The sequence below is a fragment of the Sciurus vulgaris genome, assembly GCF_902686455.1.
Source record: "Sciurus vulgaris genome assembly, chromosome: X".
In the NCBI taxonomy this organism is placed as follows: domain Eukaryota; kingdom Metazoa; phylum Chordata; class Mammalia; order Rodentia; family Sciuridae; genus Sciurus; species Sciurus vulgaris.
In genome coordinates this window covers 14,245,772-14,309,951 of record NC_136471.1, presented here as the reverse complement: position 1 = coordinate 14,309,951, position 64,180 = coordinate 14,245,772, and the positions used below count along the sequence as shown (strand labels likewise).

The 64,180-nt window shown below is 37.9% G+C and overlaps 1 protein-coding gene across 1 annotated transcript; it reads left to right on the top strand.

Annotated features, from left to right (window-relative positions):
* The first annotated feature begins 19,011 nt into the window (after window positions 1-19,011).
* Window positions 19,012-49,496, top strand: F9 (coagulation factor IX). Its single transcript, XM_079124820.1, has 8 exons — window positions 19,012-19,170; window positions 24,019-24,182; window positions 24,383-24,407; window positions 28,311-28,424; window positions 35,608-35,736; window positions 37,797-38,002; window positions 47,018-47,132; window positions 47,485-49,496. Exons 1-8 carry the CDS (start codon window positions 19,083-19,085, stop codon window positions 48,030-48,032), a joined length of 1,389 nt encoding a protein of 462 aa, XP_078980946.1. The 5' UTR covers window positions 19,012-19,082; the 3' UTR covers window positions 48,033-49,496.
* Window positions 49,497-64,180: the final 14,684 nt, after the last annotated feature.

Sequence of the window (64,180 nt, the reverse complement as noted above, 5' to 3'; positions counted from 1 at the left end):
TGAGCAAGCAATCATGAAATTCATCTGGAAGAATAAGAAACCCAGCATAGCTAAAGCAATCCTTTGCAGGAAAAATGAAGCAGGGGGTATCGCAATACCCGAACTTCAACTTTATTACAAAGCAATAGTAACAAAGACGGCATGGTATTGGTACCAAAATAGACAGGTAGATCAATGGTACAGAATAGATGACATGGACACACACCCAAATAAATACAATTTTCTCATACTAGACAAAGGTGCCAAAAATATGCAATGGAGAAAAGATAGCCTCTTCAACAAATGGTGCTGAGAAAACTGGAAATCCATATGCAACAGAATGAAACTAAATCCCTATCTCTCACCCTGCACAAAACTCAACTGAAAATGGATCAAGGACCTCGGAATCAGATCAGAGACCCTGCATCTTATAGAAGAAAAAGTAGGTCCAGATCTTCAACTTATTGGCTTAGGATCAGACTTCCTTAACAGGACTCCCATAGCACAAGAAATAAAAGCAAAAATCAGCAACTGGGATAGATTCAAACTAAAAAGCTTTCTCTCAGCAAAGGAAACTATCAGCAAAGTGAAGAGAGAGCCTACAGAGTGGGAGAATATCTTTGCCACTCATACTTCAGATAGAGCCCTAATTTCCAGAATCTATAAAGAACTCAAAAAACTCTACACCAAGAATACAAATAATCCAATCAACACATGGGCTAAGGAAATGAACAGACACTTCACAGAAGAAGATGTACAATCAACAGATATATGAAAAAATGTTCAACATCTCTAGTAATAATAGAAATGCAAATCAAAACTACCCTAAGATTTCATCTCACCCCAATTAGAATGGCAATTATCAAGAACACAAGCAACAATAGGTGTTGGCGAGGATGTGGGGAAAAAGGTACACTCATACATTGCTGGTGGGGTTGCAAATTAGTGCAGCCACTCTGGAAAGCAGTATGGAGATTCCTCAGAAAGCTTGGAATGGAACCACCATTTGACCCATTTATCCCACTCCTTGGCCTATACCCAGAAGACTTAAAAGCAGCATACTACAGAGATACAGCCACATCAATGTTCATTGCTGCTCAATTCACCATAGCCAGATTGTGGAACCAACCTAGATGCCCTTCAGTTGATGAATGGATAAAGAAACTGTGGCAAATACATACAGTGGAATATTACTCTACCATGAAGAATGATAAAATTATGGCATTTGCAGGCAAATGAATGAAATTGGAGGATATCATGCTAAGTGAGATAAGCCAATCTCAAAAAACTAAAGGACGAACGATCTCGCTGATAAGTGGATGAGGACATATAATGTCGTGTGGGAGGGGTTAGCGTTAGGGTTAGTGTTAGGTTTAGGGTTAGGGATAAGGAGGGTGGTAAGAATGGAGGAAGGAAGGACTGTATAGAGGGAAAAGAGGGGTGTGAGGGTTGGGGGGAAGGGAAAAGAAAAAAAATAACAGAATGAATCAAACAACATTACCCTATATAAATTTATGAATACACAAATGGTTTGCCTTGACTCCATGTAGAAATAGAGAAACAACATGTATCCCATTTGCTTACAATAAAAATAAATAAATAAATAAATAAATAAATAAATAGTATCAATTTCCACATATGTAACAAAAATTTCTTACTTCAGGGCGTTCCTGAGAGGAATCAAGGGGATAGCATAAGTAAAGTTCCTGGCACATAACAGGTGTTCAGTGTCAAGACAACTTCCTTCTCCCTTTACAATTTAATAAGAAAAGTACAAATGAGTGATTTTCATATTACCTTATCACTCCTTAAATTTAAAGATTAAGCCAAGATTTGTAGGAAGACATTCAAGAAAAAATGAAAAAGTCAAGTCTTCTTGGAAGAAGTGGGGAGAATGAAAGGAGCCTTTTATCTCAGCTTTTCCAATAATACTCTTGAAAATAATGCTATTTTTATTTGAATATGGTGTTATTACTCAGTTTTATTCACTTGACAACTGTTTCAGCAGTTCTTCATTGGGGCCGTGTTTATGAGAAAAAAAAAAAAAACATTGTGGCATTTGAATAAAACATTTTGGCTAAAAGTAGACAATGTAGATGTCCAGCAAGCAGAGTCAGAAATCAACCCAGTGGCTAACTTCATCTTAATGGTGTCAAACTTCAGCTATCAATTCCCAGAGACATTCCCAGAAACTGGTCTATTCCCAGCAAGACAGGAATCAGCCCAGGACCAAACATTTACAAGCTCTCCCTGCCACAATGTGCCACATGCCCAGTGTTCACAAGCTCATCTCAACTACCCACGTCATTCAGTCCATACCTTTTCCTCACTGACTCCTTTCATCCTCTTGCTCTTAATCATTTCAACATTAAATATCCCCCTCATTGGTGAGTTCGGAATAGATGGGAAAAGAGACATTAATCGAAGGGTACAGAGTTCAGTTAGGAGGAATAAATACTAGAGATATATTTCACAGCATGGTTATGAGAATAGGTAATAGTGTATATTTATTCCAAATTCCTACAGAGTTCATTTTCAACATTTTAACCACAAAGAAATAACTCCACAAGGTGATGCGTACATTCATTAGTCTGATGTGATCATTCCACCATATATCTATCAAAATATTGCACTGTATCCCATAAATATATAAAACTTTGTGTCAATTAGAAAGGTGAATTTTTAAAAGTAAATCACCCCTTCATCTGGACACATAATCTAATCCATCCAAACTTCCCTCCTTGGCTTCTTCGTAGCTGAAGTTTACATTATCTCCTTACTTCATGCATTCTGATAATCTGCAGAGTAAACATCCTTTTTGGATCAGTCTGGCTCCTTAGAAAATTTCTGCCTATACACTGCCCCAGCAGGCAGCTTCCTAAACCTGTTCTACCATAGCCTTGCATACAGCCCTGGAGTGACACATGTGAGCAAGTTGGGGCACAGGGGTCAGCAACCCAACAGGCATATCCACAAAAAACCTGAACTTGAGGGTAAATGAGATTCTTACAGAATAAAACTTTCTCCATAGGTCCCTTCACCCCCACTTTTCACCCTTCTCCCTCACATTATCTCAGTTTCAATTTCTTTTAAGAGCAATCTTCACCATCACCCAAACATAATGTCTTGTCCCTAATTCTTTTCAGCATCTAGTTATTTGGATTGGTATTCTCATTAATCAATACAAGTGACTGCTACTAAAGAAATATCTTTCAGTGTGGATGCTGATCACACTAGCATCTTCAGCAGGTTTGGCTGAATGGTTTAGCACAATAGCATTCACATTTTGTTATGGTTTGGATATGAGGTATCCCCCAAAAGATCATTTTTGAGAAAATGCAAGAAGGTTTAGAGGAGAAATGATTGCGTTGTGAGAGTCTTAACACAGTGATCAATCCCCTGATGGGATTAACTGGCTGGTGACTGAAGACAGGTAGGCTGTGGCTGGAAGAGATGGGTATTTGCGGTATACATTTTGTATCTGACAAGTGGAATCTCTCTCTCTGCTTGCTGATCACATGTGAGCTGTTTCCCACCACCACACTCTTCTGCCATAATGTTCTTCCTCACCTCAAGTCTCAAGGAATGAAGCCAGCTGCCTATGGACTGAGACCTATGAAATCATGAGCCCCCAAATACACTTTTCCTCCTCTGCAGTTGTTCTGGTTGGGTGTTTTAGTCACAGCAGTGAAAAAGCTCACTAAAACACATTTCCATTTAAGACAAATGCTTTGGCTTCTATGGACAAAACTACAGTGTACACTTTGAGATTTCTGCAGCATTCAAATGAGTTATTTATAATCCCTTTGGTTACCAAAAGAATTTAAGATAGCTTACTATATAATTTTATTCATCTCATTTTAATTCACAATAAAATTAAAACTGTAAGAATATTAAAAAGTCAAGAAATTGGGGTAAGGTGAAAATAATGGTAGAAAGGTTAAAATAGGGCCAGATGTAAAGTTAGTATTCAAAATGTCTACTAGAAGTCTGGAATACTTGCTAATTGGTGAGCCACAAAATTCACCAGAATGAAGGAACAAAAGTGGTTACATGATTTACAGTGCCTGTAGGAAATAAACCAAACAAAAGGAACACGAGTATTCCTGGTACTGAATCCAAGCATCACATTATCTACAGCAACACGTTTCATAGAGCTGTTTCCTCTATAGCCACTCACGCTGACTAATGGCTTTAGGCCAAAGCACAATCCAGCTTCCTCAGAGAGTCAGAATGATGAGATCCAGGTCAGCAGCTCTCCAAAAGCCTGGCTTAATTTAGAGAGGCATTTTAGAATTTCTGTAGGAATGGATGGACAATATAACTTTTAAGTAATCCTCCATAAATATGGTTACCACATCTGAGTTTTCACTTTTAGTGTTGGCAATTTCGTGTACATATTCCCTGATAAGTCACTTCAATGAAGCCCTTTTAGACTACCAGTTAAAATTTGAACCATGTACTTTATCAGTAAGTCTAGCTGTAGTGAATCAAATAGCCATGCTACTTAGAAATATGACATAATCATAAAATGCCTAACCTAGAACAATGTTGTTTCTGGTACACACTTAAAAATAAATGTAAGTGTGTTGAATAAATAAATAAAATGGTGGTTCCCATGATGCCCTATTCCTGGCATCCATGCTCTGAATATAGATGGGACCTGTGACTACTTTCTAACCAAAACATATGGCAAAAGTGATAGGATGCTACTCTTGTGGTTAGGTTACATAGTATAAGGTTTCATTTTATTAGTAGTCTGGCTCTAGAGACTTCTTCTTGGCTTGATGAAATAAAGGGCCATACTAGGGAAGCCCACATATGAAGGAACTTTGGGTGGCTGCTCAGAAATGTAGGCAGCATTCTGTCAACACCCAACATAAACTTAGCATCTTCTGTTTTCGTAACCCCAAGAGAACGAACCCTGGCAACCACTTAAATGAACTTAGGAGCAGATTCTTCCCCAGTTCAGTATCAAATGATTTCATAGCCTGGTTCATACCTTGAATGCAGCCTTGTAAGATCCTAAGCAGATGACCCAGTTAAGCCATGCCTAGACTCCTGACTCACAAAAACTATGCAATAATAAATGAATGTTGGTTTAAACTGTTAAGTTTGAGATGATTTGTTTTACAGGAATAGGTACCCAATACAATCTCACAGACTTATTCTAAAATGTTTGGCAAAATAGCAGTCTATTTGTTAACTACAAGTCAATTAAATGGTAGGGAACACCTATCAACTAGGAAACCTTTGGTTTGAAAATACAAAAAATCTTACTGGTCACAAATGGATAGCAAGGCTACTTGATGATCAAAATTTCTCTTGCTTTACTGTAGTGCAATTGCATTATCTGTGTCCTGGCTATGTGCAGAGCAACATTGCTAGGCTCTGGCAGAGCAAGAACAGGGGAAAAAGATAAGAATCTACCCTAAAACAACTTACAAGTTGCTCAGGGACACCAAAAATATACAAATAAAACATACAATAAAAACTTACAAATATCAAATAACATATCAATTTTACTGGTGCTAATTAACAAAGATGCAGGGAACTCAATCAGAAAAATGATAGGCATTCTTAAATGCAATTCTACTCAGCTTTTGGGTGTTTGGGGAACCTCTATTTGATTGTGCATATGCCTGCTGTACTGAGAGTCCCCCCCAAAAAATAAATAGGAATAGCAATCTGTGCCATTATTCCCCCATTCTTTCACTTGAAATGGGGAAGGGAGCAGGCTCAATTTGTCTTCTCAGTTGATGCTAGGTTTGTTTTCCATCACACTTGCCCTGGAACAGAAGAGATATGTGGGGGAAAAGCTCAAGTTCAATGCACCTCTCCACTGGATCTGAGCATATAAGCTCCAGCAGTTTTATTCTGAATTTTTAAAAAATTTATGCTCAATATAAAATTTTAAGAAATTATGAACAAGGAGAAAAGGATAGCAAATCCTATAACTGAACTTCAGAAAAAAATGCTTTGAAAGTTTTGGGATAATCTTCTATGACTAAATGTACATGTCTTAAAATCCTTTATATACACATGAACAAAAACATGGTAAATATGATTACACTAACATGCTGACATTTTTTCCTTGCTTAGCAATTGTAAGCATCTGTGCTGGGGATTAGACCCAGGGCCTTGTGCATGCAAGGCATGCACTCTACCAACTGAGCTCTAACCCCAGTCCCCTTATCACTGTTTTTAAATTCAAGACTTTGTTAAGATTTTTTAAAATTATTTTTTATTTTTAAATTTTTTACAGACTGCATTTTGATTCACTGTATACAAATGGGTTATACCATTTCGTTTCTGTGGTTGTACACGATGTAGATTCATACCATTCGTGTAATCCTGAAAATAAAATAAATGCTCCAGCTTAGGATTATTGTAAACCATATCAAATTTTTAGATCCAGTCCATTTATTTGTATTCATTGAAATCATAATTCATATTCCATATTATTCACCAATTTAAAGTGTACAATTTAATGATTTTAGTATATTCATAGAACTCTAGAACTGTCATTACAATGAATTTTAAAACATTTTGATCATTCCCAAAAGAAAGTTGTTCTCCTTAAGCAGTAATTCCTTTTTTTGCCCTTATCTTCCCCCTAATCTCCCAGCAACTACTACTTTCTTTCATTGGGATGTTTAATGTAAATTGAATGATACAATATGGCTTTTATGAGTTATCATAATTTTTCAAATTTCACCCATGTTGCAGAATTTATCAATACTTCATCCCTCTTTTTTTTTTTCTTCAGTCCTGGGGATTAAACCCAGGGCCTTCTGCTTGTGAGGCAAACCCTCTATCAACTGAGCCTTATCCCCAGTCCCTACTTCATCCCTCTTTATAACTGAATAACATTACACTACATTAATAGACCACATTTTTTTATCCATCCATACATTGATGGACACTTGAGTCATTACTGCTTTTGTGCTACTATAATAACTATAAAAAATATCCTTTGAGATAAATTTTTGTATTTTATAACTAACGGAACTAATAAAAAATGAGCAAAAAAGCAAGCAATTCAGAAAAAGGGAAATTTAGAGGTGTAAAAAGCATATAGAGACATATTTAAAATGTAATAAAGGCAATATCAATTAAAACAGATAGCACTTTACCTATTTTAAATCAGCAAAACACATAAAGGAGTGTATTGTCAAGCTTTGGAAGGAATATATAGTATAGAAATCTGTATGTATTGCTGCTATGACTGCAAATTGGTGCAGCCAATCTGGAAAGTAACTAGCAGTGCTTAAGAGAAATCAGGACTATGAAGGTGTCCATGGTGGTATTACTTGTAGAAGCAAGGAGTTTTAGGCAATCTGAGTGCCAATCACTGGGAGAGTAGTTAGGAAAATATATATTAGGCACTAATCAGAAGCATTAGATTAGACAGGCATATGGTAATAAAAATAGACCTTAAAATGACCCTGATTTTTTAAAGTAAAGAAACACTGACATATAATATACTTCCACTCACATGAATTAAAACTAAGCAGAATGCAGAGTTCAGGAAAAGAACCTCATATGTATAGAGCCAACTGATGTTTTATAAAGGTTTCAAGGTAATACTTCCAGTGATAACAGTAGTGCTGGAAAAATTTCACATCTGTCTAAAACAAAAAATATAATCTTGACTATTGTCTCACTCCACATATAAAACTTATTCAAGATATATGATAAAAGCATTTATAAACTCTATGTTATAAAGATGGTATGGAACTGTACTGGCATTAATATTAAAAAAAAAACTTCATGCAGAAAGCAACGTTTAGTACAAATTAAGCACTAATAATGGAGGGTTAGTTTTTTATTACCACATAACAACTTGCCATAAACACAGTGACTTAATACAATACCCCTTTATTATATCATAGTTGTACAAGTCAGAAGTACAAGTGAACTCAGATGAGATCTCAGCTTAGGGTCTCCCAAGGTAAAAATCACAACATCAAGTAAATGGGTTCCAATAATCCATTTTCAGGTTCATTAAGGTTGTTCACAAATTAAATTCTATCTGTCTATAGAACTACAGTTCCTAATTTCTTGTTGGCTATTAACCATGGGCTGCTATGAGCTCCTAGAAACCAATCTTTTTTCCTTCCATATCATTCCCTCCATCTTCAAAGATCCAGTGCTTCATCAAATCCTTCCTGTGTATTGATTTTCCATTATTTCTCCCTCTGCTATCAGCTGTAAGAAAGTTCTCTGCTTTTAAAAAAGCACACCTGATTGGGCCAGGATCACCCAGATAATCTCTATCACAACATCAACTGAGTTGGAACCTTAATTGTCAAAATAACACCACAAAGGATCTAGAAATTAAATTGGAATTGGAATTATGACCCAGGAAAAAGTCCAGAACTTGGATATTAACCCTAAACAGGTTGATTGCCTGTTAAACAGGATCCAGAGTCTATTAACATAAACTACAAAATGTCCAGTGTCCAGGATATAATTAAAAATCACCTATCACACCAAGAACCAGAAAAATCCTATACAAGGTCAAGGGGAGCCAACATGGAATTAAATCAGATGTTGGAATTACCTGAGAAGGGTATTAAAATAGCCATCATATAAATGTCTCAACAATCAATTACAAATTATCTCAAAAAATTAAAAAGCACAGAATCTCAATAAAATGTAGAAGTTATAAAAATGGAAATTAGAAATTGAAGCAAAGATCATTATACACTATAAACATGTATTGAATTATCCTAATGCACTCCATAAAGATGTACAAGTATTATATCTCAATAAAAATGAAATAAAGTAAATAATAACAAAACTAACCCGATTTTAAAATTCTCTGGATGGCCTCGATATCATAGTGGAGATGACAAAGGATACAATCTGATACAATCTGTGAACTTCAAGAAGCTCACTCAATACCACTAAATTCAAAGAATTTACTTAAGAACAAAGAAAATTAATAAAAATGACAGAGACTCAGGACCTGTGGGACACTAAAATACATGGAATATTCATATCACCTGAGTCCTGGAAAGAGAGGTGAAAGAAAATAGGGCCAAACAAATAACAGCTGAACTTTAAAAATTTTTGGTAATAGACACCAGCTTACAGATTCAGGAAAGTGAGTTAATTCCAAATAGTACAAAGCCAAGGAAATGCATCATAGAATACATCATAACTAAGCTTTTTAAACTGAAGAAAAAGAAATAAATCTTGGATGTGGTCAGAGAAAAATAACACATGACATATAGAGGAGGACGAATTTTAATAAGTCAATTTCTCATTTGAAACCATGGCAGCCAGAGGGATGTGGCACAACATTTTTCAAGTCCTGAAGAAAAAAAAAATTACAACCAGAAATTCTATATCCAGTGAAACTCTCCTTCAGTAATAAAGAGAAATAAGCGCATTTTCTGAGAAAGGATAATGAAACAAATTTGTTGCCAATATTCTTATCCTTAAAGAAACACTAAAATAAGTTGTTCAAAAGGAAGCAAATAATAAGAGATATGAATGATATTTTTCCTCATGTTTTTTATGTCATAGTTGATGAATAAAACAAAAAAAACCATCTAATTATTGTTTTAGTCAGTTTTTTCACTGCTGTGACTAAAGGTTCTAACCGGCACAACTGTAGAGGAGGAAGAGTTTATGTGAAGGCTCACTATTTCAGAGGTCTCAGTCCATAGAAGGCCGGCTGCATTCCTTGAGGCTCAAGGTGAGGCAGAACATCATGGCAGAAGAGTGTGGCACAGGGAAGCAGCTTGCATCATCAGGAAGCAGAGAGAGACTCCACTCTCCAGATACAAAAATATACCCCATAGCCACACCCCAATTCCTACCTCCTCCAGCCACACCCTACCACGTCAATTAATCCCATCGGGGATTAATTCACTTATTGGGTTAAGATACTTATAACCCAATCATTTCTCCTCTGAAGCTTCCTGCATTGTCTTACATGTTAGCTTTTGGGAGACACCTAACATCCAAACCATAACGATTATCAAGAAAATAATATTTCAATGTGGGAAAAGTTTAAGGGACAAAAATCAAAGCAAGATTTCAAACTTTGCTTGAAATGTGAAATTTTTAAATGTTTTTTTTAATTATAGATGGACACAGTACCGTATTTATATATTTATTCTATGCAGTGCTAAGAATTGAACACAGTGCCTCACATATGCTAGGCAAGCCATCCACCACTGAACTACAACCCCATCCCCTGAAATGTTAAATTTTAATACTTCCCCATGACCTCCCCTCCTCTTTCCCTTTCCTTCCTCATCCTCTACTCTGTTGGTCTCTCTTCTATGTTCATGAGGGCATGGGGAAGTACTTAGAAACAAAATCTACCTAATTATGCTATATACCATAATGAATCCCTCATATATATAGATATAGATATAATGCACCAATTAAATAATAATAAATAATAATAATAATAATAGAAGGGGGATCGGAAAGTAGAGCAAGTGGATCTGAGGGAAGAAGGAGGGGAGTGAAAGGGAAAGGAAAGGAAATGAGGTTGATCAAATTATGAGAATGTACAAATATGGCATAATGAATTCCCCTCTAATATATAATTACAATGCACCAATAAGACAAAAATGATAAACAATACAGTATGTTTAAAAAACCACGAAGTATTAAAATACAATGACTGTGGCAAGTGACATATGTATATTATATTATCCATAGCAACTGCTACAAAAATTATATAATAAGATATGTTTTTAAAAAGTACAAATAAATCAAGATAGAATCTCAAAATTTTTCAAGTAACCCACAGAAATGCATATTAAGAAAACCAAAGAAATAAAACCCAAAGGCACACATTGGGAAAAAAAATAATAATAAAATGGCAGACTAAGCACTAAAATATCAATAATAATCTTCAAGGTAAATGGTCTAAATATACTAGTCAAAAGGCATAAAATGACAGAAAAGTTAAAATAAAATATGACTCAACTATATGATGCTTATAAGACACATTCCAAATTCAGTAAGATAGGTAGGATGAAAGTGAAAGGATAAAATATATATACCATGCAATTACTGATAATAAAACAAGCAGGAGTATTAATATCAGAAAAAGCATCAGAGCAAAGAAAATTACTAAAGACAAAGAGGCAGGCAACAAAGAGAAAATGGATCAATCCACCAGGGAATCACAACGCTCCTGTGTTACACACTAAACAACAGAGGCTCAAAATACATGAAGCCAAAACTGATAGGGTCAAAGAACAGGCAAATCAATATTGTGGTTGGTAACTTCAACACCTCTTTCTCAGTAACAAATTGAAATGCTTGATATAAAATTAACAATATAGAAGATTTGAACAACACAGTCTACCAACAGGATTGAACTGGCATATGTATATATAACACTCCATCCAAAAACAGAATATTTTTTCAAGAGCCAGCAAACATTCACAAATATAGACCATACCCCAAGCCATAAAACAAACCATAACATACTTATAAAAACCGAATCATACAGTATGTTCTCTGACAATAATGGAATCAAACCAGAAATCAATAACAGAAAAACAACATGAAAATACCTAAACAACATGAAAATACCTAAACAACATGAAAATTAAACAACTAACTTGCAAATAAAACATAAAGAGAAAGTTTCAAGGGAAACTGAACAATACATCAAACTAAATAAAAATAAAAATTTAACACAACAATTTTGTGAGATATAACTAAAGCAATCCTGAAAAAGAAATTTAGTGCAATAAATGCTCACATTACAATGCGAAAGGTTTCAAATCAATAACCTAAGTTCTTAACTCAGGAAACTAGAAAGAAAAAACATAAGCCCAAAGTAAGCATGAGAAAGTAAATACTAAATATTGGAGCAGAATTCAATGACAGTAACAGCAAAAAAGTAGATAAAGTTAATGAAACAATGTTCTCTCTCATATGTGAAAGCTAGAAAATGCCAAACTGAATGTAGAATAGTGATTACTAGAGTTTGGGCATGGTAGCAGGTAAGGAGTAGATAAAGGAAGGCTGAATTTGATCAGTGCCTGCTGTGTGCATGTTGAAATAGCACACCAAACCCCATCAATATGTATAATTAATAGATGCTAATAGAAATAAAATATTTTATAAAGTCAGTTCTTTGGAAGAATCAATAAAACTAAGAAACCTCTAGCAATAGTGACAAGAAAAGGGAGAAGATACAAATCAACAATAACAGGAATAAAACAGAAGATATTACTACAGATCCTGTAGCCATTAAAATATAATGAACACAACAAATAACTTTATTTTCATGTATTCAACAACTTAGAATAGGCAAATTCCTTGAAAATGACAAACTAACAAAACTCAAATAAGATGAAGTAGAATATCTGAATAATCCTACAATGAAAGAAAATGAATTTATAATTTAAAACCTCCTGAAAAAGAAATCTCCAGGCCCAGATTCTTTAATTGGAGAATTCTACAAATCAGCTAAGTAATAAACATAAATTTACATAAATTATTCTAGAAAATAAACGAACCACAAAGAGCATTTCCGAAACCATTTTAGGAGGTCATTATTACTATGACACCAATACCAAACTACACAAAGAAAACTAAAAAACAGTATCACACATGAAATTAGATGTAAAAATCCTCAATGAAATAATAGCAAATAATAGCAAACTGAATATAACAATGTTCTTTTAAAAGGTGGAACCTACCTAAAGGTTCAACTACAGATGGATGGATAAAGAAAATGTGCTACACGCACACAACAGAATGTTATTCAACCTTAAAAAATATCTGTAATATGTGATGACATGGATGAACTTTGAGTACCTATGCTGAGTGAAATAAGCCCATCACACAAAAAGAACTGCATGATTCCATTTAGTCCCAATGATGTACCTTACAGAAATAGAGCAAGCAATTATCAAAATCATCTGGAAGAATAAAAAACCCAGAATAGCTAAAGCAATCCTCAGTAGAAAGAGTGAAGCAGGGGGTATCGCAATACCAGAACTTCAACTCTATTACAAGGCAATAGTAACAAAAACGGCATGGTATTGGTACCAAAATAGACAGGTAGATCAATGGTACAGAATAGAGGACATGGACACAAACCCAAAAAAATACAATTTTCTCATACTAGACAAAGGGACCAAAAATATGCAATGGAGAAAAGATAGCCTCGTCAACAAATGGTGCTGGGAAAACTGGAAAACCATATGCAACAGAATGAAACTAAATCCCTATCTCTCACCCTGCACAAAACTCAAATCAAAATGGATCAAGGACCTCAGAATCAGACCAGAGACCCTGCATCTTATAGAAGAAAAAGTAGGTCCAGATCTTCAACTTGTTGGCTTAGGATCAGACTTCCTTAACAGGACTCCCATAGCACAAGAAATAAAAGCAAGAATCAACAACTGGGATAGATTCAAACTAAAAAGCTTTCTCTCAGCAAAGGAAACTATCAGCAATGTGAAGAGAGAGCCTACAGAGTGGGAGAATATCTTTGCCACTCATACTTCAGATAGAGCCCTAATTTCCAGAATCTATAAAGAACTCAAAAAACTCTACACCAAGAATACAAATAATCCAATCAACACATGGGCTAAGGAAATGAACAGACACTTCACAGAAGACGATCTACAAGCAATCAATAGATATATGAAAAAGTGTTCAACATCTCTAGTAATAAGAGAAATGCAAATCAAAACTACCCTAAGATTTCATCTCACTCCAATTAGAATGGTGATTATCAAGAACACAAGCAACAATAGGTGTTGGCGAGGATGTGGGGAAAAAGGTACACTCATACATTGCTGGTGAGGTTGCAAATTAGTGCAGCCACTCTGGAAAGCAGTATGGAGATTCCTCAGAAAGCTTGGAATGGAACCACATTTGACCCAGCTATCCACTCCTTGGCCTATACCCAAAGGACTTAAAATCAGCATACTACAGAGATACAGCCACATCAATGTTCATAGCTGCTCAATTCACCATAGCCAGAATGTGGAACCAACCTAGATGCCCTTCAGTTGATGAATGGATAAAGAAACTGTGGCATATTTATACAGTGGAATATTACTCTGCCATGAAGAATGATAAAATTATGGCATTTGCAGGCAAATGGATGAAATTGGAGAATATCATGCTAAGTGAGATAAGCCAATCTCAAAAAACTAAAGGACGAATTATCTCACTGATAAGCGGATGAGGATATATAATGGGGGGTGGGAGAGGTTAGCGTTGGGGTTAGGGTTAGGTTTAGGGTTAGGGATAAGGAGGGTGGTAAGAATGGAGGAAGGAAGGACTGTATAGAGGGAAAAGAGGGGTGGGAGGGGTTGGGGGAAGGGAAAAATAACAGAATGAATCAAACAACATTGCCCTATGTAAATTTATTATTTTTAATTAAATAAAACCATTTACACTAGTATTCCCCCAAAATGAAACATTTAAGTCTAAAGAAATATGTACAAGACCTATATAAGGAAAACTCCAAAAATGTTATGGTTTCAATATTTGGTGTCCCCCAAAAGCTCATGTTTGAGACAATGCAAGAAGGTTTAGAGGTGAAATGATTGGGTTATGAAAGCCTTAACCTAATCAGTGAATTAATCCCCTGCTGGAATTAACTGGGTGGTGACAGAAGGCTGGAGGAGGTGGGCATTGGGGATGTGGCTTTGGGGTATATATTTGGTGAGCTGAACTTAGTCTCTCTCTGCTTCTTGGTGTGATGTCTTGAGCTGCTTCCCTCCACCACACCCTTCTGCCAGGATGTTAGGCCTCACTTCAAGCCCAGAGGAATGGTGTCACCTATCTATGGACTGAGACATCTGAAACAAATCCTTTGGAACAGTAGTGACAAATCTGACTAAAACAAAAAGTATGATGAAAGAAATCAAAGAAGTAAATAAATAGATATTCCACGTCCATAGCTAGAAGACTCAATATTGTCAAGATGTCAGTCACTTCTTTTAATTTTTTTAAATTTATTTTTATTGTAAACACATGGGATACATGTTGTTTCTGTTTGTACATGGAGTAACAGCATACCATTTGCATATTCACACATTTACATAGAGTAATGATGTTTGATTCATTCTGTTATTTTTTCCTTCCCCCCACCCCTCCCACCTCTCTTTTCCCTCTATACAGTCCGTCCTTCCTCCATTCTTGCCCCCCTCCCACCCCCCATTATGTGTCATAATCCACTTATCAGCGAGATCATTCGTCCTTTGTTTTTTTGAGATTGGCTTATCTCACTTAGCATGATATTCTCCAATTTCATCATTTCCCTGCAAATGCCATGATTTTATTACTCTTATGGCTGAGTAATATTCCATTGTGTATATATATATATATATATATATATATATATATATATATATATATCACAGTTTCTTCATCCATTCATCCATTAAAGGGCATCTAGGTTGAGACAATGCAAAAAGGTTTGGAGGAGAAATGACTGGATTATGAGAACTTTAACCTAATCAACAAATGAGGCAGGTAGGGTGTGACTGGAGGAGGTGGCATTGGGGGCGTGGCTTCGGGAAATATATTTGTATCTGGAGAGTGGAGTCTCTCTCTCTGCTTTCTGATATCATGTGAGCTGCTTCCCTCTGCCACACTGTTCTTCCATGATGTTCTGTTTCACCTAGAACCCTGAGGAAAGGAGTCGGCTGACTATAGACAGACCTCTGAAACTGAGAGCCCTTGGATTTTTCCTTCTCGAATTATTTTTGTCAGGTCTTTCAGCTGCAGCAGAGAAAAAGGTGATTAAAACAGGGGATATATGGACAATTTCTGTACCTTCCTTTCAGTTTGGCTATGAACCTAAAACTTCTCTAAAATATAAAATATTTAAATGAAACATAATAGGATGCATGATTATTCCAAAGAAAATTATATATACAGTTAGACCCTTAAAGCATATATAGGATCTAGGCGCTGAAAAAAAAATCACAAAATGCTGATATAAGAAATCAAAGACACACACACACACACACACACACACACACACGAAAAAAATCATGACACAAATAAATGGAAATATATACATATCACATTCATGAATTGGGAAAACTCAACACATTATTGATGTCAATTCCCCTAAAATGATATATATGTTTTAAAATAATTCCTATAAAAAACTCAGGAAGGTATTTTTAGATACAAATAAGATCATTCTAAAATTTATATGAAAAGGTACAGTCCTTTGGCATAGAACTATCTTTCCAAAGTAGAGGAAAGTGGGCAGAATCACCCAACCTGATAGAAAGGCTTCCTCTTATAGGTACAGTAGCCATGTAAGTGTGATACTGACAGAAGGATAAATACATTCGTGGAACAAAACAGAGCACCTAGAGATAGACCCCAAACAAGATGCTCAAAGGGTTTGTGAAAAAAGCATATAAGCCATTCTTTCAAGGTATGATAGTCTTTTAAACATATGGCACTAGAGGAATTAGACATCCATAGGGAGAAAAAAAAAGCTTGACCTAAACCTCATACCCTACACAAAAATAATCTTGAAGTGGAGCATGGATGTAAACCTAAAACTGCAAACCGTAAAATGTTTAGGAAAAACACAAGAAAATCATCTAGTGTTAGTGGAAGACTCTACATGTAATCCATAAAAGACAAAATGAGAAACTGGATTATATTAAAACCAAAAAGTTCTGCTCTGTGAAAGAACTAGTCAAGAGGATGAAAAGACAACCTGAAGATTTGAAAACATATTTACAAACCACATAACTGACAAATGATTCATATCTAGTATAAAGAACCTTTAAAATCCAACAGTAAAAAAATCAAACAATCTCACTGGGAAAGGGACAAGACGTGAACAAACATTTCACAGTAGAGGATGTGCAGATGTCAAGTAAATGACACAATGTTAAATCATTAGCCATTAGGAAGACACAAGTTTAAAACAATGAAATATCACTATGCATGTATCAGAATGACCAAAATAAAAAATATTGACAGTATCAAATGCTTGCAAGAATGCAGAAGAATGGGGTCACTTACACACTGCTATTAGAAATCTAAATTGTTCAGCCACTTTTGGAAACAGTTTGGAAGTTCATTAAAAAACTAAACACACAATTACTGTATGACCAAGAAATCACATTTCTGGGCATTAATCCCAGAGAAACATAAAAGTTAGATCCACACAAAAGCCTTTATATAAATGTCTATAGCACATTATTGCAATAGCAAAAATACTGGAAACAATCAAAATGCCTCTTAGCAGGTGAAAAAACTATACCACAACCTCACTATGGAATACTACTCAGCAATAAAAAGGAATTAACTATTGAAACATGTAATAATCTAGATGGATCTGAAGGGCACTGTGCTGAGTAACAAAAGCCATCTTGAGAAGCAGTCATATATTGTCTGATTCCATTCACGTAGCATTCTCATAGAGATGATAAGAGATTAGTGTTGCCAGGAGTTAGGGATGATTACAGGGAGAAAGGGGAGTGTAGTAGCACAAGCTAGACTTTTAGTGATAGAACTGTTCTGTATATTAAGTGTAATGATGTTTATATTAATCTACACATGTAATAAAATGACTTGGAAATATATACATACATGATACCAAATGCATATTATCTATTTTTTATATTGTGCTATATTTATATAACTTGTGAACATTAAGAGTAACTGGGTGAAAGGTACATGAATTCTCTTTGTACTGTTTTTTTGCAATTTCCTGTGACTCTACAATTATTTTAAAAATTAAGGGCCAAGTACAGTGACACATGCCTGTAATCCCAGCAACTCAGGAGGCTGAGGCAGGTGGATCATGAGTTCAAAATCAGCCTTAGCAACTTAGCAAGGTCCTAAGTAACTTAGCAAGACCCTGTCTCTAAATAAAATATTTAAAAAGGCTGGGGATGTGGCTCAGTGGTTAAGCACCCCTGGGTTCAACCCCCAGTACCAAAAAAAAAAAAAACAATGATAAGAATATTTACTGATTCCTAGTTAGAAACAAACAATACCAGAAGAGAATGGGATAGCATCTTTAATGTGCCAATAAAAAAATAGTCAACCTAGAATTCTTTATTCAACCAGATTACTTTTAAAAATGAAAGGAAAATGGAGACATTTTCAAATAAACCCAAACTAAGAAAATATATGATGAGATCTACACTATCAAAATTGTTAATGAAGCCAGGTGAGGTGGTGCATGCCTATAATTCCAGCAGCTGAGGCAGGAGGATCACAAGTTCAAGACCAGCCTCAACCACTTAGCAAGACCCTGTCTCAAAATAAAAAGAACTGGGGATGTGGCTTAGTGGTTAAGCATCTCAGGGTTCAATCCTTAGTAGTGTAATAGATAGAAACCTGGATGTACACAAAGAAATGAAGAGTATCAGAATGATAATAAATGTATCTAAATATAATAGATGTTGCCTACTTTTAAAATTTCTTTGAAATATTGTTGATTATTTAAAACAAAAGAAATAACAACATAGGATTTATAATGTGTAAAAGTAAAATATTTCACAATAATATCACAAAGAATAGCAGGTAAATGGTAGCATACTTGTATCTACTGTCAACACTATATGTGTAGTGGTATAACACCATATATTAATATATACTATTATATGATAATATTCACAAATTTACTTGTTTATATTAATATATGCTTATATGTGTATATGTAGGAATACACATATGTATGTAAATGAATACACATCTACATGTACACATGTGAGGACATATATACATTTTCATACGTACATGTATTCTGAAACGAAGTCCATATGTTTCACCATACAGAATCATGACAAAGATAAAATGGGTCCCACTGATGGAACTGGCTCTCACAGAAGCTATAGCCACTGCACCTATCCCCACTCTGAAGATGTGTCACTTCCTGCTTCAGCCTCTACTCAGCTACTGTTGCAAAAGCCCATGAAATCAGAGATGAATTTGAATGATGACCACTGCCCATTCTCTTCACTTGACCCATGAGGCCATTGGAAAAAACCCAAAGACCCACCAACAGAGATGAACATTATTCCCAGAAGTAAATAGAGCTCTGGTTGTACTTTGGAACAATTGATCAACTTTTCCACTTGCACAATCTGCTAGCAAAGGTTATGCAGTGCCTGAACATGATCATGGCAGAATCTCCAGGCCTCATCTTCATCTGCCTTTTTGGATATCTACTCAATGCTGAATGTACAGGTTTGTTTCCTTTTTAAAAATACTTTGAATACAATTGTCTGTTAGATATAGAAATGTCTGGTGTTGTCTTCTTCACTAAATAATGATTATATGATTTGGTAGTTTTAAGATTCTAGAAGCCAGCATGTGCATTGATAAGTGCTGGCTCTGTGGTAGATGGATCTTCTTCATTTTTAAAACTAAATAGACTTACAATGCTTTCGATGCACTTTTTATTGAATGGACACTCTTGAACTTATGATCTTACTGTGTAATTCCCCTCAGAAAACATTTACCTCCTTGGTTTTAAAACGTTGAAAGTAGGACAATAACAAGGGAACAGCAGAATATGCAAAAAAAAAAAATACTTTTTTACTTACCACTTTAAAACCAAAATGGAAAACATCAAAACCACGAACAATTTTATTTACACAAAAAGTTTTATTTGAAGATAACATGATGAGTTTCAAAAATTTTAAAACTATATAATGAGGTATGTCTTTAATTTTTAAAATCATAACCTTCCATTTAAAGCTTTAGTTAATACCAGAAGATTAACCATTCATTAATAAGTTATTTGTCGTGAAAAATTTTCCATGGATTGGGAATAAATCATATTTTTCTGATTTCATAATGTCTCAGAGTTGATATCTGATACTCAGATGAGCTCCCTAGGGAACAAAAACAAGTCCACAAACTGATGGAAAGAGTAGGTACTTAGTTAATGCAATGTATATCACTTTGTTTTTTCACAACTACAGTGACAATAATACTCTCTAGGGGAAGGTACACAGGGAAGAACTTATTCCATTTAGACAAATGGCATGTTCTCACAGGAAGCATTTATCACACTTACTTGTCAACCTACTAGAATCAACACTAGTAGCTGACAGTGCCAGGATCAGGGGTGCCAACCCTAAAGCATCACCAGAAAGCAGACTGGTCCTGTGGTTTCCATTCTAGACATGATGTCAGCTATGGAATCAGACTGAAATACAGAAATAATGATATGAGAATGCAAAGGTTAAATTGAACTAGCAAAGTGGGTAGAATTAAATAAAAAAAAATATGTTGGGAAACTCACACAGCAGGACATAAAGCCAGGTCATCAGACATATCTCATCAGTGTGACATATGGGAGGACAAAGGATTCAAACCCTTCCTTTAAAATAAGTGGTGAGATGATGGAGGTTATAAGAGGGCTGCTGCCCCCCTGAAAACCTCAGATGCTGGGGTGAAAAATGATTGAAAGGGAAACCAGGGTTTCAGAACTGGGGAAACAATGACTAGAGATAATCTTGAATAGGGGTTAAATATATAATCCCCAGAAAACACTGAGAACAAAGGCATTGGGATTATGGAGTCACTGTTGTAAGAATTAAAAGGGCCTTGAGGAGAGGACTAGGGTAATTTGCCTAGGTATGGACAGCATTCAGACAGTACTCTCTTCTGTAAGACTGTCACTGGCTTCTGGAAAGAGGAGATATTACATTTTCATGGCTGCTACTCTCAAGTATTACTGCATCAATCTGGAATTTGGAAATCGAAATTATTCTGAAATCAGTTCAGTTTCATCAAGTTACTGTGGCATGGTACCAGAGGCATGGGCATAAACCAGACTTCCTCTTTGATCTAAAGCATCATGAGATTGGGTGAGAGATTTTGATATAGTAATAAAATGTGTAATACATGCTAAGGGAGCACAAAGGGACACAATAAATGGGGAAATACTCGACAAACACAATATTTGGAGCTGGGTCTTAAGACATGAATAGGAGTCCACTGTCCTTAAATGTCTGATCTAGGGTGTTCTATGAAGAGGTGATCCCTCACATGCAAAAATTCAGATCCACAACAACGTGAGCTATTTCAAGAGCTTCACCTTGACTATGACAAGTGAGGAAAACTAGGCAGGGCCAGGTCATCAGATAATAAAGACCCTAAACTAAGAAGACTGGACAATAGAACAAAATATGACGGTATCATAAGTGTAAATAAACATAAGGAATAACACTGATGGTTGAGTTCAGATGCTTCATCTGGTAACACTCTAATGAACTGGTGGGAGGGCAAGATTTTGAGACCAGTCTTAAGGTTACTGCAATAATCCAGGTGAGACACAAGAGTTGGAACCTGGACAACAGCTGTCTAAAGAGGGAATTTAAAGATATTAAGGAAGTAGAACTGATGTGATGTAATAACCACAAGAGTATGGAAGGTTCTGGGGAAGTGTATGGAGCACATCTTAGGCATTTTGACTTTGATATGATTGCAGAAAGAGCAGAGTGCCTAAGAACAGACTCTGTACTCAGACTACAGAGTCTAAATCCTAGCTCTGATGCTTTAGTGTGGTACCTTGAGCAAATTACTTAACCTCTTGGAACTTTACAAAAATGAGATGACAGTACCTAATCTCATGGGACCGTTGTGAGGATAAAGTGAGACAATGGATGCAAAGTACTGAGCAGTGTCCAGCGCAACAGAAGCACTGTATAAACATCAGCTATCACCAGCCACATTATGGTATACACTTAGGGAGCTGGAAAGATGATCTGGGATTCAGAAGACATATTTGCCTAGAGATGGATATTTGGGAATCAGTGTGGTATAAGCAGCAGTTACAGCCACATGTATGTAAGCATCTAAGGAGTGAATGTGGACATTGTGGCATCTAGTCCAGGGCCTAGAGGTAGTGATTGAAGGCTCAATAAATTTTGTTGAAAGGGTTAGAGCCAAACTAGGCCACAGCAAATGAGGCCCATAGGACACAAATGCACTTGCACATCTGGATTCCTTGGATGTTGAACCCCAGATACCTTGTAAACCTTACTCTAGTCCCAGCCCTGGCAACAATGTATGAAGTTAAAAGTTAAAAGCTAAAGTCCTGGAGCTGGAGCCTGGAGCAACCCTGAACATTTAAGGGTCAGTCAGAGGAAGGAGAGTCCATTGATTCAAGAGATAGATGGATAACAAGAATTAGAGCAAAGACTAGAATAGAGGGCTTTCATGGAAAGAGTTTCCTAAAAAGGCAGAGATCAACAATTAGAAATGTTTTAGTCAGGAAATACATGAGCTAAAAATTATCCTTTACAAGGTCATTGCTGATTGTGACAGTCTTTTCATTATATGGATGGGAGCATGGAAGGAAAAGAGCTGCCAAAGTGCATTAAAGAGCTAGAGAGAACTGAGAAAATTGAGAAGGAAAGGAGGGTCAGATGAGAGAAATAGGTGAAAGACAACCAACATACACTGGTCTACAGATTATCTCACTGATCCTGTCAACAATATGGTAAGGCAGATATTCTTTTTTTAGACCTTTATTTAATTATTTTATTTGTTATGTGGTGCTGAGAATCAAACCTACTGCCTCACATGTGCTAGGCAAGCATTCCACCACAGAGCTACAATCCCAGCCTGGTGGATGCTCTTATTATACAACTGTTAAACCCATTTTACATTTCAGAAAGTTAAGGTACAAAGATTATGTGACTTGTCCAAGTTCACACAGTAAGAGTCAGATATGTGATTCAAAACCAGGTCTGTCTGATCTGATTCTAAACACTGCTTTTTCACTCAACTATACTATAAATGAATGCAGACATGGATTCTATTTAGCAGTGCCCAGGACCAAGTAAATGGATTGCTGAGCAAAGAGATGGACCTGGAGGAGTTGAGAGGCAGCAATATGTGATGGTACCCATGTGAAATTTGGTGATCCATATCTCTAAAGGCTCAGCTGCCTCAGTAAAGAAATAAGGCAAATAGCTACACAGTTCTAGGTCTTGGGATTTCAGGGGTGGTGCAGCAGTTACAAGGGGTAAAGGGAATCTGAGAAAGTTGGAAAGTGTAATGTGGAAGAGAAAAACCTAGGCTAAATTTAGAAAACAAACAGTGAGCCCAAAGGGGACAAGGATACCAAGGCATTACCTTATAAAAATAAGGTAGTTTAGTTCATTTCTTTTTCTTCCCTTCTATCTTCCCCTTTTCCTTCCTTCTTCCCTTCCTTGTTCCTTTTCTTTCCTTCCTTCCTTCATGATCTCCTGAAAAAAGGAACAATCCAGGCAACTTCTTGAGTTACTACTATTAATTACATACAGGTACACCCATACATATAAGAGAGAGAGTGTGTGTGTGCATGTGTGTATGGGGTGAGAAACAGAGAGAAAAAGACACAGAGAGGGGTAATGGGGGGAAGGAGGGAAAGAATTTGGAGGCCTCAATCCTCCAGAGTTCAGGAATGTCCCTATAGACTACACAGTCATAGTAAAAATAAACCATGTCCTGAAATCCAGACAAAAGCTTACATCACTGGAATCCCTATAATATATGCCAACTTAAAGTGTTATGAGTCTGAAGATTAAAAAAATAATGATGCACTAGTTTTATTTTAACATCAAATGGAGGCACTGGGGTCACATTTGCAGCTGAACCCACAATTAGGCTTCTGCTCTTCAAGAGACATTTGTTGCAAAGTCACTGGGCAACTGCATCCTGAAAACACAGCCCAGCCAGGGTGATGGATCACCTTGCAAGATCTGCAATGAGCTATTTTCAAGTGATGACAAAGTGTGAAGTTAACTGCTTATTTGAGAACTAACTTTTTCATCCAGAGCAAATTCAAATATGGCTAAAAATCTGACCTTTTATTATTGGAGCTCTCCTAACTAAAAGAAAAATTGAATTTTAATTCCTAAATCTCCATGTTTATACAGTACCGTGGGATCATCATAGATTTTGGCTCCATGCCCCAAAGAGAAATTGGCTTTGGGATTACTTGGATTAAAAACAAAGCCTTTCTTAAGAGATGTGTTTAATTTTCATGACGTTTTCTTTTTTCTAAAGCTAAATAATGGTTCTTTTAAATTTCAGTTTTTCTTGATCATGAAAATGCCACCAAAATTCTAAGCCGGCCAAAGAGGTATAATTCAGGGAAATTGGAAGAGTTTGTTCGAGGGAACCTTGAGAGAGAATGCATAGAAGAAAAGTGTAGTTTTGAAGAAGCCCGAGAAGTTTTTGAAAATACTGAAAAGACTGTGAGTATTTCCACATAATATCCTTCAGTTGCAGAACAAAGGACAGAATACCTTTTAAAAAGAAAAAGGCAAAAATTTCTCTTTGGAATTTTAAGATATTCATACATATATTTACATTACAAATGTTATATAAGAGAAGGACTCAACATCAAAGCACTTTAAATACTACCATTAACTTGTCCTCTTTTTATTCTTTATAGACAGAATTTTGGAAGCAATATGTTGGTAAGTAATTCATTTTATCCTCAATTATGCATTTTTCCTCTGAATAAAGAAATAATATAGTAAACTCTGTCAAAACAACTCAGAAAAATAAACCCAACTCTTTAACCCAAGACTGAATGTTGATATACTACAGGGTTATGCCAGCGTGGGAGGGATCAGCTGGCAGATAAGTTAACTCCTCCTCAGGGTTTCACAAAGATCATCATTCCACCCAGGAAGCTAGAAGAAAGAAACCCAAATGACTGCATCGTGGAACTGAATAAGATTTTACAAACCTCAGCAGAGATTCGGAGAATGCTGATTGACAAGTCTTAAAAGTATTCCTCATTATAATGGCCTAAAAGTTCCTCCCCCATCACCCTTGCATGCACACCCCTCTAACCTCCTCTCCACCTTACACACTGGGCTCCTTGCTTGCACTAGGATGCTCCCACACTAGAGGCTTTACCTGACTATTTTAGCTGGCTTGTCCCAGCTTCCCCTGGGCTCACTCCCTAGCCTCCTTCAGGTCTTTGCCCCAATGTCACCATCTCCATGAGGCCTACTTTGATCATCTATTAGTAGTTCAACTTACCCCAGGAACCCCACCACTCCACACAACAATATCGTGCTCTGTTTTTAGTACTAAAGGTTGAATAATCCTTATCCAAAATGCTTGTTTCAGATTCACAATTTTTTTCAGATTTTGGAATATTTATTTAAATGTAATGAGATATCTTGGGAGTGGGAGCCAAGTCTAAACACAGGATTCATTTGTGTTTCATATACTGTTATACATATAGCCTGAAGGTAATTTCATACAACATTTTTAATCATTTCATACATGAAACAAAGTTTTATGGTGTAGAATTTTCCATTTGTGGTGTCATGTTGGCACTCATGAAGTTCTGGATTTTGGAGCAATTTGGATTTTGGATTTTCAGATTAGGGATACTCAACCTGGAACACTATTTGCCATGTGATATATCATAGCATTTTCTTACTTATACTATTTATCCTTGATTTTCTCCATTCCCCCCTACCTCACCCAATAATATAAGCTTCATTTTGGCAGGGATTCAATTGTTTCATTTACTGATGTATTCCTAGCACCTAGAACAATATCTGGAAAAAAGGTACTCAGTAAATATTTGTCTACTAAATTGAAGAAAAGGAGGAAAAGTCACACTTTAATAACAAATCATTTTAAAACTAACTTAAAAGCCAGCAGGATTTTGAGTCAAGGGAAGTCACAGATTGACTTACCTAAGACTCTGCATGGATAGGAACAAATTAGCCTGAACCCCAAATTTACTGAAGTCCATCAATTTGAAGTCCCTTTCTATTTGCCACAGTTCCCATTCTGAAGACACTATTAGGTGTTCTTATACCTTCATAACCCATAATCTCCCTGTTTTTTGTTTTTAATTCATGAGCAAAGAAAACATTCACTGTTATATTGCTTTATCTTCCCTGCCTTGTTCTTTGGAATGAATGCTACCATGACTTTCTACTGAAATATTCCACCTAATATTCATCCAAATAAGTCTTTTAAATTCTTTATTCCTAATGAATTTAAAACTTTGAATCTTGTGACATGCTTTTAAAACCAAATCGACATCTACTTTTCCAAAATCAATATTCCTAGTTACATTTAAGTCCCCATGATTCCTTCATTGCCCACCCCACGTACACCACAGTTTCAGCAGCATATTTTGAAGTAGGGCACCTGCCTTCTAGGTCACATAGGTGCATTGTTTGCTATACCTCAGGTTTAGACACCTGGGAAACATCAAGGGTATGCTTCTGTCACTAATGCTTGGTCTACCAAAAAATAAAATAAAAACAAGAACTAAAAAGAAACAAACTCCATGTCTCTTTCCACATGCAGCTGAGATTCTAATCCACAAGAAAAGTAGCCTGTGCTGTTTCTCACATACAGCAGGGATCCAGGCTCCTCACTGCTGTCCTGTTCTCTACCTTTAACTCGCCACACAAAGAGGTGGTTGAAGAAGAATCACCACCTAATCACATTAACTAGCATCTGTCAGGAACTTTAGAGAATGCAGTTTTCAGAAGGAGTTTATAGCATTCCTATAACATTTAACTCTCACACCATCCTCGTGAGCAAAGCCTTATGAATCGCATTTTGCATAGAAGGCTACTGAGGCTTAGGGAGGTTGAGGGACTTGCCAAAGGTCACGCAGCTAAGAAGTCATGGAGCTCAGAAGAAAACCCAATCCCTTGCTTCCACTATTATACTTCATGGCCTTCAAATCTAAACACAGTTATTCATTAAACAGGAACCTAGTAGTCTTAAATGGGAATCTCTCACTTGGCAAGGCCTTGTTTCTTGTTGTCTTTGACCCCTACTGACTATGGATTTGTCTGAGTCCTAAGTACACACAGACAAGAACCTAAAGGAGAACCAAATGCAGGATAAAATGACACTCATTTTAAAGATATGTCTCAGCAAATGAGTTCCTGTGTAGCTGGCTGCAAGCCCAGACCCTTTCAGTGAAACATCCTAAATAATTCAGATTTGTTGGTCTATAATATAAAGTGCAAATGTAGCTCGTTTTTTAGACCAGTTCAGAACATCAATAATAATAAACCAGAGATAACGTATTTTGTTTTCATAGAATTGGAACAAATTGAAGTATCTGTGCAAGAGCACATTGGGTCAAGGGGCAGAGGGGACAAGGTCTAATTTTTACAGCAAGCAGATTTTCCAGAGAGACTACTTCTGAGAAAGTGATATTAGTCCCTTAATTAATGGAACCTGAATACATGCTTCATCAGAGAGGAGGGAGAATGGGCAGGCATCCACATACTGGATTTCAGAGTTTTGCTTTGATGTGTAACTAATAATTAGAAATTTCTCTTTGATTTCCCCCCTTTTCGCTTTCTTTGACTCCTACTGTCATCATTATCTCTTACTCTTTTCTTACTCATATATCGCGTCTTACTGATCTAGCTACTGTTCTTTCCTCAGGGCTATTTTTCTGAGCTTAAAGTGTGCACCACTCTCCCTTCTGGTTGTATTCATTCTTTTCTCCTGAGGCTTCCTTAGAAGTATGCATTGAGACAGAGAATGAAGAAATCAAACTTACAGAGTCCCTTCTCATCCTGACCCATCCCCTCTTGCCTATGCCTTCCTCCTATTGTCTTACTACCAGTGTCTTCAAAGACTTTCAAGAACTGCCAATGTAGAAACTTCAGAAATGGTACATTGGAAAGCCAATCTATGCCCAAATAAAGCACACTGCAGAATCTTTTAAAATTCCATATGCTATATTGAACATTGTTTCTCACTTTACCTAAACCATTTGGAACCTAACTTGTAAGACAGTAAACTATCTTTAAGCAGTAATAGATGCTTCTGGCATCTTTTCTATTGTCTTGAACCCTTACTATATATGATACTTAAAGGTTAAGTGATAATACATTTGTTCCATGCCTAGGCCACCAATTCCTTGAGTGGAAGCACCATTTATTATCTCACTCAGCTTGCTCAGCAAGACCTGCAAAAAATCAGGCTTTGTATGATATGTAGGCAATGTTTGTTGAAATTATTTGCTTTGATGTAGAATTATCTGCTATAATTCCATATAATTCTCATCCTATGCCAATATGGTACATTTCTTATATAAAGATATTCTTCTCTCTCTTTCCTTGGATTGCATAAACTGTGTACATGCCTTCCTTGGAGCAATTTCCTGGGACAGGGTTAACCTAAAAACTTTGATGGGCTGTTTTTTAGAAACCAAGTAAGACAGAAGCAACACTTGCCTATAGGCAACTGCCTTCCAAGTCAATTGTCCTACTCTGGCTCAAAAATCAGACTCCTATCCCCATAAGGGGAGGACTGGACATCCTAAGCAATTTATCTGATAATTTTCCATTTCTTAACCTATCTCAAAGATGGAGATCAGTGTGAGTCCAATCCATGTTTAAATGGCGGCAGTTGCAAGGATGACATTAATTCCTATGAATGTTGGTGTCGACTTGGATTTGAAGGAAAGAACTGTGAATTAGGTAAGTAAATATTTTTTGATTATTCGTGGTTCAAAGTTTCCTTTTGAAACCAGATGAAACTGGAAAATGCAATGTTTATGTATCATAAGCTTCTCTTAAAAACATACTTTCAGGCTCAGTACAGGTGGCACATACCTGTAATCCCAGCAACATAAGAGGTTGAGGCAGGAGGACAAGGCCAGCAATTTAGCAAAACCCTGTCTTAAAATAAAAAATAAAAATAAAAAGAACTGAGGATGCAGCTCAGTGTCAAGGTGTTACTGAGTTCAACCCCCAGTACCAAAAAACAATTTCAAAGTTTATAAACAGTCACTTCATCTGTAGTCACAGTTTGCCAGATATAAGCTCAAGCAATCATATTCAGAGCAGTAACACTATCTGGTAGCTAACATTAGATGATAATATTGTCTCACTCTATTCATTAATCCTCAATACAACCATATGTGGTCAGTACCATTATTATCTCCACTGTATGCATGAGAAAACTGCAGCTCCAACAGCTCAAAAATCAGAGAGGTATAAGTGGTTGAGCCAGGACTTGAATTTCAGTTTGACTAAAACCCGTGCTTCTAACAACTATGCTCAAAACTCAGAGAAAATTGAACCCATAAAATCGTTTGAACTCATGACTAAATTGCTATCAGCCTAGGCAGTAGAAGTCAATTACGTACAGAACCAGGGGTATGACAGGCCAACTATCCCACATAATAGGAACTGCTCTACTCATACAAACCACTTCACCTGTTAAATTTGTTGACAAAGATTAGAGGTCATTCCCAAATTTGACCATACTAATAACATTTTTAAAAATTTAGGATTATTATATACTTAGAGCCTAGAATGTTTTTGAGGTTTTGGTGACTGAAGCAAACCCCTAAGTCCTTTACCTAATTGATTATTAGCTCTGGATACAATAGTACAGGTATTCTGACCATGATTAGCACACAGTGCTACAAAGGATCACTCTTTCTGCTCTAAAACTGTAGAAGAATAGAGATGCAATCCCAGGGAAAGAATCTGATACCACAGGCTACATAACTAGGAAAAAGAGTAGAAAATTAGCAGGACACTGTTAAGGCATCATAGCCAGCCATCTGACAGATGAAAAAGGAACAAAATGAAATGAAATGTAGCAGGTGCACTTGTCCTATTGAGAAAGGGGGGGAAAAGTCACCTGAAATGTTGTTCAGAAATCCTTTCAGTACTAAGGGGAAATTGATTGATCATCGTCCCTTAAGATCTAAAAGATCTTAGAAGAAAAGAAAAATGTAACATGGAAAAAGCAGGTAAAAAGAAAGAAAACAGCAAATGCAGGTGGATGAACTAGTACAACTGGGCTGGACTCCCCTTCGCTTAGGTGTTCCAGTGTGGGGACAAGCCAATTTCTGGGTTAACTTTCCTGTGGATGTGTTCATTGGCCTAACATATCTAAAGTGCTATTTTCATCTGAAAGGTTATAATTTTAAATTCAGATTTATCTAGATAAATTTGATCCTGCTATTATGGAAATAGAGAAATCCTTAGTCATTCATTATCGGCTTAACCAATAAAGCTATTAGAGCTAAGAATATGAATAACTCAATTAGTCTCCATTACTATGTTGTAGTAAACTATCATTGAAAACATAAATGTCTCTATCTAGTTTAAAAATACAGATGTTTTAAAAGAAGGAAGAGAATTGCCTCAAGCAATGTAAATAAATATAGGCACAAAATGTCTGTAACACTCTTTATATATGTGTGAGGTCATGGTCCACAGAGAAAAAATGCTAAGTCTACGACTGGCATGGTCTCAATACTTTCAAGTTCCCACATTTCTGCAGCCACCACAACACTTGGCCTCTAGGGTATATTGATTTCACCCGAACAATCTGATCAAGGTTTAGAAAAATCTTTTCAGCTCTTTTAGTTCACAAACAAATTGGGAATTCTCTCAAAATGTTCTTTATCTCAGACACTCTAAGAAAGCAACAACAAAAGCATATACAAACTCCCATTTAAGCTTGTTGCCTCCAGCTGAACTAAAGACTAATCTCAAAAGCCACTAGATAGCACAGTTTATAGAGTCTCTTTGCCCCAAATGCCTTGCTTTACCCTGTCTTAGAAAAGGAAAGGAGATTTCCATTGTCAAGACCTTTTTGTTTTCTTTTCCCCTTGCAATCAAGTTCTTCCTCAGGGGAGAGAAGTACAAACATTGAGGGCATGCTTTCTGGTTAGAAGAATAGCAATTAATTGGTTACTGGGTCTTTTGGGCTAGAATAAAAGGCCTCCATATGTTCCCAGCTGCACATCAAATCCAAATCTCTTTCAGAGAGATCAAGGTCTATAAGGATTCAGTCATCTCTGCCCCTTCTAAAGAATACAAGAAGCATTTTCCCACAGTAAGGTAGGATGAAAAGAAAAAATTCACAAGCAATAAATACTTGGGTTTTTATTTTTCATTTTTGCAGCACATCACAGACACTTCTGTCTTATTTACTATGTATTGCTGTGGAGGGGGAAAAAAGAACATTTAACTGAAGAATGTTGAATTTAACCACTTTTTGGTAAACTTGTTATACAGAACATCTTTTGTTCAAGTTTTGCTTGGCACATCAGTAGATATATCAGGGAAGGTGAAAGTAGGGTAAAATAAAACTAACTTTTGTCAGTAGGCACAAGGGAATTAGAAATAGTGTTCATGCTAACATGCAGGAAGAAGAACAGATGCTTGATGCTCTTCAACAGACAGACAGTCTAGGCACAAAAATCAGCCTCAAAATCAGGGAGAACCCATACCCAACATAGTATGTGACATAGTGCTCAATAATTGATGAATGAGTTCCATTCTGATTGTTTCTTAGGTCCTGCCCTATTGACCTCTTCCCCAGAATTCCCTATGCCATTGTTCTGTTTCTAGAATCCTGAGCCTTTTACCTGAGGGTAAAAGACTGCTGATTAGGCAGCCATCTTTCCCACTACATGCACAAACCAAGTCAGAGATTAAGAGAGGCAACAACATTTTGGGTCACAAAAGGCGATGACAAATGTTCCTCATTTTTCCAATGATTAAGAGGTCTAGTTACTTAGCCAAGGACACAGAAAAGGAATTGAGGAAAATCACACCACGTTTACTCATTCCCATTGTGCATGCCCTGGAACAAAACGAGGCTGCTCCTACCACCCACCTCTGTTATCACAATCTCATATTGACTGAACATTCCACAGGTGGTATTTGATTTGGCTGAACACCTTAGTATTTCTTTGTAGCAATAATATGATAGCCAATAACAAGAAAAGAGCTAGGGATATTATCAGCATTTGTTAAGGAAAATGGTCCTAAAAATAAGTGAATAAAAAAGACAAAATATCATCTTTTTGGATCATGCACTTGATGGATTATTGGTAACAAAGATTAAAGCTCAGGCTAGTCCTTTTGTTCACCTGATGAGAGGTGACTTTCCTTCCTTATTTCCTGAAGCATCAGTAAGGACTGTGAACTAATTATTACTTCAGGTCTATGCTAGCATATATAGCCCAGAGTTTTAAAATTTAGATTTATCACTCAAAAATTCATGCTAGCCTCCTGAACCATATAGTCACTATGCTAGCTTGAGTTCCCTCATAATAAACAGTCTGTTAACATAAGCTTTGTTATTAGGGTGTGAAGTCGTAGGAGTCAAGAGTAAGGGACAGGAGAGTAAGGCTATGAGGAAAGGAGAACCAATAAGAGTATCAGTAATCAAACTACTTGCCTGGAACTGCAACTGACTGATCTCCTGGGACTATCTCCAAAAGCCAGGTGAACTGATCTTAGGATAGTCCACCTGAGAGACAAGAAGAGGTGAAAGAATTTGTTCATCAGCATCTGCTCCCATTGAGTGCTTGGGCATCCAGAGAGTCATATGACATCCCTCACTTCAGCAGAGAAGCCCCAAGGCAAGATGTGAAATGCACCCAGACCAGATATAAGCCAAGGCAATTCAAAGCTGCAATCATGTGAAGTCAGCTAAAGTACATGTAGAGCCCATAACTATAGTACCAGTAAAAGACATAGGTGAGGTTGAGAGGAATAAAGGTGGTACATACGAGGTATTGAATACAGTCACTCATTCTTCAAACAGTCCGTGATAACTGCACTGAACATTTCTTAGCATTTCTATTGAAAGCTGCATAGTTGTTGAACATATAAGTGGAATGTGTCTCATATTCATTGGGTTCCAGTTCTGCTCTAGAGATAGAAACAGGCCCAAGGGCAGAGAATATTTCTCCTAACTGAGCAGGTCTCAGCTAGCAAGCCCTGAACCATGCTACTTTCTGTTATTACAACTGCATACGAGAAACAAAGAGAAAGCACAGTAATTAGAGAATACAAACTGAGATGGCAGGAATAAGCTAACTATACCAAGAATCAGGATTAATGTGAATTGGGGTTCGACTAATGTATTAATGACAACTTTCAGTCTAGAGTTAAAATCTAATTTGCATACTGTTGACAAAAGAGGTCCTTAAAATAAAATTACAGCAGGAGGCTAAGAGAAAGGGATATAAAAGGAATTATCAGGTAAATGCTAACAAAAAGAAAACCAGCAAAGCAATTGTAACATCAGACAAAATAGAATCTAAGATGAAAAGCTTTACAGGAGACAAAGAAAGATATTTCATATTAACAAGGGAGATTTCACAGCAGAGTAAGAATGGAATGCTTAGTACTGTCAACACATAATATCTTCAGCATTTAAAAGGACCCTATTTCATTCTCTTGTGTTTTATACTTATCTATCTCATCCATCTTCACGTTGCTTATAGGCCCTTATGGACTTCTCAACACCCCAGTTTCTAGGGATCTCCAGATTCTACTTCTGGAGGTAACTTGTTAAACTGGCTAGTTCTGGAAGCCAAGCAACTTCTAGAATAACTAAGCAACAGACACTACACCTCAGTGCAGAAGCAGTATCTACAGAAAATTATGGGACTGCTCCTGCTTTTCTTGTTTGCTGAAAGAAATAAAAGTGTGAGGCTGGGGTTGTGGCTCAGTGGTAGCGCACTTGCCTGGTACGTGTGAGACACTGGGTTCAGTCCTTAGCACCACATAAAAATGAACAAATAAAGTCATTCTGTCCCTCTACAATTACAAAAAAAATTAAAAATAAAGTAAAATAAGGGTCCATTTACAACTAAAAATATTTTTAAAAAATAAATAAAAGTATAATTTTCAGAAAAACGATTGTATATATAGAAAACCCAAAGCACCTAAAGAATTAGAAGAAATAAATACATACAGAAAGACTGCTGGACATACAAATATTGATTATGTGTCCATATACCAGCAATAATTAGAAAATAAGTTTTATAATAGAATAAAAATGAATGTTTAGGAATGAAAGTAATAACTATGTGCAAAATTTATACACAAAAATAAGCAACATTATTGATAAAATTAGGGGAGACCTAAATAAAGGAATGGATAGGCTATATTCATGGATTAATGGATACAATACAGTAAATATAACAATTGTCTCTTAATGGATTCAATGCAACACCAATCAAAATTACAGTAGGCATTTTTTTGGTATATATGGAGTAGAACTACAAAGCTAGTTTAAAATGTACATACATGAAGATGCAAAGGGCCAAGGATAGTGGAGACAATTTTGAGAAAGAATAAAATTGTAGTACTTTTACTACCAAACATCAAGAGTTAGAGAAATATATTAATTAAGATAGTGTAGTATTGACACAAGGGTAGATCAATAGATCAGTGGAACACAGAGAGTCTGACACAAGGGTAGACAAATATATCAGTGGAACACGGAGAGTTCAGAAACATACATGCACATGTATGGAAACTTGATTTATGACAGAGATGCCACTTCAGTAGAGTCAGGGAATGATTATTCTTTTCAATGAATAGTGATGGGCCAATTATACACCCATATAAGGGAAAACACATCTGAATCCCTACCTCACACCATGCATCATAATCAAATACAAGTGGACTAAAGATCTAAATGTGAAATATAAAACAATAAGGTTTTAAATTCATTAACTTGGGATAAGCAAAAATCTCTTAAACAACATACAAAAAGTACTCACCACAAAGGAAAAAATTGATAAAATGGACTATATTAAAACTTAAAGATTCTGTTCAACAAAACACACCAGAAAGAAAAGTCAAGTCCCAGAATGGAAGAAGAAATTTGCCATATATATATATATGCTAATGGTAGAAATTTGAATTTGTAAAATTGCTTCAGAAAACTGCCTGGCAGTTATCTTCTGAACCTGAACATATGATCCAATAATTTGACTGATACATATAAATCCAGCAAAAACACAAGCTTTTGTTACCTAATACATGTACAAAAATGTATATTAAAGCATTATATGTAAAAGACCCAAATGGAAAACAACCCAAATATCTATTAATAGAATGGCTGAATAAATGTTGTAACATTAATACAATGGAATATTACACAGCAATGTGAATGAACTCCAGCTATACAAAATCACATAGATGAATCTATAAAATGTTAAATGAAAGACAAAGAAGAGGATATATTGTGAGTGTGTGTTTACATGAAATTCAGGAACTAGGAAAACTATTCACAGAAGTGCAGTAATGGTGAATTTTGAAAAGGAAGAAAGGTAGCAAGATTGGGAGAGAGCATCAGGAGAATTTCTGGTGCTCTGATAATGTCCTATGTATTGATCTGTGCAGCAATTAAATAGGTGTATTTACTTTGTGAAAATTCATACAAAAGTCTTGTACACTCTTCTGAATGTGTTACATTTCAATAAACAGGTTTTTAATTGTAATCCATAATTTAGTGTAAGTAGAATATCTAGTCATTCAGCTTTACATCAAATCAAAATACTACTGCCACTATTTTGTGCCAGAGAATTTTATTTTTCTTTCCACCGTTAGCTCCAGGCTCCCAAGCTTCTCACCACGAATATTCTCAGCTTTTATTTGATGCATATGTGAGTCAGTAGTTGCATGTACTTTTTTAAAATATATTTTTAGTTGTAGATGGACACAATACCTTTACATTTATTTATATGTGGTGCTGAGGATTGAACCCAGCACCTCATATGTGTTAGGCAAGCACTCTACAACTGAGCTACAACCCCAGTCCACCCCATGTACTCTTTAGAAAGGCACGTTAAATGATGCTATTACTATTGATTTTGCTTTCTTCCAGATGCAACATGCAACATCAAGAATGGCAGATGCAAGCAGTTTTGTAAAACAGACATTGATAGTAAGGTGGTTTGTTCCTGCACTGAGGGATACCGACTTGCAGAAAACCAAAAGTCCTGTGAACCAGCAGGTCAAAATCTAAATAAGTTTTTTTTTTAAGAAAAATCTATATTTGAACCTTTAGCATTTTAACTCCCTAATCTTAATCTCTACTTACATCTACTTCCTTTTGAAATCAAACAAAAGATCAGTAGCATGAAATGGACAGATTATTTTTCAAAATTTATCATCATTTTAAATATCAATTCTGTTATTTTGCACAGCTTAAATTTTTTCTGTCAATTTTTTTCTCTGACCTTTAAATCACAAAGCAATTGATTTGTGTGATTTCTGTATACATTTGTAATTCATCAAGTCAAAGTAATGTAGTAATATAGTACTGTACCAGAAAAGATAAACAAATAATTGACTGATAGATTTCTAGTAGAAGGGTGGTGAATTTTAAGCATGAGTCTGTCAGGGCCTGACTAGTTTAGTTTAAGAAAGTTATCTCCTGACTTTGTGCTTCAAGCTGAGTTTACACAGAGTGTCAGAATGGTTCCAGCAACTAACTGTTTAAGTTCTGCTAGGCTGATCGGCACTATCTTACAGAAGGAACAAAGCAATGCTTCCCAGTCATGCTGACCATGACACCATGTTGACAGTTGATTGGTGTATTCAGCACATCTCCAGTCCACTCTCATATTGCTCTTCTCTGAAGACAAAAGCAGTAGAAACTTTGTTCTGAAGAACATTAAACTCTGCAGGATCAATTATATTTGATGAATGAGACCCTTTTTTGAAGTGAGCCAGATATAATTTCTTTTGCATTTCCAAAGCCTGATATTTTATAAAATTGGTACATTAAATCACACACCATTCCTCTGTAACTGGGTTTGATACCTATTTTAGCAATTTATTGGGCAGACAAAATTAAAGTAAGGAACAGAATCCAGGAATATACATACTGCAACTAAAATGAAGAATCTCTAATGCTTCAGGGACTGTCCGCCTAAACTTCTGCCTGGTTCTTCACATATACTGCCTTCAAGCTCACCTTCCTGGGAGGAGTGTGTGTATACGAGTGTGCACACACATTTGTGTGTTTGACTTTAAAAAGCTACCTTCCAGTGTAGACAGATGGCAAAGTAAAGTCCTTATAAGCCCTTCTAAGTTATAAGAGAGAAAAAGAATTGAGACCCACCTCTAACTATTATGAGTTGAGTGTAGCCTTTGCTTTAGCAAAATAAGTAGGCCAAACCTAAAATAAGCTTTTCTGCCTTTTCAAAGATAATGGTCCCTTTTCTCTCACCATTGTTGATCATGTATATTTATACATAAGTATTTTGAACTAATTTCCTGTTTTCTCAACCGCATGCTGCATTCATGATACTTTGCCACAGCTGGTTGCTATAGAAATGTCTGTTATAAGGAAAGTGGCTAGGAGAAAAGTGAGAAATGAAAATGAAGTATAAGGTGACTTTGTTTGACTACAAATTTCAATTCTAGTAGTCCCCAGTGTAGCAGTAGATAATTGGGAGGCAGGGGACAGGGGGAATAAACCAACTCAAGGAAAAGAGGTGGTCAGGTTCCAGGTAAATACAGCTATATTAATCACATTAGTAACCTCTTTAGTTAATGATTGACAGTCAGGTAACTGAATCAAAATGATCTCACTTCAACAAACACCTGAAATCCACCTTAGATACTAGAGGGCATTCTAGTCTACAAAATAAATCCTGTTAATGATAACCAGCAGAAGTTCCATTCACTAATTAGTCCCATTAAGCTAAAGTTACATGGCACCAAGCACTAGATTTCCATTCAGGTACAGTACTTAGAAGTACAACTTTAGTAAAGAAACTAAACAAAGTCATTGGACTTTATAAAAGTCTTACCAAATTTGATTCCAGAACACCTATTTCCATAAAGATGATGGATTCTGGAGCCAAATGTTCTTTCCATGAAGACTTTGAAAACTTTCCATGAAAATAGTGCAATCAACTATATTCATTGATTAGATTTTTTTTAATGTTCATGGGCCTGCTTCTCAGAAGTAACAGGGATGGGCCTTTTTTCTCCATTTTCATGATACATCTTCCATTTGCCAATGATAAATATTGGAATTCTACTTTTTTTCTATTTTTCTAGTGCCATTTCCATGTGGAAGAGTTTCTGTGTCATACACTTCTAAGAAGCTCACTCGTGCTGAGACTATTTTTTCTAATATGGACTATGAGAATTCTACTGAAGCTAAAAGCATTTTGGATAACATCACTCAAAGCACCCAACCATCTAATGACTTCTCTCGGGTTGTTGGTGGAGAAAACGCCAAACCAGGTCAATTCCCTTGGCAGGTACTCTATACTGATAGTGTGTCAAACTGGAGTTCAGCTGGCAAAAGGCAGGCCAGGTAGGAGGCTGAAGCTAGGCCACTGGCAAGACATAGGGGGGTGAGACAAATATTTAGGTTAAGTTCCAGCACTAAGCAATGTGACAAAGTCCCAACAGGTGAGCATCTGGGGAAAGAGAAGTCCAGGGACAGCTACCATAAAAGGTTAAGAAAAATTTGTCATCATCAAAAAAGAGCACAGCATGATTCCAGCAAGCAACTAACTGATCAACAATAGGGAGGTCTGGAAAGGAGGTCACAGGTACTTGAGTTCAAGGTACTGCTAGTTTCCCTTGGGGAAACTAGTGAGAGTCAAAAAGTTTCGTATCCCAGACTAATGTAGGAAGAATTAAGGCAAGAACAGGTTTTTGGGGCCAGGATATGAGATGGGGGCTTGGTCCACTGCTCTGTTTTTCAGTGTGGTAGCATGAGTCACCTGGGAACTTGTTAGGAATGTTAATTTTCATGCTCTACCCCAGATCTATTGAATCAGAATCACTAGCATGTGAATCCCAGCAATCTGTGTACACACCAGCCCTCCAGGTGATTCTGAAGCACACTTAGAATTTGAAAACCAGTAGTCCAAAGGAAACATTACAGAATCCGTCATTCAAAACACCAAATAGTGGAGTATTTTTACATAGTCCTTCAAGTATGTTCTACAGACAACCTACATATACAGAATTACCTGTGCACATTTTTTATGTAACTACCAACAGCTATATTTTTAGTAAAACCAGGGTTGTAACTGTCTACAGCTAAAGCCTAAGTGATTCCATCTGTGAGAAGGAATAAGCCACCTCCTCCCCACCTCAAGGCAAGGAGCCAGGCTGGTCCTAATGGAAAGTGGTACTGTCCAAAATGGTAACCACTAGCCACATGTGACTACTTAAATTAATTATAAGTAAGTAAAATTACAAATTCAATTCCTTCATCACACCTGCCACATTTCCAGTGCATAACAGACACATGTAGTTGGTGCTACTGTATTGGACAGGGCAAGTGTAAATAAAGTACTTTCATCACTGCATAAATTTCTATTGGAGAGTGCATATATAATAGTTTAGTCTAATTTAAAACTCCCTAGTGGCCACAATCATAATTTGGTAGTTATTTCACGGATTCTTCACTCCAAAATATTTCCTGTACTGAGGCTTGAAATTCTGCCATCACAGACTGATGGCTTTAAAGACTTTGCAACCATCAAACAGGTAACAATTTAAGCCAAGAGCAGGCAAATGTCTTCTGGTTTAATACCACTGGAATTTTCTTAGACTAGCTATGTATCTATCCAAAATTCTTCAGAATACTTGCCATTTTCCAATATAATAGATGTAAGATATTAAACATAGGCCTGAGAACATGGGGATATTGTAGTGAAGGGTACTGTAGGGTGACAGAACATTACAACCAAGACTTAATATTTTCCTTCCTTTTGTCTTTGCTTTTTTAAAACAGTATTTTGTTGGACCTCATCTTATAGCCAATAAAATACACTATGTCCCTCAGTCCCCACTTAAAGGCACCCTACCAGGGCCATTTCCCTCACCCATCACACCCCCCTTCCTTTGCTCATCCACATCTTTACCATTCTTCACAGTTCCTCCTAAGATTAACCTTTTCCACTGACCTTTCTCTGAACAATGTCTTTGATACACTCTAATTATGTTTTCATTCTACTTAGCATCCACATAGCTCATTCTTTCTCTTATTTGCACTTTCATTCATTAAGTATCCAAATTACCTGAATACAGCAGTTATAAGAAAAGATCCTACTTTATGACAATTTTCCTCCTTGGGCTTGTGGGACATAAATTTAGCAGTGTTAATAGAGGAGCCAGGGGGCCTGTATTATTAGTTCAGAATATCACTTTCATATTTTGAGTGCTCTATCACTGAGCTACATCCTCAGCCCTATTACTTCATCTTTTTAAAAAGTTCCACTTTTTCTTAAATCCCAGGATGCATGCATTGTGAGCTTAGCAGTGCCCCCTTGTCATACCAGAAATGAAATGACTAATCAAATTTAATGTGAACCAAACCAGGGGAAGGGGTGGGAAAAGTCTCAATTTAGTCACATAATGTCTATTTCCCACCAACCCTCTTTAAATCAGATGCTTGGCAGTGTTTTAACAATGGAATGCCTTTCCTAAAGGAAATATTAACAATTCTGGCAGACATTTTATTTCTTTTTCAAGCAGAGGAGACTAATGGTAGTTGCAGTTTTGTGAGGAGATATAATACTCATTGTTCCAAATCTTTTCATGTCCTTCTCACTGTACTCTTACAGAAGATCAGAAATCCCTTTTCTCTATCCCACCTAGCTAAGATCATTTGGCATTTTCGAGATTACTCACAAATACATGTGCACACATACATTCACTCCCTATTTCATGCATATGCATTAAGACTACTGACTATGGATGTACAAAGCACTAGATTTCCTTCTTTTCCTAAGGCAAGGTGCTGAGCTTTCTGCAGTATACTTGAGAAAGACCCTTCAGTGTTTCTTCCCTCACCAGAGAATGGTCTCTCCCAGCTACCCAGTTCCCCAGGAAAGGTTTTTGGTTTTCAAAACTTGGAGATACTGAGTGTACAAAAGCCACTTTGCTCCTCCTTAGTGGAAAGGCCAGCTCCGCCACGTTATGGTTAGTCTGTAGGATGGGAAATACTAGATCTTTCGCAGACAACACTGCAACCAACCCATGCAGAGAAAGGGAACAACAGCTGGCGTTTCAGTGGCCACCATATTCTATCTCTGGCTCTGAAATATGAAATGTTATTTAGAATGTCACCTGGGAAAGTGTGTTTGGAAGTGCTGATGCTTCATAAAATCCCTTCTATTCAGAACTGATTCTTTCAAGTTGGCAGGGGTGAGGGACAAACTGATCACTCAGGGTGTGGGCAGAAATCCCCCAAAGAAGGACATAGAGTTCACTTCCACCCCGAGTACTGAACAGTCTGCATGGACTGCGAAAGTTTATTTCAGTTTGTCAAAGAAAAAGGTGTCGGTGAGCCGCGTGCAAGAGCCGGATGGGCAGGGAGGCGCGGGCAGCCCAGCAGGTTCCGGCCACTGGCCCGGGTGCTAGGCTGGGTGGCTTTGGGAGGAAACGTGGGTAGAACAAATATTTGTGGAACCGCCGACCGGAGGAGCTGTTCTGTTCCTGGGGACAGACAGCAGCGGCTGCGTGGCCCCGTGGGGAGTTCAGAGGACTTGGCTGACCTGGCGGGAGATGAGAGCAGGCTGAGGGGCGGCAGGGACGCCGTCCAACCGCAGCCCGTGCCCGCTCGCGCTCATTTGTTTACCTCACTCTCGTGCTTCCACCTCAGTCTGCCGGGCTGCAGGCAACGGCCAACGCAGCCGCGTCCTGCTGGAGACTGTCGTCTCCTCCCAGGAGCCCCCGACGGTTCCGGAGCGGCGCAGCCCGCCCCATCCGGGCTCCAGCGTCACGCCAAAGGCGCAAGCGCGTCGCGTGCTTCCAACCTGGTGGGTTGTTAGGCGAGCGCGGCCACCGCAGGGGCCTCCTTCCAACTCCCGCCTCAGCCCCCGCCGGCTCGGCTCGGAGGGGAACGCTGCAGGCACCCTGAAGGGGCACTTCAGACGGAGAGAGACGAATCCAGAAGGTTAAGTGCCCTGTGTGGGAACAGAAAGGAGATTTTCTTAGAGTTACTGTATCTAGTGGAGAGGGAAACCAAAACAAGACTTGAATTTCCTAAGTTACAAAGAGAAGAAATGAAAAATTTTGAACCTCGGAGAAAATAGGGAAATCGCAACGCCTATATTACCAGATTGTTTTCACCAACAACTCCAAAGTGGGAGGTTTGAGCCCAATGTGGTGCTGCACACCTGTCATCCCAGCAGCTCAAGAGGCTGAGGCAGGAGGATGGAGAGTTCAAAGCCAGCCTCAGCAATTTAACGAGGCCCTGAGAAACCTAGCGAGATCCTGTCTCTAAATAAAATATAAAAAGATCTGGAAATATGACTCAGTGGTTAAGCGCCCCTGGGTTCAATCTCTGATAACAAACAAACAAGTTTAGAGGTTGAGGTAGGAGATGTGGCTCAGTGGTAGGGCGCTTGCCTACCATGTGAGAGACCCTGGGTTTTCTCCCCAGCACTGCAACACACACATACGCATATATGTGTGTATAGTTCCTATATACATACGTGCACACACAGGGAGAGACGGGTTTGAAGGAGCGAACTGTTTTTCAGCTATTCTAGAGTTTTAATTTGGTTTTGGTCCCGAGCTCATGATCCTATCATCTGACAATTCTGAGCATGCACTAACTGACCCAAGAACTCCCCCCACACAAACACACTTTCTGCTTTGGATTAAGATCTGACTAACTCTGTACGTGAAGTACCTGGTCTCTCTATTTTCTGTTTTATCACAAGCCTCAGTTCTGTATGAGGTAGATTTATTCCACATTTAATAGCCTTAAGATCATTCTACTACAGTGGAAAAAAATAAGTAATATGGAAGCCAAGTAACCAAGCTTTCTTCATATTATGTTGTATCATATGCATTTACCAATATTTAACTATTTAACCTATAAAAAATGTCTAGAGAAACAGTTTGTCCATTCTTTATTCTATTCTTGGCCTAAATCTTTAAAGTATTTTAACATTTTCCACAGTCTCGCTTCGCTCAGCTTTGGCCTGCAGCTATCTTTAAATTTACCTGCACTCTTGCCCTGTACTGCTAGCTTCGCTGATTCAATACATTCCATTCGATTAGGACACAAGTCAGTGGTAAATAGCAGGCAGAGTTACCATTTGTATGAATCCGAGCTTTCTTTTTTGTGGGGGGATGTTACATGGAGATCTTAGGACAATATAGAAATATATTCTCTTGAAAAAGGTAACCCTGTATTATTCATAGCTCAGATGATAAATAGGAATATGACATATAAAATCTCACCAGGCCCCACGAAGCTAGTTTGGACAACATTTAGACTATTATCCTCTAAGACTGTTTGATGAAATAGATTTCAATGTTAACCAATTGAAATAATAATGTATTTGAAATAATGTTGTATTTCAAGTTAACCATTAAAAACCAAGGTGAGTATCTACTCTATGTACAGTAAAAGGACCTAGGGCCATGGGCTCACTGAACCACACCTGTGGGCAGAGCAAACTGTAAGTCATGTAGAAATGGTTTTACTTTGTATATGAGAGAGCAAAGATACAGAACAAGTGTTATTGGAAAGTTGGAGTGGTTAAGGGAGAGAGAATAAAAGTTTCACTGAAATCACAGGGAAAGGCTAGGTTGGAATTAAAGGTTGGAAAGAGAAAAACAGGGCAACCACTGGTACTCGGAACTGGCATTTTCATGAAGAGTGTAAGTACAGTTGTGTGAATATGTATTTTGTAGATGAATGCAGTTGTTTGACGTGTATGCATGTGTGTGCCCAAAAGAGGCAAAACAGGCTCCTATTAGGCTGTGGCTACTATGAAATGTATAACAGATCAGAACTCAGATATCTTGTTCACAATGTATGCTTTCCCTTTTCTCCCATCGTTCTCTGAAGCGACGTCTTAACATAAAGTTGTCCTTGACCAAGTAGAAAGCTCATCTCTCAAATATCTAATATTTAGATAGCTGTGGTCCCAAGGTGGCCAAGAAAGCATTCCAAACCCATACCATTTGTAATATCTTTAAATGCAAATATATTTGAGGTCTTTTTTGGCAAAGATGTTTGCTAAAATTTCTAACACCAATCAGGGTTGGCAATGAATACTCTTTGGGCTTAAAAGAACAACCATATTTCTCAGACATCCACTGGAAAGCAATAGAAACACCAGGTAGCAAGTTTTTGGCAGGAGTCAGACAAACTACATCATAGTCTCTGTGCCCAGGGGCTGTGGATTTATTCAATCTGACCTAAGTAGCTCACTACACTGAGAGATACCCAATCCCCACTAAAAGCCCCTGCCTTGCCTCAAACAGTGGCTAAAGGACAAACAACATGATATCCAAGCCAGTGAATTCTTAATTCCACCTGCTTGAACAGATGCATTCAGTTGTAATCATCACATTCATTATAGACTCATGTTGCCCAAATTTTCTTGGTGATAAAAATCACTTGGGGTTAGAGTTCACACAAGGTCTTGTGACCAGTGTGCTTACAAAGAGCTCTGTATTGAAAAGGGCCCCATATCTGGAGTTTAATGCTTTGCATTTGTGCTGTATAACTAAGTCTGTTAAGACAACAGAGCATATGCTGGGGCCTTGGAACCAGGGAATCTCTTCACCTCCCTCTCCTTTACTCCTGGTGCCTTAGCCAGCCCTGCCTCTCCCTCCCACACCTGCCCTGAAACCACCCCCAAGCCATGATGCCCAGACATACACCCTCTCCTTGTTTCTAGCCAGCTACTGTTGCCAACTTTCTCCCCTGGCAAGGGCCTGGGCACAGACACAAGAATGATTGACGATAGGTGCACATACTCTGTGCTATCTGGGGAAGGTACGTGGTCACAGGTGACGCTGGAACAGGGATGAGCTACAGAACAATCGGACGATGAATGGTGGGGACAAGCCTCTCCCAAGTGTCCCTTCTGGGTACATCCTGACCTGAAGGTTGCAATCCCTTGGGAATTACCTCTCTGCATTGTTTGCTGCAGTAGGAAGGCCAGTAGTACAGTAGGCCCCCTGGCAAGGAAAGATTGACTTGCCTTCCCCTGATGGAGTCCAGTGACCTGTGACTGCCACACAGGGGGGTCTTGTGTGTGTGCTAAACTGTAGAGTGCCACCCCTGGACACCCGTAATGATCTGCACTCTCCCAGCAAATGTCTCCAAGCCAAAGGCAGCAAGACGTTAAATATCAAGTTTTAAAAAAGGGGTTCAAGAATGACCACTGAAGAAAAGAAAAAATTTTGTATTATAGTATCTTCAGTGGCACTTTTTTCCTGGATTTGGAACAAAACACTCACATTTCTGTTTCTCATTGAATACCTCCCCCAAAGTATGTAGATCACGTGGAGTGAGCATTTTTATTCCCAAGGCTTGAGAATTCTGATTCAGTAGAGCATAACAGTTGTCTAACTTAATTGTACATAAGAATATTCTAGAGAGCTTCATTTTCCCCAGTCCCTATCACTAAATATTTTAAGTCTGAAATAAGGTCCCACATCTGCACTTTACAAGCACCCCAGGTGATTCTCCTGCCTTGGTCCACAGACCACACTTAGAGAGATACTGGATGCTCAGGAGTACAAATACTGTAGTCAGGCAGACTTAATTCTGCATCCTACTAACTAACTTGAAGGGAGTTAATATATATCTCTAAACTTTATGCATCTATGAATGGATATACTAATATCATTCCATAAGAATATTATGGATTTTTTCCAATAAAGGTAGTTAACATTTATTGAGGCTAACTATATACTGGCGAAAGTGCTGAGCAATTTGCACAAATTATCTCCTTTAATCTTCACAATAGCCCTGTGACAGCATTTTTTTTTACTGCCTTTCTTTTGGGATATTATGTTTTGATATAAAATGTATACAAAACAGTACAGTAATTGACCCAAAATAAACACTCGATTAGGATGACTACTAAAGCTGGGTGATGGACACAACGATGTTTATTATAATATTATGTGAGTTTTTTCTGTAGTTCTACAGTTTTTTCAGGTAAAAATCAACAGAAAGGGAGAGGCAGGGTTTGGAAAAGTTCAGAGGCCTATAATGAGCTGGCCCTATAGGTTTCAAGGTGGGAGTCTAGGGATGGGGTTGTGGCTCAGTGGTAGAGCATTTGCCTCACACATGTGAGGCACTGGGTTCGATCCTCAGCGTCACATTAAAAAATAAATAAATAAATAAAATAAAGGTATTATCTTTAAAAAAATAAAAAATGTGGGAGGCTAGTGCTTCAGTGTCTAGGACATAGTAGGTGTTCAGTAAGTCGAATTCAGGACCAGAAGAACTTTCAAAAATACATGCCCCAAGGACTATCTCTGACCCACACATAATAGGGTTGACCACCCACTTTGCGTTGTTTATGAATGACTTTGTGCTTGGGACTACCAGTGCCTTAGTAATAGTGCATCTGCCGGGAAGAGCTCATGGGCTCCTGAAGAGTTTACTGAATGTTGAGTGTGCCCTCTAGTGTTCACAAATCTCAGCTTTCTTCAAGAAAATATAGGTGGAGGAAGGCCCTGGCTTACATTGGACCTGAAATTCTCTAAGTTGATCTAGACCTTAAAGTGTTGGAAATATTCGTGTCCTCTGTGATTGTGCAATGAAGATACAGATGAATGAATGGAGTGGTCTCTTACCTAATGATGCCCAAGCTCAACATAGCACTGATACAGCTTTGTCTGCTTTGCCCCCAAATCAAATCAAGCACAGCTAACTGGACCTTTTAAGACAAAGGCAGATTACACATTCAGCCAGGTAGGGTGGGTTATGGATAGGAGAGAATGGAAGGAACATGTGGGTCCTACTGTGCCCCACGGACTCGGTGGCTTTACATGTGGCCCTGATAGAAGCATTAAATCTAGTTCATACTATTCCAGTTTGGAAGGGGCTTGAAAAGAATCCTGGAAGAATATGTCATCTTTTCTTTTTCAGATGACCTATAGCAAAGAGATCACCACAGGCAGACAGGAGACTCAATAATCTCTATTCATCTGGAGGAGTTGAGTCAGTGTTTCCTAAAATACCTGCTGTATCCCCATGAAGCAATTGTTCCATCCGAGAATCTGACTCACCTGGGAAAGGAACTCAAGGGCCCCAAATCACCGCTGTCTCTCATTGTGCATTCTCTTTAAGATAGTTACAGAAATGGCTTTTTGGTTTGAGCTTCAGAAACACTAATTCATCTGCAAAGGTGACACTTTCCAGAAATCCTCCATTTCTGCCAGCACCTAGAAGCCAACTTTCTGCCCACTCCTGTTAATAGCACATGTATTTATTTTGTTCTGGAACAAATATATTATGCAGTAAGATTCTTAATTTGTTTCCACAGGTCCTTTTGAACGGTAAAATTGATGCATTCTGTGGCGGCTCCATCATTAATGAAAAATGGGTTGTAACTGCTGCCCACTGTATTGAGCCTGGTGTTAAAATTGAGGTTGTCGCAGGTAAATAAACAAAAGGATAATCATCTATACCATTGCCAAATCGTCCATGTGATTGATGCATCATATTTTACTAAGATCCAATAGGATTGCTGCTAAATAAGTTGGGCCAATAGTAGAAATGGTTAAAACTTAACTTGCTCCATCCTTCAAGCCCCACAGTTCTTTTGATGAACAGGTAAATCACTAATCTCAATAGGGTACAATTATTCATTGTTGTATTAATTTTCCCACCAAATATGTAAGATTTGGATCTTTGAGACTTGGTTGCCAGTTTTCAGTGATACCATGTAGACACACAGAAAATCTGCTGATATGAAAGTCTGTGACTGAAAATTAAATTTATTTCCAACAGGTGAATATAACATTGAAGAGAAAGAAGATACAGAGCAAAAGCGAAATGTGATTCGAATTATTCCTCACCACAACTACAATGCAACTATTAATAAGTACAACCATGACATTGCCCTTCTGGAACTGGATAAACCCTTAATACTAAACAGCTATGTAACACCTATTTGCATTGCCAACAGGGAATACACAAATATCTTCCTCAAATTTGGATCTGGCTACGTGAGTGGCTGGGGAAGAATCTTCAACAGAGGGAGATCAGCTTCAATTCTTCAGTACCTTAGAGTTCCACTTGTTGACCGAGCCACATGCCTTCGGTCCACAAAGTTCACCATCTATAATAACATGTTCTGTGCTGGCTTCCATGATGGAGGTAGAGATTCATGCCAAGGAGACAGTGGGGGACCCCATGTTACTGAAGTGGAAGGGACCAATTTCTTAACTGGAATTATTAGCTGGGGTGAAGAATGTGCAATGAAAGGCAAATATGGAATATATACCAAGGTATCCCGGTATGTCAATTGGATTAAGGAAAAGACAAAGCTCACTTAATGAAAAATGCATTCCCAAAGTTGATTCATTGGAATTAGAACTGGATTGGGCCCTTTAATCGCTTCCTTGTCTCTTGTTAGATTTAAATATATACATTCTATAAACATTGCCTTTTCTCTTTGCAGGGGAGAATTCCATCTAGCATTTTTATTTTACTAGAGAAAGTAGATTAGAAAGTGTAATCACTAGAGAAATACACTATGGTAGGAAATCATGACCATTTTCTATGGGCTCTACCCTTAACAAAATTGTGATGTTCTCCTCACTGCCCTTCAGGAACTGTGGTTCTCCACTGTGGTAACTCACCTGGTTCTCCCTCCTTAGCCACATTCCATGTTCCAAATCTTCCTTGCCTCTCTCATCAAAACATCAATATTTATTAGGTCTGTATCCCGGATTCTTAGTCTTGTCCATCACAAGGCCAGCACCGCATTCATAAAGAGAACACAGGAAGAGTTAACAGGCCAAAACTCATTACAAGCACTTCATTTTCACTATCTTTATTCCTGAATCCTTTATCTTTTCTGACTCCCAATCTTCATATCAGCTTTTCTCTTTCTTACTCCTCTCTGTCATTTCCCCTCTATTCATTAAAGGTGGGAAGGGGACACATACTGCTGTGCATAGATATGTGTCTCTCTTAAAACCTGGCTTGCTTTTGATTTAGTCTCAGATTGACTTTATAGAACATAGGGATGAAGGAAGGTGACTGAAGAACATGAGGGGAAAGTTCCTTTCAGAGAGTTAAGCTTGTGTGTGTGTGTGTGTATCTCAATGAGTCATCCAGAATAGTTCCCTAAGAGTTTGTTACTAGGTGATTATGGAGGTCTGACTGGAGATGGTTCCATCAGGGCAAGGCTGGCACGTCACTAACTGCAAAAGCCGACAGCAACGAAGGTATATCCCTTGTCTGAAAACAATAATGCTAACAGAAAGAACAATCCATTTGCAACCAAGAACTAGCAGAATCTTCAAGGAAGAAATTAGCAGTGTATCTCCAACATTACCTGGAGTCAAGCAAGAAGTTGCCTAGATCAGAGACCATGAGCATGGTCTCCTTGGCTAATGCATCTCTCAGTGGAGAAAGGCACACAGGTTCAAAGACCTGAGTCATTGCACTCAGATAACCAACTCACCATTTTGATTCTATGCTCACTGAGGAGCTTTGTGATTATGATTAATCTTTCATACTAAATTTCCTAGAGGGCTGCTGACCAACTAACATGTTGTTCTACTTGTGAATTAATAAACTGGCGTTCCAGTTCATAACTGGGCTTTTATGAATTTAATTGATGTGACTCAGTCACTGTATTTGATGATGTGGGACTACTGACAAAATCATGTTTGGAACCACATTGACCCCCACCCCCTGACCCCACCACACTCCCAGACACACTCACTCATTGATTTCTTTAAAGTCCTTCTACTTAGTCATAAGCATCAATAAACATATTTTCAAATTTCTCCATGTTTCTTGTTAAATAGTTCACATAGAGGTATCCCAAATGCTACATTCAGCAAAACACTCAGAATAATGTGTCTGAATGCAATACACCTAGGACTGAATGAGTTCTAACTAGCTGTGAAAATGACCTTGTAAAAATCACAACTCCTTAGGGAATTCAATTTCTCCATTTGTATAGAGAGTTTGACAGGATACTCTTCAAAAGCCTTTGTGACCTTGACAGTCTGGAATTTTCAGTCTTTGTGTGTGTATGTGTGTGAGAGCACTCACGTTTCGTACTGGGGATTGAACCCAGGGGTTTTCTACCTCTGAGCTATATCCCCAATCCTTTTTATTATTTTGAGACAAGGACCTCCCCCCCTAAGTTGCCCAGGTTGGCTTCAAACTTGCAATCCTTCTGCCTCAGCCTCCAGAGTCACTGGAATTATAGGCATACGCTGCCATATCTGGCTTTTCTCAGTCTTTTATGCAACAAATGAGAGTGGTTACTGTGTGCCAAACACCAATAACGTTGATTAAATGTGAAGTAACATGGATATATTTGGGGACTTAAATATGTATGTAAATTGCTTTATGAAATGTGTAAAACATTAGTACACAGTAAAGAAGTCCATTGTATCTGAATCCATGTTTGTTGCAGAGTAGCAATTAGTTTTGCTTTGAGTATCAGGAAAGGAGAGCATACTTAAAACAATGCTTGAGGTTTAGGTTTTATTAACACATGAAAGAACTCATTTGTTATTGTTGGTTAAAGGAAAGAGGAGACACTATAATTGTCAACCTTATGTTTAAGGAGGATGCCAGTAGATGCGTGAAATATTTCACTTCAAAACTGAATGACTAAAGGTCTACAGCCCCAGGGCTCTGCAATTGGGAAAAGAGACCCTCTAGTCTTGTTGCCATGGAGACCACCCCTTACAAAGGCAGCCTTGGGGAACTGGCCTCACACCTCCTGTGATTGGCCTTCCCTGTGGCAGAGGGAGGAGCTCCTAGGCCCACAAATTACTGAGCAATGGTTCTTCTTTTTCCTAGGAGCTCAAAAATGACTGAATTTATCATAAGTCACCTGCGGCATGTCATCACCACTAAACATGTGGAACCTTTAAACCCACCTAAAAGAGTCAGCAGTCTCTGAGCCAGGCCCTGGCTGGGCTCTGCCCAGTTAGGGCATTTGCAGATGCCACACAAGGATCATTAATGCTTTCAAAATCACTTTAGCTACTTAACCTAAATGAGCTGAGACATGCTGCTATAATATTGGAAGTGACAGATTAAAATAGAACTCTTGCTGACTGAAGAAAAGTGTGTTAATATAGTACAGTCATTGTGTTTAAGTATGATTGTTTTTAGTTTTTTTCTTTAATATTAGCTGCTTTATGGTGACAGAAGCAAAGTTCCTTCTGATTTTCTCTTTCAAGGGAAAGAAAGGGTGTTCTCCCCTACTCTCCTGGACCATGACATGCCGGTTTACAAAATTGCTTAATTACAAATTCTAAACAACTTCTGAATGCTTACAATCTAAGAATATCAAAGATACAAGGTCCATTAAATAGTATTCACTCCACTCCATCCTTACAGATGAGGAAATGAAGGTCAAGATAAAGTCAAGGTAACACAATGGCAGAACTGGAATAGAACTCATCCCCCATCCTGTGCTAAGAAAGTGAAGTGCTTTCAACTGGAGTACATTAACTCTGTCTTTATTTTTAGGGCAGCTGGGACTTTCTGCACTGATGGCAATTCATTCAGCATGAGGCTGAAAACTGACTTGAATTCTTACTACTAATGCTCTAATTGATAAACAAATGACAAAATCAAGAAGACCAACACGTACCTGGAATGTGGAGCAGCAGTCAAACTGAATCTACAGACCCTGGCTCACAGCAGTTACTAAGTAAATACATGTAGCATGAACATGTGACTCTGATGTCTGGTGTTTAGCCCAGCTGTGAGAACTGGGCTTTCCAGATGTGATATTTGACGTCTAGAGCATATCCCTGGGTATCATCTGGCAAACAACCATTCCAGCAACATTTCAACTTTATTCTTTGCATCCATGCTGGGGAAGACATGTACAGCTCACCAAGACTGCAGGATACTCCAGGAGCTGTAGTTGGATGGTTGAAGGAAGTCATCAAAGGCCCAGTGAAAGCCAGGCATGGTGCCAAACACTTGTAATCCCAGCAGCTTGGGAGGCTGAGGATCACAAGTTCGAGTCCAACCTCAGCAACTTAGTGAGACTCTAAGCAACTTAGCGAAACCCTGTCTCAAAATAAAAAAAAAATAAAAAGGGCTGGGGATGTGGCTCAGTGGTTAAGCACCTCCGAGTTCAATCTCCAGTACCGAAAAATAAAAGACTAAAAAGGGCCCACTGAAGCTGTGAGTCTAGTACAACTGTGCATGACTCAGAAACGCTACAATTACTGACAGGCCTGAGAAAAGCAATCAGGAATAGGAACTCTTTCTGAAATGTGAGGCTTGCAAAATTTAGAAATCTTTGGGTTAGAGCCACAGACATCCACATGTCCTACAAACTATGGAGGCTAGTGAAGGAGTCACAGCTCACAAAGGACTATGGGAACCCACTCATTTTAACCAATCCAGGTCCACAGATCACTCTCCTCCTTTTCTCCTATAGCAGTTTTAAGGCAAACCTTTTTCATCCTCTCCTTGGGGATGAAATTCCCAAGTAAATCTCAACTTCTAATAAGGATAAAGGTATCAATAGTGAAGAACAGCAGGCACACCTTTTCTTATACATGTAAAGAGGCAAATGTTTCTGGAACAGGACCAAGACATTTTCTCCACACCCTCACAAAATATGATAGAACTATTTCAAACTCCTGGCCAGATCATTTCATTCTAGTAGGAGAGCTACCTGATTGGATAAGAGAAGGCTAGAGATAGAAACAGAGATATTCCTGATTCCAAAGACTTCATTCAAAAAGTTGCTTTACTGCATGTTAAATATGAGATCCTAATCTCTAAAAACATACCAACATAGTGAACCTCCCTGTTGCTGTCGCTCTTAATTTTTAGAATGGTTATAGTATTCAATTCTCTAGCTCAGTAACTATGACAAGGCTTATGTGCTGAATTCATAAAGTTAAATGGGTCCCATCCCATGATGTACATATTATCTGCTTTAGTAAAGACCTATATATAAAAGCCTATTTTCCTCTTGGATTATATTACACAAATAAGCATACATTTTCATGAGATTAAAACTCAGTTTTAAAAGAAACCAAATTAGGAATGCAAAAACTCTCTGAGAAATTCAGTACATGGTACTAGAAGGAAAAGTAAGCCCAAATCTTCATCATGTCGGTTTAGGAAACAACTTCCTTAATGAGACTCCTAAAGCACTAGAAGTACAATTAAAAATCAATAAATGAGATGGATTCAAACTAAAATACTTCTCAGCAAAGGAAACAATCAATAATTTGAAGAGAGAGCCTAGAGAGTGGGAAAAAATCTTTACCACACACACCTCAGATAGAGAACTAATCTCCAAAGAACTCAAAAAACTTAACACCAAAAAAACCAAATAACCCAATCAGTAAAGGGGCTAAGGAACTGAAAAGATACTTCACAGAAGAAGAAATACAATTGATCAACAAACATATGAAAAAGATGTCCATCATCTCTTGCAATTAGAGGAATGCAAATCAAAACTGCTTTAAGATTTCATCTCACTTCAGTCAAGAATACAAGCAATAATAAGTGTTGGCGAGGATGTGGGGAGAAAGGTACACTCATACATTGCTGGTGGGACTGCATATTAGTGCAACCAATTTGGAAAGCAATATGGAGACTCCTAAGAAAACTTGGAATGGAACCACCATTTGACTCAGCTATCCCACTCCTCAGTTTTATACTCAAAGGACTTAAAATCAGCATACTACAGTGGTGAAGCTGCATCAATGTTCATAGCAGCTCAATTCACAATAACTAAACTATGGAACCAACCTAGATGCCCTTCAACAAATGAATGGATAAATAAAATGTGATACATGTACAATGGAATATCACTCAGCCTTAAAGAATGAAATGATGGCATTTGCTGGTAAATGAATAGAACTGGAGAATGTCATGCTAAGTGAAATAAGCCAATAACAAAAAAACCAAAGGCCAAATGTTTTCTCTGATAAGTGGATGCTGATCCATAATGGGGAGGCAGATAGGGAAGAATGAAGGAACTTTGAATTGCACAGAAGGGAGTGAGGAGAGGGGTTGGGCGATTGGGGACGGGAAGGGTGGTAGATTGAGACAGACATTATTACCCTATATACATGTATGAAAAAAAATTTTTTTAATAGAAAAAAAAGAAATTCAGTGCCTGTTTGTCAGATGAAGAAAGAATGTATGAATAAAATGGAAGGAGGAAAAAGCTATTAGTAACCACAATACTACACAAAACTCCCAGTCATCTATAACAGGAATATTTGTCTTGAACATGTAAGGGATAAGCCACAGAAAGGAAGGCAAATACACAAAGGTCTCCTACATTCACTTTCTTCCCAGGATGTAAGGATTTATCACAAATTTGTACAAATACAAATGAGGCTAGAAGACTATGGTCCCATCCCTGTCCTTTGCATCTGCTGTGATTACAGGTTGCTCTTGTGCTTGTGATCTCCAGAAGCTGTACTTGCCTCTCTGGTCTGTTCTTTCTGTCTTAATTAGATAGTTACTTTGTTGTTGTATCTTATTTTTATGGATTTGGTTCTCGGCATTTTTTTAGATTTCTTTCTCCTTAGAGTTATAACCCAACAAATGACCTTGCAATGAAGTTTAAACTCAAACTGTTGTTCTTGGCCACAAGGATTTAATTTCTCCCAATATGCCTCCCCTACTTTTCCTTGTCCCTGCTCTCTTCCATACACTGTTTTTAGTCCTAGATGATCCTGCTTAAGATTAGAATCTCTGTTTCCTTTACAAAATGTAAATTGGGAATTTTACTGAACACTTACTATGGGCCTACTGCATGCATTTCATCACATAAAACCAATGGCATGCTAGAACTGACATGTTCTAACTCACAAAAGTCAACGTCAAAAGAAAAACCTTAAACAAAATAAATGTAATGGTCTACTTGAGCAGAGTGATTCATGAATCAGGCAGTGCCCAGAAACAAAAGGTTTCGAGAATTTCACTGCAGTACCAGGAAGACACAAAGAAGATGAAAAAAATATATATTTCACTCGTTAGAGTGAAAGACACTAGTTAGATGTTAGTGGTTGGCTCTGATGGTAGTGTCCAGTTTCATTTTACTGTTTATGTTGGGCTTTAGTTTCCTTATGAGGGAACTTAAAGAGTTAGAGCAACGTAGTCCAGTGCCCCCCAATTTCATTTTAACACCAATTGTGCACATTCAGCAACTTCATGTTAATACCTTGAAATCCATCATGGTAGGGGTATTTACGTTACAAAAATCAGAATGCTGCTAACAAGGCTTTCTGGTGTTTTTTTAAGAGTCTCCACTGTTTAAATATTTATCAACACACCATTGGACACTGTAATTATTTGACTAAAAACTCACCATTTTGCAGTTCAGCTCCTCAACTATTGCTAAGAAACAGCACTAAATGAATACTCTACATTAAAACAGGTTCAAGAAGCAGAATGTTCATGAAATAGAAATATTGAGATATCGCAGCTTTAAAGATGTTCTCGGATGGCAACAGGTAGAAATTTTGACATAAAAAGCATAATATTTCTTAAGTGCAAATATTTCTTCTACACAACACAGTCATCCATTGTAAGATTTATTTTATGGAGGTGTTCAGCTGTGCCAGTATTTTAGTTCATAGCAATTTGTAGATATTTATAAATACTGTGGAGAAGAATTCTTGACTGTTATTTTCAGTGAGCATGGAAGATACCTTAAAACAATAAAATCCCACAGGGATGTATGGAAGGTAAATTTGATGCAGTTTTGCTATATTTCAATCACTAGGAGACAAGACAATTTATTCCACTTTTCCAGTACTGAATTAAAGTGAGCAGAATGTTTTGCAATGTGAACTATTACAAACATAAAAATGTATAGAGAATATCATGAATTCCCATGTGCTGACATCCATCCACATCTCTGCAGCCTACCCCCAGCTGCCTCCCCATTTTCAGAGGAGATGCCATTCTTAATTTAGTGCTCATCATTATCTAGAAGGTCCATATTCTTTTGCTCTAATTTTCCATTGAAATATTCATGTATTTTATAATTTATACGTATTTTATAATTTTGTAAAAATGCTACCATATTGTTTCTGTCCTGCCATTTTCGTCTTGTGAGATTTGTTGATGACATTGTGTTTGACTCTAGGTCATTCATTTTCTTTTCTTTATAGATTATTTTATGGCATGACATTCCATAATCAAATTATCTAATCTTCTGCTCATTATCATGATGTTTCCAAATATTTCACTCTCCCAAACAATGCTGCTATAACTATTCTGGTACCTGTGTGTTTGTCTGGGTCACAAACTTAGGAGTAGAATTGCTAAGCCATAGAATATTTGCTTCAACTTTACTTGGTATTAGCAAACAGCTCACCAAAGGGTTTTACCAATTTATGCTCCCAGTAGTGGTGTATGAGAGTTCTTCTTTCATGCCCTTCCCAAAACTTGGATTTTTTCAAAACTTTTTAAAAATAAATCTATGGTTTTTAATTTATTTTATTTATTTTTATGTGGTGCTGAGGATGGAACCCAGTGCCTCACACGTGCTAGGCAAGTGCTCTACCACTGAGCCACAACCCCAGCTCAACATATACAGACTTTTAAGATACTAATGATCACATGTAGAATGCCTATTTTTCATTGAGTTCAGGTGTTTTGGAACTAACTATAGTTGTTAAAATATACGTATAATCCCATGTCCTTTCTGAGGTCAGAAAGAAATTATCTTGGCATCTACTATCAGAATTCAAAATGTCATTATTAGTTTTTTCCCTTTTTGTCATATTTATTATGGTTGCAAAGTTACAGCTCACTTAGCTTCTGAACATTTCGTTATCTGGTTTCCCGTAACTTGCCCTGCAAAAGGGTACATTCATGATCAAACTGTGCTACAGACTATTAACCAGGATAACAGTCTGCTGTGTTCCTCTCATGCTTCAAATCTGACTTTCTCTTCTGCTCCTCTATGAGGTTCCAATTTTTTTTCCAGACTGATTCTATTTGTTTATTTTGGTAGTAATCAGGTTAGTCAGTTGATCTAGCAAATACTTAGATGAAACTTATCTTTGAAATGGTTTACATTCTTCCTTGGTGTGGGTTTCAGGAAAGTTTCATTTAGCTTAAGAAACTTATCTTCATAAAGCCCATCTTCATTGACGGCTCTAAGTACACATGATTGGTCTTATTCAATGGACATACACTGGAATTTCCTCCTCAGAATTTAATGTACTTCTTCATACATGTAAAAATCAGGTCACCAATAAAGAATGATGGGTTAGTCCCTCATCAAATGCAAGGAAAAATTCAAGACTTGAATATGCCATGAACTTTAAAAAAGAAAATGCATTTTGAGTTAGATATCAATTAAGTAGGTTGCTTTTTCTCTTCTATGTTTTTTTGGGGGGTGGGGGCCAGTTGGGATGAAACCCAGAATTTTATACTAGTTAAGTACACATTAAACCACTGAGGTACATGCCCAACCCTAAAAAAGGAATTAACATTTTTTTTAAATTTTATTTTATTGTAAACAAATGGGATACATGTTGTTTCTCTGCTTGTACATGGCATAAAGGCATACCATTTGTGTAATCATAAATTTATATAGAGTAATGTTGTTTGATTCACTCTGTTATTTTTTCCCTTCCCCCCACCCCTCCCACCCCTCTTTTCCCTCTATACAGTCCTTCCTTCCTCCATACATGCCCCCCTCCCTAACCCTAATTCTAACATTAACACTAACCCTTCCCTCCCCCCAATATGTGTCATCATCCACTTATTACCGATATCATTCTTCCTTTGGCTTTTTGAAATTGGCTTATCTCACTTAGCATGATATTCTCCAATTTCATCCATTTGCCTGCAAATGCCATAATTTTATCATTCTTTATGGCTGAGTAATATTCCATTGTATATATATACCACAGTTTCTTTATCCATTCATCAACTGAAGGACATCTAGGTTGGTTCCATAGTCTGGCTATTGTGAATTGAGCCACTATGAACATTGATGTGGCTGTATCTCTGTAGTATGCTGATTTTAAGTCCTTTGGGTATAGGCCAAGGAGTGGGATACCTGGGTCAAATGGAGGGTCCATTCCAAGTTTTCTAAGGAATTTCCACACTGCTTTCCAGAGAGGCTGCACTAATTTGCAGTCCCACCAGCAATGTATGAGTGTACCTTTTTCCCCACATCCTCGCCAACACCTGTTGTTGCTTGTATTCTTGATAATCGCCATTCTAATTGGGGTGAGATGGAATCTTAGGGTGGTTTTGATTTGCATTTCTCTTATTACTAGAGATGTTCAACATTTTTCCATGTTTGTTGATTGCTTGTAGATCTTCTTCTGTGAAGTGTCTGTTCATTTCCTTAGCCCATTTGTCGACTGGATTATTTGAATTCTTGGAGTAGAGTTTTTTGAGTTCTTTATAGATACGGGAGATTAGTGCTCTATCTGAAGTATGATTGGCAAAGATATTCTCCCACTCTGTAGGCTCTTTCTTCGCATTGCTGATAGTTTCCTTTGCTGAGAGAAAGCTTTTTAGTTTGAATCTATCCCAGTTATTGATTCTTGCTTTTATTTCTTGTGCTATGGGAGTCCTGTTGAGGAAGTCTGGTCCTAAGCCGACATGTTGAAGATCTGGACCTACTTTTTCTTCTATAATCTGCAGGGGCTCTGGTCTGATTCCGAGGTCCTTGATCCACTTAAGAGTTTAGTTTCATGCATGGTGAGAGATATGGGTTTAGTTTCATTCTGTTGTATATGGATTTCCAATTCTCCCAGCACCATTTGTTGAAGAGGCTATCTTTTCTCCATTGCATATTTTTGGCACCTTTGTGTACTATGAGAAAATTGTATTTATTTGGGTTTGTGTCTGTGTCCTCTATTCTGTACCATTGATCTACCTTTCTATTTTGGTACCAATACCATGCTGTTTTTGTTACTATTGCTTTGTAGTAGAGTTGAAGATCTGGTATTGCAATACCCCCTGTTTCACTCTTCCTGCTAAGAATTGCTTTAGCTATTCTCGGTTTCTTATTCTTCCAGATGAATTTCATAATTGCTTGCTCTATTTCTGTAAGGTACGTCATTGGAATTTTAATTGGAATTGCATTGAATCTGTATAGCACTTTTGGTAGTATGGCCATTTTGACAATATTAATTCTTCCTATCCAAGAACATGGGAGATCTTTCCATCTTCTAAGGTGTTCTTTAATTTCTTTCTTTAGTGTTGTATAGTTCTCATTGTAGAGGTCTTTCACCTCTTTTGTGAGATTGATTCCCAAGTATTTTATTTTTTTTCGAGGCTATTGAGAATGGGGTAGTTTTCCTAATTTCTCTTTCTGAAGATTCATCACTTATGTATAAAAATGCATTGGATTTATGAGCATTGATCTTGTAACCTGCTACTTTACTGAATTCACTTATGAGTTCTAAGAGTTTTCTGGTGGAATTTCCAGGTTCCTCTAAATATATAATCATGTCATCAGCGAACAGGGATAGTTTGAGTTCTTCTTTTCCAATTCGTATCCCTTTAATTTCTTTGGTTTGTCTAATTGCTCTGGCCAGAGTCTCAAGAACGATGTTGAATAGAAGTGGTGAAAGAGGGCATCCCTGCCTTGTTCCAGTTTTTAGGGGGAATGCTTTCAGTTTTTCACCATTTAGAATGATATTAGCCATGGGCTTAGCATAAATGGCCTTTACAATGTTAAGGAATGTTCCCATCATCCCTATTTTTTCTAGTGTTTTGAGCATGAAGGGGTGCTGTATTTAATCAAATGCTTTCTCTGCATCGATTGAAATAATCATGTGATTCTTGACTTTAAGTCTATTGATATGGTGAATTACATTTATTGATTTCCTGATGTTGAACCAACCTTGCATCCCTGGGATGAAACCCACTTGATCATGGTGCACTATCTTTTTAATATGTTTTTGTATGCAATTTGCTAAAATTTTGTTGAGAATTTTTGCATCGATGTTCATTAAGGATATTCGTCTGAAATTTTCTTTCCTTGATGAGTCTCTGTCTGGTTTAGGTATGAGGGTGATATTGGCTTCATAGAATGAGTTTGGGAGGGTTCCCTCCTCTTCTTTTTTATGGAATACTTTGAGAAGTATTGGAATGAGTTTGTAGAACTCGGCTGAGAACCCATCTGGTCCCGGACTTTTCTTTGTTGGTAGGCTTTTGATGACTTCTTCTATTTCATTACTTGAAATTGGTCTATTTAAATTGTGTATGTCCTCCTCGTTCAGTTTAGGCAATCCATATGTCTCTAGAAACCTGTTGATTTCTTCGAAATTTTCTATTTTGATGGAGTATAGATTTTCAAAATAGCTTCTAATTATGTTTTGTATTTCAATCCTGTCTGTTGTGATATTTCCTTGTTCATTCCGAATTTTAGTGATTTGGGTTTTCTCTCGTCTTCTCTTTGTTACTGTGGCTAAAGGTTTATCAATTTTGTTTATTTTTTCGAAGAACCAACTATTTATTTTGTCAATTTTTTGTATTGTTTCTTTTGTTTCAATTTCATTGATTTCAGCTCTGAGTTTAACTATTTCCTGTCTTCTATTACTTTTGGTGCTGGTCTGTTCTTCTTTTTCTAGGGCTTTGAGCTGTAGTGTTAGTTCGTTTATTTTTTGAGTTTTACTTCTTTTATTAAATGCGCTCCATGAAATAAATTTCCCTCTAAGTACTGCATTCATAGTGTCCCAGAGATTTTGATATGATGTTTCTTTGTTCTCATTCACCTCTAAGAATTTTTTAATTTCCTTCCTAATATCTTCTGTTATCCATTCATCATATAATAGCATATTGTTTAATCTCCAGATGTTGGAATAGTTTCTGTGTTTTACTCTTTCATTTATTTCTAACGTCAATCCATTATGCTCTGATAGAATACAAGGTAGTATCTCTATCTTCTTGTATTTGCTAACGGTAGCTTTGTGGCATAACATACGGTTTATTTTAGAGAAGGATCCATGTGCTGCTGAGAAGAAAGTGTATTCACTCTTGGATGGATGGTATATTCTATAAATGTCCGTTAAGTCTAAATTATTGATTGTGTTATTGAGATCTATGGTTTCTTTGTTCAATTTTTGTCTGGAAGATCTGTCCAGTGGTGAGAGAGGCGTGTTAAAATCACCTAGTATTATTGTGTTATGGTCTATTTGGTTTCTGAAATTGAGAAGGATTTGTTTGACATACATGGATGAGCCACTGTTTGGGGCATAGATGTTTATGATTGTTATATCTTGCTGATTTATGCTTCCCATAAGCAGTATGAAATGACCTTCTTTATCCCTTCTGACTAACTTTGGCTTGAAGTCCACATTATCGGAAATGAGGATGGATACTCCAGCTTTTTTGCTGAGTCCATGTGCATGGTATGTTTTTCCCCATCCTTTTACCTTTAGTCTATGGGTATCTTTTTCTATGAGGTGAGTCTCTTGCAGGCAACATATTGTTGGATCTTTCTTTTTAATCCAATCTGCCAGTCTATGTCTTTTGATTGATGAATTCAGGCCATTAACATTCAGGGTTATTATTGAGATATGATTTGGTTTCCCAGTCATTTGGTTCATTTTTTAAATTTTGCCTATTTGTTTGACACAACTTGGCTCCTCCTTTATTTGACAATTCCATTAGGATAATTCCTCCCTTTGCTGATTTGCTTCTTTGTTTTTCATCTCTTCCTCATGGAATATTTTGCTGAGAATGTTCTGTAATGCTGGCTTTCTTTTTGCAAATTCTTTTAGCTTTTGTTTATCATGGAAGGATTTTATTTCATCATCAAATTTGAAGGTAAGTTTTGCTGGGTATAAGATTCTTGGTTGGCATCCATTTTCTTTCAGGGCTTGAAAAATGTTGTTCCAGGCCCTTCTAGCTTTTAGGGTCTGGATTGAAAAATCTGCTGATATCCATATTGGTTTCCCCTGAATGTAATTTGGTTCTTTTCTCTCACAGCCTTTAAAATTCTGTCTTTATTTTGTATGTTAGGCATTTTCATTATAATGTGCCTTGGTGTGGGTCTGTTGTAATTTGTGTATTTGGAGTCCTATAAGCCTCTTGAACTTGATTTTTCATTTCATTCTTCAGATTTGGGAAATTTTCTGATATTATTTCATTGAATAGATTGTTCATTCCTTTGGTTTGTTTCTCTAAGCCTTCCTCAATCCCAATAATTCTTAAATTTGGCCTTTTCATGATATCCCATAGTTCTTGTAGATTCTGTTCATGATTTCTTACCATCTTTTCTGTTTGTTCAACTTTGTTTTCAAGGTTAAATATTTTGTCTTCCATGTCTGAGGTTCTGTCTTCCAGGTGTTCTATCCTACTGGATATGCTTTCTATGGAGTTCTTAATTTGGTTTATTGTTTCCTTCATGTCAAGGATTTCTGTTTGTTTGTTTTTCAATATCTCTAACTCTTTATTGAAATGATCTTTTGCTTCCTGTATTTGCTCTTTTAACTGTCGATTGGTGTGATCAATCAATGCCTGCATTTGCTCTTTCATGTCATCGTTTGCTTCCCTGATCATTTTAATTATGTACATTCTGAACTCCTTTTCTGTCATTTCTTCTGCCATGCTGTCATTGGGTTTTATTGATGTAACATCTAGATTTGTTTGCAGCATTTTCTTTCCTTGTTTTCTCATATTGTTCAGGTATCAGTGGACCGCTGAGATAGTGCAGATTTCCTCTATTGACTTACAATGTCCCTGAAGATTTCTAGTATATCCCTTCTTAGCCTTCAGTAGGCTGAAGTCTTGGAGGAAGTTGATGATGCGGTGCTCCACAAGGAAGCTGCCTCTCTAGGAGTGGTGGCCTTCAGGTGGGGTATAATCCCTGCTAGTGGGCAGAGGTGCCTCCACTTGTTGACCAATGGTCATCCAAAGGGGACCTAGGCTGCGGGCTGAGGCAAGGCCTGTTTGGGCCTGTGTCTCTGGTTTTACCGTCCTTGTGGGGAAACCTCACCCGGCAGGGAAGACTCACCCGGTGGGGAGGTCTCGCTGGTCAGTTCCCTCCTAGAGGTTCCCCTCAATTTACAGCTACCACCTGGGCTGGGCTGCCTTCCTCTGCAAAGTTCCCAGGGGCCCAGCCCTACCTCCTGGGCCTGGGAGTCTCACCCTTCGCAGATGAATCTCCTTAGGCTGCCCCTCCTCAGAGAATCTGCCCGCAGGCCTGGAACCTTTGCTCCGCCCCTAAGCCTGTCTCTGTGCGGCTCTTCCACCAAGAAGCCTTCTAGATCCTGGGACCCTGCTCTGCACCTAATCGCCTGGCTATGCGGCCCCTCCTGTGAGCAGCCACCTGGGGCCCCGTACAATCGCTCTGGGTCCCAGAGACCCGCCGCACGCCTCTTCCTCCAGACAGCTGCCCAGTATTCCGGTGCGGTCACTAGGAGTCCAAGCAACTCACTGCATGCCTCCTCCTCCCACCGACCACCTGTAGCCCGGGGCAATCAATCACTCCGAGTTGAAATGACCTCCCTGTTCCTCCTCCTCCTCCAGGTAACCCCCGGGTGTTCAGGAGCGGTCACTCTGAGTGGCTCTGAATCCATGTGACCTGCTGCACGCATCCTCTGGGCAACCACTCGGAGCTCTGGTGCGGCCACTCGAGACCAAGCGACCCACCGCGCTCTTCCTCCAGGCAGCCCCCCTGTGTTCAGGAGCAGTCGCTTTAAGTCCAAACAACTCACCACTCGCCTTCTCCTCTGAGCAGCCGCCTGGAGCTCTAATGCAGTCAGTGTGAGTGCACACGATCTGCCGCGCTCCTCCTCCTCCTCCTCCTCCTCCTCCTCCTCTGGGCAGGCCCCGGTGTTCAGAAGTGGTCTGAGTCCAAACAGCTCGCCACGCAGCTCCTCCTCTGGCAACCGCCTGTAGCTCTGGTGTAGTCACTCCAAATCCAAGCGGCCACGCTCCTCCTCCTCCTCCTCAGGGCAGGAGTGTTCAGAAGTGGTTGCTCTGAGACCAAACAGCTCTCCTCGCCGCTCCTCCCCTGGGCAGCCACTGGAGCCCCAGTGGTTGCTCCAAGTCCCAGCGCTGTGCTGAGTGGCCTCCTCTACGACGCTCCCAGTTGTCCGAGTTCACTGCTCCAGCTGGGGGAGGGGTGTCTCACCGGCAGCTCTACTTCACAAAGTTTCCTTTGTTCCGGGACGACCACCCCATCCGGGACGCCTCCCCAATGCTAGAGACTCACCCGGCTGCTTTGAGTTGGTCCCAAGTCTCTCAATTTCTCCTCTTTTGAATCCTGAGTCCTGGAGCAACATGAAATGCAGCCACCCTCTAGGCCGCCATCTTGAAAATCCTCAGGAATTAACATTTTAAATGAAAACAAAAACTACTTAACTGCTACTTTTCTTAATTTTCTTTTCAGAAGCATAAAGTTTTTATCTTTAACACTGGGTTTCTTCCTAAGCATTTTGCCCCATAACTGACCATTCCAAATTAATGTGGAGATGTGTACCAAAATATAATAAAAATGATGTGTTTTGCTACTTAATTG

Coding starts and splice junctions, on each gene's coding strand:
- F9 (XM_079124820.1), top strand. CDS start 19,083: ATGCAGTGCCTGAACATGATCATGGCAGAATCTCCAGGCCTCATCTTC. Junction 19,171..24,018: donor ACTCAATGCTGAATGTACAG/GTTTGTTTCCTT, acceptor TTTAAATTTCAG/TTTTTCTTGATCATGAAAAT. Junction 28,425..35,607: donor AGGAAAGAACTGTGAATTAG/GTAAGTAAATAT, acceptor GCTTTCTTCCAG/ATGCAACATGCAACATCAAG.